Here is a 72,089-nt window from a genome sequence, read left to right as displayed (position 1 = left end):
ATATCCTGAGTGAATACTTGAGAGAGTTTCTTGCTAGTTCTGTGATCCTCGAATATTATTCGAGAAGTTCCTGTTGTATCCTGGGGGACTTGCGCAATACACCGCGGATAAGTCCTTAAGGACAGTGAATCTACACGCCTCAGGAAATTGCGGTTCAAGTTTTTGTCAGCACAATTTACTACACTACATCCACTATTATTTTTCTCTACTGTAATGTGTGCTTGCACTCGTTAGTTCTTGTGTCATAATCAGTGGCATAGGAAGTCTTGCAGAGTTTATCTCCCTTTTCCCAGCCTTTGGTGCACTATTTTGTTCCATAGTATTTTCCAGGTAGTTCATAATTTTTTTCCGCATTCTTCTTTATTCTTGATGCATTTTTTACACACTCTTATTGAATCTTTATGCATTTTTTACACACTCCTATTGAATCTTGATGCATATCGGTCCTGAAATACCACTTGTGCATAATCTTGCCCAATATTTATTTAATCCATAATTAAACACCATAATCTTGCCCAATATTATTTGTACATAATTACTATGATATTAAGCACTGATAAACTGATTTTATTAGGTATGGTCAAGAATACAGACAGGATAGTGAAACTTTGTTTACAGAAAACTACTTATATATAGATATGTGTGTAAATATATATACTTAGATAGAGAGCATATTTACAGGATAAGTTAGTTATATCTGTTTAACTAAATTATTTCTCTAACCACATAGGAAAAAAATTATAGTAACTGCCTCAAACAGTTACATTAAACCAGAACAAATATCTCATAACATAATATAGGAAAAATACTATAGTAACTTACCCCTACTTATGATGTTGGCGTCAAAAGTTGCATCCATAAAGTTATCTTCCCTTCCTTTTACTTAAGTATTTTTAATTCATTTTTTTTAATCTCTTATTGATTAGCTCCTTCATCTTCTACCTAGATTAATTATATTATTTTTGTATGTAAGGACTTTATAGGGAAACTAAAATGAAGTTGGTGCAGGGTGTGCAAACGATGGGTGGTGGGAAGGTTTGGGAAGCAGTGATTGGATATTCAGGGAAGCTTTAGGTTCTATTATGTTGGCATTATTTATTTTCTTCGCAATTATTTTTCTGGCTAAACATTTTTGGAGTGGAAGTTCTTGAAAACATTTTTCTACTTTGATATTGGGAATATATTACTGAAACTTGAAAATTTTATCGAGTTCATTAATTTCATACTTATATCAAGTTTACTTCCAAAATAATTTAGAAGTCTTTTTTCTTATATATTGTTAGACCATGAAGATTAAAGTATGAATTATTTTATTCTATTATTACCTTTTATAAATAATATTTTATTTATGCAAGTAAGAATACTTATGTTTATTTTAAGTTTTATTATATTCTATTTTATATATTATAATTAAATGAGCTTGACTTTTATATCAAAGATAAATGTTACCCGACCAATTTGTTGCAATGCAGATGAGTTGGGTGATAATTTCTGGCACTGGTGCATTGACCATTGTCCATAATATCCCGTGTCTCAAGGGCATTACAAGTGCTTAGCGAACTCAATAGGTACCGTTCGCAGTGTTTCAGCAAATGTGACATTACAAGGGCATTGGTACTTTTGGAGGTTGTATTTCTGGTAACCATTTGCTTTCAGGACACAAAAGATCATTGCAGGCAAGTGTCATTTCTTTCCTTATTTGAGAATATGGTTAAGTCATGTGTTATAACTGATAATCATCTTAGTTATGGTTGAACTGTGATAATGTACTTTGAAAATTGATTGATGTTATATTGTATTGTACTTATAAAAGTTAAAATTCTGGTTTTATCCTTTCAAGCACTGAAAGCCATTGAAAAGCTGTAGAAAAATGTGGATAATCTTATAGTTATTCCAAATTACCGCTTCCTTGACATGGCTAATGAGTAGACACCTCTTTAAGACGCTTTCCGTCTGGCAGATGATGTTCTGAGGCAAGGAGTGCAGGGAATATCAGACATCATAACAATAAGTTAATTAACAATTTTAGCAGACTTTTTATCTAGAAGCATTAGTTCTTCATTTTAGGATGGTAGATTGAGAAGAGTAAGAGAGAACATTACAGGCTTGAATCATTTTTCATATCCTTTCTCCCAACTCATTGGAGTGTTTGTCCCACTGTCATAATTGAACAATTATATATTGCAAAGTACATTTTGATGTTGGTTTATAAGGATGATATTCCTACTGTCTTTTTACAAATACCTAGGCTTGTAAATGTGGATTTTACTGATGTAAAAGCTGTGATGAAAGACTTTGGAACAACAATGCTTGGTGTGGTTGTTTCCTCCACTAAAGACTGATGGCATTCTCCTCCTTGAATTCACAAGCCAGAGAGCTCTAGACTTTGGAAAATCAACCAACAACAAAGGAGTCATGCTTGATTGGGTGAGTTTGTTTCCCTTTATTCATTAGAACTCTTTCCTTTACTAAGCTAGAGTGATGACTATGCAGATATTACCTTGTGGAGAGAGCTAAGGATGTTAATATTGTTGGGATTTTAGTTGGAACTCTTGGGGTTGGTATGTTGTCTTGTCAATTTTTTATTTATTTTTTGTGTCCATGATAATTGCTAAAGTAGCATGTGCATGTACAGAATTATATTGTCACATTCCTTGTGAAGCATTACAATATTGCAAACATCCAAAAACCAAAACATTTTATTTGAATATTATTGTCTAGTAAGAAAGGATATCAAGAGTGAGTCCTTAATGTTACTAACCTTGAATGCCATAAGAAGAACTATGTGAGACATCATTTGATTATTGTCTATGATTACATAATGCATATGTAAATGGTTCACAGTCTTGGTCATATGGTTTAGGTATCTATAAGAAATGTGGAAACTATCTCGTGTGAGAGTAAATATATTATATGCTTGTTGTTTTTAATAGAAGTGTGATTTAATTTAACATATTGCTTACTGATGCAGCTGGTTATCTTCACATAATCAATCAAATGAAGGAGTTCATAACTGGAGCAGGCAAGAAGGCCTATACTTTGGTCATGGGAAAGTCAAACCCAACTAAACTAGCATATATTTGAGTCTGTCTTTTTGTAAAAACTTTCTAACATTAATATATTAACAATTAGAAAATTATTTTCTCACTGATATATATACTATGATATTTTCTCACTGATATAGATATTTTATTATATTTTTCTCATATAAATAAAGTTACTTTACTTAGGAGTGGAACATATATTGATCACTTTGTCTTAATTAAGCTTAATTAAGCTAATGCATATCATTAATATATTAACAATTAACTATTATTTTAATTATTATTTTATATTGTAGGTATCTAAATAAAGAAGTATACCAAATGATGAAGTGTACCAAATGATGAAGGCAGCGAAGACAATGAAGAACAACAAAATTGATGATGATAATTTAGAAAATGTTTATTGTAATTTTTAAGATTGAACATGTTATTTTTTAAGTTGAACAATTAATTATATTTTTAACATTTACTGTTTATTTTATATAATAATATTTAATTTTGGTTTCAAGTTTTAGTTTATTATTAAAACATTTTTTATGATCATTAAATTCATTTGAATAATAAAAAAAATTAAATTATTTACATTACCGACAATTCTAGAAACCCAACTACGAAAATTCAGTAATTACCGGGAGTTTTAAAAAACCATCACAAGTATCAATGGTTTTGTTGAATCTCAACAATTACCGGCGGTTTTCATAAAAATTCCCGCAAATAGGGACGGTTTTCACAAAAACTCCCACTAGTAACGGCGGTTACACACAAAACCGTCGAAAAATATTTGTGACGGTGCTTTTTCCAATGATTTTCCAAACCGCGAGAAATGTATTTACTAAAGGTTAAAATTGCCAAAAATGTCATAAAAAACCATGGTAAAATTTTAGATTTTTGTAGTAAATAATTTATCTAGTATAATAAAATATGTTAACAAACAAAACCATTTTAATTTCGCATCCTTCAAGCTCTTACATACTTACATATTAATTTTATTAAATATATTTATTTTATTTTTAATTGATATGAAATATCTAATACATTTCTTCCGAGACATATATATATATATATATATATATATATATATATATATATATCAAAAGTGAAATTATATGTGATTTAATAATAAATTATACAATAAATTTAATAAACAATAAATTTCATTAAGATATATTTTGGATGACTTTCATGTTATATTAAAAAGTAAAGTTTAAAACTAATTTAACTTTGTTGAAATTAGTTTATAAAATAAGATTTTATTATATATTAAAAAAAATTATCTTAAATTGATGTGAGATTTTAATAAAAGAAAAAATTAAATATAAAAATTGTAACATCCCGATTATATAATAACAATTATTACATAATAAAGACGTCATCATTTAAAATATAGAGAACAGTCAGAATACGACGTGTAATTTAAGTACAAATTACAGTCATCCAAAATAAAAGAAAACGGAAATTCAAACTTAAAAGTTCATATATTAGAACACTACACGTGTTCAGATATGAAACTTCCTAGGCACACTACTCCGCAGCCACATTATTCCCAAGCTCTTGCTCCAGAGGACTCTCCTCGGCATTCTCCTCGACCATATCTGCTCCCATCCAAGTGGATGATCATTGCCGAATAACATAATCCGAATAGGCATACAACACAAACAATGCAAGGGTGAGCTAGATATAAAAAGCATGTTATCTCCTAGTACAGTTAATTCACGTCATCATACATAGATTTAAATATAGAAATACTTAGGCATACTTATTAAACCACAATCTACATACTCACACAACTCATCCGGATTTTGTATAATTGTCGAACTATTGGTCGTCTCTACACTTGCTAGCTCTGCTGGTCTTTCTCCAACGCTAGCAATATAAATCCCCCAAGCTGCCTATGTCTAAATTCAAAGACTATAGACGAGGATCTCCCTCTACTCTCACCACTGACATTATTCTTCTCTACTTGAGTGTGAATAATGCTTTGAGTGTAGGGATAGACATACCATTTCGAAGCCCCTACAATTATACAGACACAACCACAATATTTCACATAACTACTTCCATCCATCTCTCCCTGAGATTTCCGAATCATACTCACATTCATCATTTTCATCATATAATCACGGTAATTTATCATAATTCATACATGCTCACATTTTCAAATAAATCACATCGTATCATACTTTCAACATTTTACATATTTAATTCAATCCAAAACAATAGCAATTTAACCCTTTGCACACTCTTGGACGAACACTATTCACCACCAAATTGGACGAACGCTATTAAGGATCTGGACGAACATTATTTAAAAAAAAACGGACGAACGCTCAAGTTTAGGACGAACGTCCACTTTTCACAGTTTGGACGAACATTCATTTTCCGGACGGACGAACGCTTGCCGAACACTCCACTGGACGAACGCTCTCTGGTGTTGAAGGACGAACGCTCTCTGGAGTTGAAAGACGAACGCTCTCTGGAGTTTGAAGGACGAACGCTCTCACGCACCAAAAACGAACGTATAGAAATTCTAATTAACACAGGAGCGAATGCTCGAACGCAAGAGCGAACACTCGTCAGGCTTGAAGAAAACGAGTGCTCAACTTAGCTGAGCCGTGAGGACGAACGTCTATTTTCTCATTCGCGAACGCTCGCTCAGTAACATGAACGAACGTTCAATTCGTCCAAAAAGGACGAACGTTCAACTTTGTTTGGACGAACGCATAACCAAAATACGTGAACGAACGCTCATCGGCTAAGGGAAAAACGAGCGTTCAAAATGACAGGGACGAACGTTCTATTTCCGGACGAACGTTCATCAGATTTAAACAACCGTACTTGGAAGTGCGGTGCTCTAATCTAAACAGTAAACGTGCACTTTGAAGTGCGGCGGGTTCTTTTCGCATTCCAGAAACGCTTAAACTCAGATTTTTCATGCTTAAACAAATTCTAAATTTACTTTTAAGATAGTAAATTTTCATAATCAAAACGAAATAACTAGCTCCCCTTACCTCTTGTAGACTTCCTTTTGTAAAACTTTGAATCCAACACTTGCAGAACTAAGCTTCTTTCCTCTCCAGCAACTTCAAACTTCACGTTCTTCACCAAAATACAGCAGCAAACCTTCCCAGAGCAGAACCCCTTACCCCGTTTTATTCTCCTACGCGTTTGAATGGTGCCAAAAATCTTGGCTGCTTCCATCCCCAAAAATCCGGACGCTGCTCCGAGAAAATTTTGGACGCTGCTCCCCACTTCCAAATACCAACAAATTAATCCCCTGAAACCTGGATGCTACTTTTCCTAAATTCTCAATGCAACCAAAAACACTACAGCAGCTTGTCCTCCACTTTTATTAAAATAATAATAAAATAATAAAAAGTAAAGGACACGGTCCTTACATTCTCCCCAACACAAAAAAATTTTCGTCCTCGAAAATTGTGTTTATAGAAATAAGTGGGGGTATGCTTCTCTCATCTCATTCTCTAACTCCCAGGTGAAGTCACCTATTCTACCATCCCAGATGACTTTGACAAGAGTGACAGTTCTCCCTCTAAGTTGTTTGTTCTGACTTTCTTCAATCCTCACAGGTTGCACTTCCATCGATAAATCCTCTCTGACTTACACATTTTCATCTTCAAGCACATGAGAAGAATCTGACACATATTTTCTCAGCTGGGATACATGGAATACCGGATGTAAGTTCGCTAATTGGGGTGGCATGGCTATCTCATAAGCTACCGGCCCTATACGTCGCAGGATCTGATAAGGGCCAAGATACTTAGGAGACAACTTCCTAGCCCGAATTGTTCTTCCTACACCAGTAGTCGGAGTCACTCGGAGAAACACATGGTCTCCAGCTACAAACTCTAACGGCTTGCGCCTCTGATCAGCATAGGACTTCTGTCTACTTTGAGATGCTCGCATCTTTGCCTGTATAAGCTTCACTTTTTCTGTAGTCTGTTGAACTATCTCTAGTCCCGTTAACACATACTCTCCTTCCTGAAACCAACACAAAGGCGTTCTACAGCGTCTTCCATACAAGGCTTCAAACGGAGCCATACCGATACTGGCATGATAACTGTTATTATAAGTGAACTCAACCAGAGGTAATATCTCGTCCCATACTCCTAAATGGTCCAAAATACAAGTCCTTAATAAATCTTCAAGAGATTGGATCGTCCGCTCGGACTGGCCATCTGTTTGAGGATGATAAGCCGAGCTCATCTGTAGCTTGCTTCCCATTTCACTCTGAAGAGTCTGCCAAAACCTGGATGTGAATCTCGGGTCCCTATCTGATACAATACTTGAAGGTACCCCATGCAACCTCACTATTTCCTTAACATATAGTTGTGCCAACTTTGTCATGGACATTCTCAAATCAATTGCCAAGAAGTGAGCACTCTTGGTTAATCGGTCTACTATTACCCAAATTGCGTCATGCTTTCGAAAAGTGCGTGGCAAATGGGTAACGAAGTCCATAGCAATGCTATCCCATTTCCACTCTGGAATCTCCAACGGTTGCAACAAACCTCCAGGTCTTTGATGTTCCACTTTTGCCTTTTGACAAGTCAAGCAAGAAGCCACAAACTGTGCCACATCCCTCTTCATACCCGACCACCAGAAAGATTTCTTTAGATCTTGGTACATCTTCGTCATGCCTGGATGCATGCTAAAACGGCTTTTGTGACCTTCTTCCATGATTAACTTCTTTAATCCAGAGTTGCTAGGGATACAGACCCTGCCTTTGAATCTCAAAATACCGTCGGCCCCCAAGATAAAATCTTTACCTTGCTCGGTTCCAATCAAAGTAGCTGACGTCTGGAGTTCAATATCTCTTGACTGCTCTTCTTTAACATGCTTCAACAAGTCATTAGATATCACCAAAGTACCGCACCTGATGCTGTTAGCTTCAAATTCTACTTGCAACCTCAAATCTCTGAAGCTTGTTACTAGCTCTAATTCTCTAATCATCAATGAGGACATATGTACTGCCTTCCTGCTCAATGCATCTGCCACAACATTGGCTTTTCCAGGATGGTATAAAAGATCAAAGTCATAATCCTTAAGGAACTCTATCCATCTCCTTTGCCTCATGTTAAGCTCCTTCTGATCAAAGAGATATCTCAGGCTTTTATGATCACTGAACACTTGAAATTGTGCACCATACAGGTAGTGTCTCCAAATCTTCAAAGCAAAAACTACAGCTGCCAACTCCAAGTCATGAGTGGGGTAATTCTTCTCATGAACCTTGAGTTGTCTTGATGCATACGCCACTACCTTCTTCTCCTGCATCAGTACACACCCTAATCCCTGATGCGAGGCATCACAGAACACCTCAAAAAGTTTACCTGCGTCAGGGATGACCAAGACGGGTGCACTAGTCAACCTTTTCTTTAGCTCTTGAAAACTAGTTTCACAACGATCTGTCCAAACAAAAAGTTGATTCTTTCTAGTCAGTTGCGTCAATGGTGCCACAATTCTGGAAAAGTCCTCAATAAAACGGCGGTAATATCCCGCTAAACCCACGAAGCTCCTGACCTCAGTAACAGTCTTAGGTCTTTCCCACTGAAGTACTGCTTGCACCTTAGCGGGATCAACAGAAATTCCTCCAGCTGAGATTACGTGGCCAAGAAAAAGAACTTCTTCCATCCAAAATTCACACTTAGACAATTTGGCATACAATCGTCTTTCTCTCAGCACTTCAAGTACTGTCCGAAGGTGATCTGCATGTTCTTCTCGAGTCTTAGAATAGACAAGTATATCATCTATAAAGACCACCACAAATTTGTCCAAGAAAGGTCTGAAAATTCGATTCATATAGTCCATAAAAATGGCTGGAGCATTAGTCACACCAAAAGGCATAACCACATACTCATAGTGGCCATATCTGGACCTGAACGCTGTCTTCTGCACATCATCCGCTTTCACTAAGATCTGATGATAACCCGACCTCAGATCAATCTTAGAGAATACTGTAGCTCCATGTAGTTGATCCATCAAATCATCTATTCTCGGCAACGGATACTTGTTCTTGATCGTCAACTTATTCAGTTGCCGATAATCAACGCACAGCCTTGAACCACCATCTTTCTTCTTTACTAGCAACACTGGTGCTCCCCAAGGCGAAACACTAGGTCGGATCAATTGTTTCTCCAATAGGTCTTCAATCTGCTTCTTTAACTCTACCAATTCTGCTGGAGCCATCCTATACGGAGCTATAGAAACTGGTCCTGCTCCTGAGACCAAATCAATAGAGAACTCCACCTCACGTGGAGGAGGTAAACCAGGAACTTCTTCAGGAAAAACATCCAAGAAGTCGTTTACAACTGCTAGGTTTACACTCTGACTCTCCTGTGCCGCATGATGTGAAACTTGCGTCGCTTCTATATGTGATAACACCAAAAAGCAACTAGCACCTTCCAGAAGGTCTTGTCTCAAGACGCCGATCGACAAAGGCACAAATTTGTCTTTATCAGGAAACATCAATTTCTTACTACCGCAGTCAATGAGGATGCGATTGGTAGATAACCAATCCATTCCCAAAATTACTTCTAATCCTTGCAAAGGTAAACAGATGAGGTTCACCTTGAACTGATGTCCTTCTACAACAATTGGACAACGGACACACACAGAAGATGTTCTGACTAACCCTGATGCTGGTGTAGACACCACTAGGTCAAAGTCTAGTTCTTCTACAGGCATACCCAATTTCTCAACACATGCCTCCGATATGAAGGAGTGTGTTGCCCCCGAATCAAAAAGTACAACACAAGTCACCCCAAACAATAAACAATTGCTGATGATAAGATTACCTGAGCTGACTGCTTCCGATCCTGTCATAGCATATACTCTGCCCACCGCTTGGGGTCTGTCACCTCCTCTGGGTGGAGGCAAACCAATCCTCTGTGCCTGAGACCTCGATCCTACTACAGAAGTACACTCCTTAGAGAAGTGCCCCTCTTTTCCGCACTTAAAGCATTTCCTTGCACCACTTTCCATAGGACAACTGCTACGGTAATGAGGTCCTCCACAGGTATAACATCTAACGGGGCCGGATGGTCTGGCTGATCCTGACTGCACTGATGGCTGATAAGATGAACCCCTAGACCCAGAAGAAAAAGATGGTCTAGCATAAGGGGTCTTCCTAGTGATAAATCCACCACGAGATCCAGATGGTCCCCCAGTCCTCACAGGCTGACTCTGTTGTCCCTCAGATTCTTTCTTTGTCTTCTCTAGATCACGGGACATCTCCACTAAAGTAGGGAACTCTCTGATACGTAATCCTTTTAAAAGCAGCTTGAGATAATTCCTCAAACCATTCTCAAACTTTCTGCATTGCCATTCTTCATCTACTGCCATAGTGTTGAAACGAAGTAAATGTTTGAAACGATCTGCATACTCTGACACTGACTTGTTGCCCTGTACCAGTTCCAGAAATTCTACTTCCTTTGCAAATCTCACACTGTCAGGGAAGTACTCAGCATAGAATTTGACTCTAAACAACTCCCAAGTAATAGGAGTCCCACTCCTCTCAAGGATCATCTTCATGCTGCTCCACCAATGGCCAGCTTCTCCGGTCAGCAGATATTGAGTATAAGCCAATTTCCTCTCATCAGGACATCCTTTAGCTTCAAATATCCTCTCCATATCCCTGAACCAATGGTCAGCTTCATCCGGACTGCATTTTCCCGTGAATCTTGCAGGGTGATGCTGAAGAAAGTTCTCCAAACTCCACTCTTGGACTGGAATAGTGAAGGGAGGAACACCTGGAGTGGTCCTGCCATTAGTCAACACTTCCACAAACTGTCTTTGAGTATTCTCAGATGATACTCTAGCATTCTCAGCCGATACTCTGGCAGCTTCCAAATTTTGTAACGCAATGGTATTCTGCTGAACCAAAGTAGCGTTCTGCCGTTGCAATGCTTGAAGCACCGCATTCAACATCTGATTAGAGTTAGACGGATCAACATCTGAGGAAGGAGGAGATCTAGATGCCATCTTCTGTTCATACAGAGAGAAAACTATTAGTCCCACTCAATGAAACTAATATGACGTTTCGCCAAATGTCCAGAATTCACAATTACAAACAGGACACATCTATAACCTACAGGTTTCTAAGGAAGAACTGCTCTGATACCATTAATGAAACATCCCGATTATATAATAACAATTATTACATAATAAAGACGTCATCATTTAAAATATAGAGAACAGTCAGAATACGACGTGTAATTTAAGTACAAATTACAGTCATCCAAAATAAAAGAAAACGGAAATTCAAACTTAAAAGTTCATATATTAGAACACTACACGTGTTCAGATATGAAACTTCCTAGGCACACTACTCCGCAGCCACATTATTCCCAAGCTCTTGCTCCAGAGGACTCTCCTCGGCATTCTCCTCGACCATATCTGCTCCCATCCAAGTGGATGATCATTGCCGAATAACATAATCCGAATAGGCATACAACACAAACAATGCAAGGGTGAGCTAGATATAAAAAGCATGTTATCTCCTAGTACAGTTAATTCACGTCATCATACATATATTTAAATATAGAAATACTTAGGCATACTTATTAAACCACAATCTACATACTCACACAACTCATCCGGATTTTGTATAATTGTCGAACTATTGGTCGTCTCTACACTTGCTAGCTCTGCTGGTCTTTCTCCAACGCTAGCAATATAAATCCCCCAAGCTGCCTATGTCTAAATTCAAAGACTATAGACGAGGATCTCCCTCTACTCTCACCACTGACATTATTCTTCTCTACTTGAGTGTGAATAATGCTTTGAGTGTAGGGATAGACATACCATTTCGAAGCCCCTACAATTATACAGACACAACCACAATATTTCACATAACTACTTCCATCCATCTCTCCCTGAGATTTCCGAATCATACTCACATTCATCATTTTCATCATATAATCACGGTAATTTATCATAATTCATACATGCTCACATTTTCAAATAAATCACATCGTATCATACTTTCAACATTTTACATATTTAATTCAATCCAAAACAATAGCAATTTAACCCTTTGCACACTCTTGGACGAACACTATTCACCACCAAATTGGACGAACGCTATTAAGGATCTGGACGAACATTATTTAAAAAAAAACGGACGAACGCTCAAGTTTAGGACGAACGTCCACTTTTCACAGTTTGGACGAACATTCATTTTCCGGACGGACGAACGCTTGCCGAACACTCCACTGGACGAACGCTCTCTGGTGTTGAAGGACGAACGCTCTCTGGAGTTGAAAGACGAACGCTCTCTGGAGTTTGAAGGACGAACGCTCTCACGCACCAAAAACGAACGTATAGAAATTCTAATTAACACAGGAGCGAATGCTCGAACGCAAGAGCGAACACTCGTCAGGCTTGAAGAAAACGAGTGCTCAACTTAGCTGAGCCGTGAGGACGAACGTCTATTTTCTCATTCGCGAACGCTCGCTCAGTAACATGAACGAACGTTCAATTCGTCCAAAAAGGACGAACGTTCAACTTTGTTTGGACGAACGCATAACCAAAATACGTGAACGAACGCTCATCGGCTAAGGGAAAAACGAGCGTTCAAAATGACAGGGACGAACGTTCTATTTCCGGACGAACGTTCATCAGATTTAAACAACCGTACTTGGAAGTGCGGTGCTCTAATCTAAACAGTAAACGTGCACTTTGAAGTGCGGCGGGTTCTTTTCGCATTCCAGAAACGCTTAAACTCAGATTTTTCATGCTTAAACAAATTCTAAATTTACTTTTAAGATAGTAAATTTTCATAATCAAAACGAAATAACTAGCTCCCCTTACCTCTTGTAGACTTCCTTTTGTAAAACTTTGAATCCAACACTTGCAGAACTAAGCTTCTTTCCTCTCCAGCAACTTCAAACTTCACGTTCTTCACCAAAATACAGCAGCAAACCTTCCCAGAGCAGAACCCCTTACCCCGTTTTATTCTCCTACGCGTTTGAATGGTGCCAAAAATCTTGGCTGCTTCCATCCCCAAAAATCCGGACGCTGCTCCGAGAAAATTTTGGACGCTGCTCCCCACTTCCAAATACCAACAAATTAATCCCCTGAAACCTGGATGCTACTTTTCCTAAATTCTCAATGCAACCAAAAACACTACAGCAGCTTGTCCTCCACTTTTATTAAAATAATAATAAAATAATAAAAAGTAAAGGACACGGTCCTTACATTCTCCCCAACACAAAAAAATTTTCGTCCTCGAAAATTGTGTTTATAGAAATAAGTGGGGGTATGCTTCTCTCATCTCATTCTCTAACTCCCAGGTGAAGTCACCTATTCTACCATCCCAGATGACTTTGACAAGAGTGACAGTTCTCCCTCTAAGTTGTTTGTTCTGACTTTCTTCAATCCTCACAGGTTGCACTTCCATCGATAAATCCTCTCTGACTTACACATTTTCATCTTCAAGCACATGAGAAGAATCTGACACATATTTTCTCAGCTGGGATACATGGAATACCGGATGTAAGTTCGCTAATTGGGGTGGCATGGCTATCTCATAAGCTACCGGCCCTATACGTCGCAGGATCTGATAAGGGCCAAGATACTTAGGAGACAACTTCCTAGCCCGAATTGTTCTTCCTACACCAGTAGTCGGAGTCACTCGGAGAAACACATGGTCTCCAGCTACAAACTCTAACGGCTTGCGCCTCTGATCAGCATAGGACTTCTGTCTACTTTGAGATGCTCGCATCTTTGCCTGTATAAGCTTCACTTTTTCTGTAGTCTGTTGAACTATCTCTAGTCCCGTTAACACATACTCTCCTTCCTGAAACCAACACAAAGGCGTTCTACAGCGTCTTCCATACAAGGCTTCAAACGGAGCCATACCGATACTGGCATGATAACTGTTATTATAAGTGAACTCAACCAGAGGTAATATCTCGTCCCATACTCCTAAATGGTCCAAAATACAAGTCCTTAATAAATCTTCAAGAGATTGGATCGTCCGCTCGGACTGGCCATCTGTTTGAGGATGATAAGCCGAGCTCATCTGTAGCTTGCTTCCCATTTCACTCTGAAGAGTCTGCCAAAACCTGGATGTGAATCTCGGGTCCCTATCTGATACAATACTTGAAGGTACCCCATGCAACCTCACTATTTCCTTAACATATAGTTGTGCCAACTTTGTCATGGACATTCTCAAATCAATTGCCAAGAAGTGAGCACTCTTGGTTAATCGGTCTACTATTACCCAAATTGCGTCATGCTTTCGAAAAGTGCGTGGCAAATGGGTAACGAAGTCCATAGCAATGCTATCCCATTTCCACTCTGGAATCTCCAACGGTTGCAACAAACCTCCAGGTCTTTGATGTTCCACTTTTGCCTTTTGACAAGTCAAGCAAGAAGCCACAAACTGTGCCACATCCCTCTTCATACCCGACCACCAGAAAGATTTCTTTAGATCTTGGTACATCTTCGTCATGCCTGGATGCATGCTAAAACGGCTTTTGTGACCTTCTTCCATGATTAACTTCTTTAATCCAGAGTTGCTAGGGATACAGACCCTGCCTTTGAATCTCAAAATACCGTCGGCCCCCAAGATAAAATCTTTACCTTGCTCGGTTCCAATCAAAGTAGCTGACGTCTGGAGTTCAATATCTCTTGACTGCTCTTCTTTAACATGCTTCAACAAGTCATTAGATATCACCAAAGTACCGCACCTGATGCTGTTAGCTTCAAATTCTACTTGCAACCTCAAATCTCTGAAGCTTGTTACTAGCTCTAATTCTCTAATCATCAATGAGGACATATGTACTGCCTTCCTGCTCAATGCATCTGCCACAACATTGGCTTTTCCAGGATGGTATAAAAGATCAAAGTCATAATCCTTAAGGAACTCTATCCATCTCCTTTGCCTCATGTTAAGCTCCTTCTGATCAAAGAGATATCTCAGGCTTTTATGATCACTGAACACTTGAAATTGTGCACCATACAGGTAGTGTCTCCAAATCTTCAAAGCAAAAACTACAGCTGCCAACTCCAAGTCATGAGTGGGGTAATTCTTCTCATGAACCTTGAGTTGTCTTGATGCATACGCCACTACCTTCTTCTCCTGCATCAGTACACACCCTAATCCCTGATGCGAGGCATCACAGAACACCTCAAAAAGTTTACCTGCGTCAGGGATGACCAAGACGGGTGCACTAGTCAACCTTTTCTTTAGCTCTTGAAAACTAGTTTCACAACGATCTGTCCAAACAAAAAGTTGATTCTTTCTAGTCAGTTGCGTCAATGGTGCCACAATTCTGGAAAAGTCCTCAATAAAACGGCGGTAATATCCCGCTAAACCCACGAAGCTCCTGACCTCAGTAACAGTCTTAGGTCTTTCCCACTGAAGTACTGCTTGCACCTTAGCGGGATCAACAGAAATTCCTCCAGCTGAGATTACGTGGCCAAGAAAAAGAACTTCTTCCATCCAAAATTCACACTTAGACAATTTGGCATACAATCGTCTTTCTCTCAGCACTTCAAGTACTGTCCGAAGGTGATCTGCATGTTCTTCTCGAGTCTTAGAATAGACAAGTATATCATCTATAAAGACCACCACAAATTTGTCCAAGAAAGGTCTGAAAATTCGATTCATATAGTCCATAAAAATGGCTGGAGCATTAGTCACACCAAAAGGCATAACCACATACTCATAGTGGCCATATCTGGACCTGAACGCTGTCTTCTGCACATCATCCGCTTTCACTAAGATCTGATGATAACCCGACCTCAGATCAATCTTAGAGAATACTGTAGCTCCATGTAGTTGATCCATCAAATCATCTATTCTCGGCAACGGATACTTGTTCTTGATCGTCAACTTATTCAGTTGCCGATAATCAACGCACAGCCTTGAACCACCATCTTTCTTCTTTACTAGCAACACTGGTGCTCCCCAAGGCGAAACACTAGGTCGGATCAATTGTTTCTCCAATAGGTCTTCAATCTGCTTCTTTAACTCTACCAATTCTGCTGGAGCCATCCTATACGGAGCTATAGAAACTGGTCCTGCTCCTGAGACCAAATCAATAGAGAACTCCACCTCACGTGGAGGAGGTAAACCAGGAACTTCTTCAGGAAAAACATCCAAGAAGTCGTTTACAACTGCTAGGTTTACACTCTGACTCTCCTGTGCCGCATGATGTGAAACTTGCGTCGCTTCTATATGTGATAACACCAAAAAGCAACTAGCACCTTCCAGAAGGTCTTGTCTCAAGACGCTGATCGACAAAGGCACAAATTTGTCTTTATCAGGAAACATCAATTTCTTACTACCGCAGTCAATGAGGATGCGATTGGTAGATAACCAATCCATTCCCAAAATTACTTCTAATCCTTGCAAAGGTAAACAGATGAGGTTCACCTTGAACTGATGTCCTTCTACAACAATTGGACAACGGACACACACAGAAGATGTTCTGACTAACCCTGATGCTGGTGTAGACACCACTAGGTCAAAGTCTAGTTCTTCTACAGGCATACCCAATTTCTCAACACATGCCTCCGATATGAAGGAGTGTGTTGCCCCCGAATCAAAAAGTACAACACAAGTCACCCCAAACAATAAACAATTGCTGATGATAAGATTACCTGAGCTGACTGCTTCCGATCCTGTCATAGCATATACTCTGCCCACCGCTTGGGGTCTGTCACCTCCTCTGGGTGGAGGCAAACCAATCCTCTGTGCCTGAGACCTCGATCCTACTACAGAAGTACACTCCTTAGAGAAGTGCCCCTCTTTTCCGCACTTAAAGCATTTCCTTGCACCACTTTCCATAGGACAACTGCTACGGTAATGAGGTCCTCCACAGGTATAACATCTAACGGGGCCGGATGGTCTGGCTGATCCTGACTGCACTGATGGCTGATAAGATGAACCCCTAGACCCAGAAGAAAAAGATGGTCTAGCATAAGGGGTCTTCCTAGTGATAAATCCACCACGAGATCCAGATGGTCCCCCAGTCCTCACAGGCTGACTCTGTTGTCCCTCAGATTCTTTCTTTGTCTTCTCTAGATCACGGGACATCTCCACTAAAGTAGGGAACTCTCTGATACGTAATCCTTTTAAAAGCAGCTTGAGATAATTCCTCAAACCATTCTCAAACTTTCTGCATTGCCATTCTTCATCTACTGCCATAGTGTTGAAACGAAGTAAATGTTTGAAACGATCTGCATACTCTGACACTGACTTGTTGCCCTGTACCAGTTCCAGAAATTCTACTTCCTTTGCAAATCTCACACTGTCAGGGAAGTACTCAGCATAGAATTTGACTCTAAACAACTCCCAAGTAATAGGAGTCCCACTCCTCTCAAGGATCATCTTCATGCTGCTCCACCAATGGCCAGCTTCTCCGGTCAGCAGATATTGAGTATAAGCCAATTTCCTCTCATCAGGACATCCTTTAGCTTCAAATATCCTCTCCATATCCCTGAACCAATGGTCAGCTTCATCCGGACTGCATTTTCCCGTGAATCTTGCAGGGTGATGCTGAAGAAAGTTCTCCAAACTCCACTCTTGGACTGGAATAGTGAAGGGAGGAACACCTGGAGTGGTCCTGCCATTAGTCAACACTTCCACAAACTGTCTTTGAGTATTCTCAGATGATACTCTAGCATTCTCAGCCGATACTCTGGCAGCTTCCAAATTTTGTAACGCAATGGTATTCTGCTGAACCAAAGTAGCGTTCTGCCGTTGCAATGCTTGAAGCACCGCATTCAACATCTGATTAGAGTTAGACGGATCAACATCTGAGGAAGGAGGAGATCTAGATGCCATCTTCTGTTCATACAGAGAGAAAACTATTAGTCCCACTCAATGAAACTAATATGACGTTTCGCCAAATGTCCAGAATTCACAATTACAAACAGGACACATCTATAACCTACAGGTTTCTAAGGAAGAACTGCTCTGATACCATTAATGAAACATCCCGATTATATAATAACAATTATTACATAATAAAGACGTCATCATTTAAAATATAGAGAACAGTCAGAATACGACGTGTAATTTAAGTACAAATTACAGTCATCCAAAATAAAAGAAAACGGAAATTCAAACTTAAAAGTTCATATATTAGAACACTACACGTGTTCAGATATGAAACTTCCTAGGCACACTACTCCGCAGCCACATTATTCCCAAGCTCTTGCTCCAGAGGACTCTCCTCGGCATTCTCCTCGACCATATCTGCTCCCATCCAAGTGGATGATCATTGCCGAATAACATAATCCGAATAGGCATACAACACAAACAATGCAAGGGTGAGCTAGATATAAAAAGCATGTTATCTCCTAGTACAGTTAATTCACGTCATCATACATATATTTAAATATAGAAATACTTAGGCATACTTATTAAACCACAATCTACATACTCACACAACTCATCCGGATTTTGTATAATTGTCGAACTATTGGTCGTCTCTACACTTGCTAGCTCTGCTGGTCTTTCTCCAACGCTAGCAATATAAATCCCCCAAGCTGCCTATGTCTAAATTCAAAGACTATAGACGAGGATCTCCCTCTACTCTCACCACTGACATTATTCTTCTCTACTTGAGTGTGAATAATGCTTTGAGTGTAGGGATAGACATACCATTTCGAAGCCCCTACAATTATACAGACACAACCACAATATTTCACATAACTACTTCCATCCATCTCTCCCTGAGATTTCCGAATCATACTCACATTCATCATTTTCATCATATAATCACGGTAATTTATCATAATTCATACATGCTCACATTTTCAAATAAATCACATCGTATCATACTTTCAACATTTTACATATTTAATTCAATCCAAAACAATAGCAATTTAACCCTTTGCACACTCTTGGACGAACACTATTCACCACCAAATTGGACGAACGCTATTAAGGATCTGGACGAACATTATTTAAAAAAAAACGGACGAACGCTCAAGTTTAGGACGAACGTCCACTTTTCACAGTTTGGACGAACATTCATTTTCCGGACGGACGAACGCTTGCCGAACACTCCACTGGACGAACGCTCTCTGGTGTTGAAGGACGAACGCTCTCTGGAGTTGAAAGACGAACGCTCTCTGGAGTTTGAAGGACGAACGCTCTCACGCACCAAAAACGAACGTATAGAAATTCTAATTAACACAGGAGCGAATGCTCGAACGCAAGAGCGAACACTCGTCAGGCTTGAAGAAAACGAGTGCTCAACTTAGCTGAGCCGTGAGGACGAACGTCTATTTTCTCATTCGCGAACGCTCGCTCAGTAACATGAACGAACGTTCAATTCGTCCAAAAAGGACGAACGTTCAACTTTGTTTGGACGAACGCATAACCAAAATACGTGAACGAACGCTCATCGGCTAAGGGAAAAACGAGCGTTCAAAATGACAGGGACGAACGTTCTATTTCCGGACGAACGTTCATCAGATTTAAACAACCGTACTTGGAAGTGCGGTGCTCTAATCTAAACAGTAAACGTGCACTTTGAAGTGCGGCGGGTTCTTTTCGCATTCCAGAAACGCTTAAACTCAGATTTTTCATGCTTAAACAAATTCTAAATTTACTTTTAAGATAGTAAATTTTCATAATCAAAACGAAATAACTAGCTCCCCTTACCTCTTGTAGACTTCCTTTTGTAAAACTTTGAATCCAACACTTGCAGAACTAAGCTTCTTTCCTCTCCAGCAACTTCAAACTTCACGTTCTTCACCAAAATACAGCAGCAAACCTTCCCAGAGCAGAACCCCTTACCCCGTTTTATTCTCCTACGCGTTTGAATGGTGCCAAAAATCTTGGCTGCTTCCATCCCCAAAAATCCGGACGCTGCTCCGAGAAAATTTTGGACGCTGCTCCCCACTTCCAAATACCAACAAATTAATCCCCTGAAACCTGGATGCTACTTTTCCTAAATTCTCAATGCAACCAAAAACACTACAGCAGCTTGTCCTCCACTTTTATTAAAATAATAATAAAATAATAAAAAGTAAAGGACACGGTCCTTACAAAAATAGCATTGAAAATTTATGAATAGACTAAATACATTTTGTTATTTATTTCATTATAAATTCTATCTCTTACCGGTACAGAGATGATCATACGTTGAAAAATATATGAAACCATGTATATATGTGTTAATATTAAAATGACAAAGTGATTGTTCAAACATTAATAAAACGGTGATTCTGTAATATGTTGGGATATATAATAAATAGCATCACTTGGATGTAGGGATAACAATCAAATAAACGATAATTGAACATTGGAACGGATATAATTGTGTAGATTATAATATCTAGTATTAAAAAAAATAAAGAAAAAAAATGTGTGCATGATATTATTATACGAAGGGTTAAATATGTTTTAGGTCCCTTTAACTTTCAGCGAAAATTGAAATTAATCCCTCTTCAAAACTTTGGATTAATTTAGTCCTCAAATTTTATAAATGTGTGAATTTAGTCCTTTTAACCAAATTTTGTTAAAAACTTTGGACTAATTTAGTCCTCAAACTTTATAAATGTGTGAATTTAGTCCTTTTAACCAAATTTTGTTAACTTTATTTGATGTTTCAAACGCATTTGTTAATGAACATTGAAGCAAAAATGTGTCAAACGGTGTAAACAACTCAATGCAAAAGTTTGGAGACTAAATTAGGCCAAAGTTTTGAAGAGACTAATTTCAATTTTTGCTGAAATTAAGGGACCAAAAACATATTTAACCCTTATATAAAATAGTACATGAACTATCCGAATATAAAAAATTCTATATGCATATATTTTTTTAGTTAAATGTTAATATCAGTAAGACATACCAAATATAAAACTTTGAAAAGACATAAAAATGTAATAAATTATATTTCTTCACTTAAGCTTAATTCAATCTCACAAAATCATTTTATAAAGTGAATTCCACTTATATATTATAATTTAGTCTTATTCTAATCAATATGAGATTTTCAATATAATATTATTGTATTATTTTGTATAAAAGTCATTCAACTATTAATTTAATATATATTTTAGTAAGAGAATATGACATGTATGTGTTGTTCACATCATATTATACTTTTAAAATAATATCATCCTAATATTTGTACGGTCTACTTTTATGTTCGATTTGACATTAAAAAATATGATAAAAATATCTTAATATTTTTAATATTTTATTATATATAATTTAAAATTGTCTTGTATGTAATAATAAATGGGTATTTTATAATTGTATATGTTTGTTGACTAATATAACCCTATTAAATGGATCGTTTTAGTGTATGCTAATATAAAAAATATTCACGTTCAACTTTGACTCAACTAATTAGAAATTGTTAATTATTCAGTTAATTAAAATTTAATTCTCCTAAAAAAAGTTGCCAGTTCTTCCAAAAAAAACGAAAGTAAAACTCTATTCCTAAGATATTATGTTGAATACTTAAATTTTCTCTCTCTACCTGTATTTGATTCATTTATCATTGATCAATTTGCAAACTTGTGTAAGAAATTTCCAACCTACCTCAATAGTTTAAAATTTACTTTCTCATCATTTCACATTTGACATTTGTTCATCCGAATATGTTCAACAATCAATGTATGAACACCGACAAACTTAGTCCAAAAGTTTATCACATAGTAATAAGCTTGGAAAGGCAAAATAGAAATGTTTTCATCGTGCGACATGCGCGTATGACTTTTGAATGGAATACTTTTTTGCCTTGTTTCAACGTTTAGCCTCGTTTTGCATTTTATTAGATCGGTTTCATATTGATTCTCACTATTTTAATAGTTAAAATCTTATATTTAAAATAAACAAAAAAACTTATATATCCATTTGGTGTTGGTCTAAGCAAAGTACAATAACGTGGAAAATGAAATATGAATTATTCAAGTTTCTGTTTGAGTTGGTTTGCCAATTTGACTTGATAGCCAAGTCATAAAATTTAATTAATTTATTAGAATGACTTGTATAACACTTTGTCAAAATCAGAAGGGACTAATTAATTGATTAATTAATTAATATATGACTTATATCACACTTTTGTTATAATTAGAAGTGACAACCGACGTTGGTTGAACAGGTTTGAATTACGATTTTAAGACTCACCAAAAACATGTTCACATTTAACAACTAATAATACTTTAAATAAAATTATCATTAATAAAAAATATTCATGTATAAAAAGTAAACGAAGTACCCAAATTTCTTTTTCAAAAACGTGATTGTGATATTTATGCAACTAAGGTTATTACCTAATACGTCTTCTTTTTTCAATTTTTCCGGTTATTTGGTTATGGGAATTCAAAACTTCTATATTGTCGTGTTTTTAATTTTCATAATTTTTCAAAATCAGAACCCAGAAAATAACCTAAGTGCCTCCTTTAACCTAGAAATAAAAATACATAAATGTTAACAACTATATTTCTGACACGCTTTTAAACATACGGTAGAACAATTATTCTAAAATCTATTGAAAACTCACAATTTCATCGTCGATCTTTAATATTATTTGTATTGTCCTTCACTCCCATACATCAATAAGTGAAAACTATATCTACAAAATAAAAAGGTAAGCTAATATAATTATAATAATCATTATCATAATTCAAACTATAATTCATACAAACATATCTTACACAACCAATCATAATACATGTTATCCCACTCAACAATTCAAAACATCATCACAACACAACCCTCACATCTCAATAATCATGCATAACCTTCACAACTCAATCAATAGTCAATAACAAAAATCAAATATTTATCATATATCATAGGCCCCACAACATCAATCATCACAATACAGCCCTCACGACATAAACATAACACAAACATTTGATTATAATGTTGAAAGATCAGTGTAATGAGTGACTTAGAGACCTTGTGTCTATCATCTTTATCTCTTGCCTCTCAAGAGTTATAGCTATAGATTTACATCAGTTAACACCTAATGAATGCGACACATCAATGTAGGGCAACTCACTCCTTCTATAGAGCATGGCAAGGTAAGCTTAAATATACCTCCTTCAACTCTAACAACTAAATATCTTACTCTACATGAGTAAGAATCTAGCATAGTCAAGATAATATTTATATAAAATCTCTCTCAATACACCACTTATCATCACCTTATATCAAAGTAGCACTCTTTCCCTAGGAGTTACTATACATTTATATTTACTTTCTATCAAAACTTGATCACGCTCAACTTTCTATCAAAACTTTGAAACTCATTTCTCTAACCATAAACATCTAATTGAAATTAATAACAGTTAAAGTAAATATATATGTTTTAACAACTATATATCAAACTTTTAGCTTGATTTAATGATTGATAAAGTAGCAATTGAAGTTTTATAGAGATAACTCGAAAATAAAAAAAGGTGGTATTCCACTTTCTTAAAACTACGAAACTAATTTATCTAAATACAGACCTCAAGTTAACAATCTCAACGATCAGAGTGAAGAAATATGTGTTAAGAACTATATATCAAAATTTTAATTTGTTCTAACAATTAACAAAGTGAAAATCAAGGTTTAACTAAAGCAATTAAACATAACAACTCAACAAAACAATCCAATAACCCTGCACCAACTTAAGATAACAATTCAATAACAAAGAATGAACTCAATAAAACAATTCAAAAATTATGCCATCAAAGTTTCATTTATAAGCTAAAAAGCTAGACAATTATTGTTATTAGACTAGCTTCCCTTATTATTATTATTAACATATCAAACCTAAAAGTTTACTAATAGATAATTCATGGTTCAACTTAAAACTAAATATGTAATTATTATAATTCAAATAACTTTCCTTACCAATACCATTAACACATCAAACTCAAAAGTTTATAAATAGATAATTCATACATCAACATAAAACAAAACATGTAATTATTTATAATTATAATAACTTCTCTTGTTACTACCATTAACACATCAAACTCAAAAGTTTATTAATAGATAATTCATGAACCAACTTATAACAAAACATATAATTATTATAATTTGAATAACTTCTCTTATCTCAACACAACACAGTTTGTCCAAATCTAAATTTTAACGTTCAATAATTCAGTTACTTCTAACTAGAAATTCTTTTTGAACAATAAATTTGTGTATAAAAAAGAGAAGTATGTTGTCATTGCAACAAAAATAAAAATTTACATATGTTATAAAAGTAAAAGACATAAATTTTTACATCTCTCATAATTACGTCTAAGACATAAAACATCTAAAATAACATAGTAAAAAAAGTTTTTCCTATATATTAGTGAATGTAGAAAAAAATGAGTGATCACGTGTTACAACTTTACAAATTGAATGGTGATGAAAGTTTATATATATATATATATATATATATATATATATATATATATATATATATATATATATATATATATATATATATAAATGGCTAAGGTTTGGGGATTACATATATTGTATGTATATAGTTTTTTTTATGAAAAGTATTAGATACCTTTTCTTATAAAAGTTATTTGAAATTATTGTAAAAGTAATAAAAATATCCTTACTTATCTAGGTTTAACTAATTTTATTTTAACTAAAACTTCTAGAAATATTGTATAAATTTTGTTTTTTATAATTTGATGAGATTATTTATACTATTATATATAAAAAAATGTTTTTTTATAGCTAATTATATAATTTTATCCTTTACTTAATTAAAATCAATTTATTATTTTATAAAATATACAATAGTGAAATATCTCTCCATCCAAAAGTAATGTATGTTTATTTTCTTAACGTAAAATTAATAGTATAAATTTATTAAAAAGTTATTTATTTTTACAGTTTTACAAATTATAATATTTTAATAGTATTAAGATGTTAAGTTGTTGATTGAAAATGGTGAAGATTTTCAGTCAATTCAAATAAAACAATCATATTAATTTAATGTTTCCTTGTTACTTAAAAGGGTGTGTTTGATTTAAAATAAAATGTTTGAAGTTACACATCGACTAAAGATAATATAAATTTAAAATATATAAATGGATGCAAACCTCACCTTATAAGCCGATTTTGTAAGATTAAATTAGATTTAAAGTTCACTTCTTAACATGGTATCATAAAAACTAGATTAGAATATATTGTAGCGATATTTGTTGTTTGTTTGACATATTGTTTAACTCGTTATTGATCCGTTATCGGACCACTCATTATGTCTAGTCTCACGCTTATAAGTAGGTTTAAAGTCCACTTTGTATCACGATGATTTTGACACTTCAACCTAAGTGAGGGTGAAAGTTGAAAGGAATGGTGGAAGGGGATTAGTTGTCTAACCGATTCCAACATTCATATTCATATATTATATATAAGTGTTTCGGGTATAGGGTTGAAGTCCCTTACTCAAAGCACTTCAGGTTGTCTTGAAGACCGGCGTTTGCTGCTCAGTATTCCAGGTTGTCTTCCGTCCTTCAAGTTATGTTGCCAATTCTCCCTTCTCCTTGTCCAAGCCGGGTGGGTGGGTACATGTCAAAGACACTTTGACACTCAAGTTAGTAATGTAACCGAGCGGTTGGCACAACAAGTAATGCATATATTGTGTATCATGATTATAAAGTCATACTTGAGACCTTTATTTATATTAATTGTGATGGGCATTTACCTCTCGTTGGCCTAATGACGGTCCAATCACACCTTAATTTGCATTAGGGTTTTAATGAGTTATTATCGTTTATAATGTAACCATGTGGTCGGCCTGGATGGTCGGACAGCCTGGATGGTCGGCCTGGTGGTTGATCGTCCTGGATGGTCGGTCGGTTTGATGGTCGGCCTGGTCTGGTGGTGTCGGGAGACCGTACGGTACACAGGGTGTTGGGAGACCGTACGGTACACAAGCCCCCCAAGCCCAAGCATGATGTTAATCTGCGAAGGGGTTCTGTACATGGCCTTCTTGGAAAGGACGGGTTCTCTGGTTGGCTTTCGTCTCTATGCACTCTTTGTTTGTTTGATTAAGATGAGTGGTTGAAAGACAAAATCGGGTCGTGCCCTTGTCAACCGAGTTGAATAGGCTACCGATCTTGTTAAAGTGACATGACGTGGAGATCGACAGTCATTAAATTTCGATGGGGTTGGTCGGGGTTGCTTCCATGCAGATCAACGGTCGTCGACCTTCGGTGAGGCCGACCGAGATTCCTTTGGGGTATGGTCGAAAGGTTGAACACTTGTAGTACCTGTGAAGATCCACAGTCGCCGACCTTCGGTGAGGCCGACCAAGATTTCTTTGGTGAAGATCCACGGTCACCAACCTTCGGTGAGGTCGGCCAGGATCTGTTTGTGGTATAGTCGAACGATTGTCGATGAACATGAGGCCACGGAAGGCCGAGTTGAGTTAGACGGTTGAGGCTCAACACTTGAGGCCAAATGGTTGGAAGAATACCTGTGAGGACATGTTTAAGAAAGTACCTGAGAGGTCAAGGTATGACCGGGCGGATGAGTCCACGAGAGGTTGAGAAGTTGAGGCCAATATAAGGCCGAACGGTTGAGGCCACGGAAGGCCAAGAAGTTGAGGCCAATGTAAGGCCGAACGGTTGAGGCCATGACAGGCCGAGAAGTTGAGGCCAATGTAAGGCCGAACGGTTGAGGTCACGGGAGGCCGAGAAGTTGAGGCTAATGTAAGGCTGGATGGTTAAATGCTTGAAGCTAAATTTGGCTAAGTACTTGTGAGGGCATGGGAGACCAAGTAGTTGAGGTCATGGACGACCGAGCAATTGAGGCCAGATGACCGAATGCTTGAATGATGATGCCAAATTTGGCTAAATACTTGTGAGGCCATGGACGACCGAGCAATTGAGGTCGGACGACCAAATGCTTGAATGATGATGCCAAATTTGGCTAAGTACCTGTGAGGCCATGGACGGACGGGTAGGCCACAAAAGGCCGGATAGTGGAGGACGAACGTCCGAATAGTTGAACGTTTGGTTCCAAATTTGGCGAAGCATTTGTGAGGCCATGGAAGGTCGAATGGTTGAAGACGGACGACCGAATAGTTAAATGTTTGATGCCAAATTTGGCTAAGTATTTGTGAGACCATGGAATGCCGGATAGTTGAGGACGAACGTCTGAATAGTTGAACATTTGTTGACAAATTTGGCTAAGTATGTGAGGCCATGGAAGGCCGGATAGGCCATGGAAGGCTAGATGGTTGAAGACGGACGGCTGAATAGTTTTGGTGAAGATCCACGGTTGCCGACCTTCGGTGAGGTCGGCCGGGATACCTTTGGTGAAGATCCACGGTCACTAACCTTCAGTGTTGTTCGTATCGGACGATAGTGGTTCCTCTTGGAACTCGTTGTTCACCATTTGATCAAGTTGACAGTGATTCCTTTTAGAACACTCTGTTCATCAACTTGGGTTTTGTTCGTACTGGACGACAGTGGTTCTTCTCAGAACTCCCCGTTCACCGCCCGACCAAGTTGACAATGATTCCTTTGGGAACGCCTCGTTCATCAACTTGGGTTTTGTTCGTACCAGACGGTAGTGGTTCCTCTCAGAACTTGTCGTTCACCGCCTGACCAAGTTGACAGTGATTCCTTTCGGAACGCTCCGTTCATCAACTTGGGTTTTGTTCGTACCGGACGGTAGTGGTTCCTCTCGGAACTCGTCGTTCACCGTCCGACCAAGTCGACAGTGATTCCTTTCGGAACGCTCCGTTCATCAACTTGGGTTTATGCTGACGAGTCTATTTGTTCATTTGGTTTCGTTTTTCTTCGTTTGCAATTTCGCTGAGGTCGAATGACCGAGCAAGTGAGGCCAAAAGGCCGAGCCCAATGGCTGAATACCTATGAGGCCAAGTTTGAGAAAGTGCCTGAGAGGTCAAGGTATGACCAGACGACTGAGACCATGGGAGGCCGGGAAGTTGAGGTCAAGGTATAACCGAACGACTAAGGCCATGGAGGCCGGGAAGTTGAGGCTAGGGTATGGCCAAACGATTGAAACCATGGGAGGCCGGGATGTTAAGGCCAAGGTTTGGTCGGACGACTGAGGCCATTAGAGGTCGGACGATTGATTCTCAACACTTGGGGCCAAAGAATGGCCTAACTTTAATGGTGGAGGTTGGATGACTGAGGCCAGATGGCCGAGACCGGACGCTTGAGGTCGGATGGTTGGGGATGGGTGACGGAGCAATTGATATCCTTTAAAGCATCACTCATTGGTTCCTTATAGCTATAATGGGGGATACTCGCTCGGCCCCACAGTGGGCAATGTTTCCGGTATAGGGCTGAAGTTCCTTACTCAAAGAACTCCAGGTTGTCTTGAAGACCGGACGTTCGTTGCTCAACATTCCAGGTTGTCTTGAAGACTGGACGTTCGCTGCTCAACACTCCAGGTTGTCTTCCGTCCTTCATGTTACTTGCCCGTTCTCCCTTCTCCGTGTCCAAGTCGGGTGGGTGGGTACCTGTCAAAGGCACTCCAACGCTCAAGTTAGTAATGTAACCGAGCGGTTGACACAACAACTAATGCATATATTGTGCATTGTGATCGTAAAGTCATACCTGAAACCTTTATTTATACTAGATGATCGGTCAACCTGGATGATCAACCTAATGGTTGATCATCCTGAATGTTCGGTCGACCTATATGATCGGACAACCTAATGGTCAACCTGGATGGCTAACCTAGTGGTTGATCATCCTGGATGACCGATCGACCTAATGATCGGCCTGGTCTAATGGTACCGGGAGACCGTACAATACAGAGAGTGTTGGGAACCGTATGGTACAATAAGGTTGAGAATAATGGTAAAAATCGATTACATATCTAATTCACTTTGGAAACCGTACGGTACAATAAAATTAAGAATAGTGATAAGAATCGATTACCTACCTGATTTCAATATTCATATGTTAATATTAATATAAGACTTAAATATTAATTTGATTTCCATTTTGATGAATTATTTCACCTCATCTCCTAAAGTGGTAAAGAAGGGTTTTTTTGGGTCTTATTTTATTTATGATAAATGTAGTTTTAATTTTTTTAATCAAATTTTAACTTTTGTTAATTTTGCTCAATTTAATATTTTTTAAATATTGTTTAAATAGTAAATAACATAAACCGATGTGATTTCTTTATATCATTTCTCTCGACTTGTTACTATACATGCATATATTATAAGAGAACCAAAAGTACCTTGATGAAACTAAAATTCAAGTATTGATCAGCATTACTCTGATTAGGTACAGCCGGAAAAAAAACATTGTATTTGGGCAGTTTTGAGTATCTGCTTCAACTTTTCCAAAAAGGAGAAGTGTGGAAGAACTTTATTCACATCGAACTTTGCATGTGTAAAATGGCTTTGACAACCTCACCCCACAAATGGATATACTTATTATTTGCGGCAGTTTGTTGCCCAAAGCATTAGCACAACAAACCCATTTCCATTCCCACCTATGCTTAGGACTCCAATTATTACGTACTAAAGTGCTTCCATGACCCTTTGTATCAATATAAGTCCCAAGTCAAATGCTACATATTCAAAATTTAAAAAGGGCAAAAAATAAAAAATAATCAAAAGTTAAATACTATGTGTCACTCAACAAAGATGGTCATTCTTTTCCACACACATGCTTTGGAATTTATTCCCTTTCAAAAGTTACGACTAGACAACGGTAAAGCTAAAACATTAAAATTTCCACAGAAAACTATAATAATGGGTTTTGGAAAAGAAAACAATTGACTGGACAAACTTCTCCCGATGCATGTTTTAGTTTCATTCAATTCAATTCAACAGTCCGTTTAGAACAAGTTGATAGGTTATATTCAACTATAATTAGTCCTAATCAAAGACTTTTTCTGTTCCTGTTCCACCAGAAGTGTATCTCTTCAGAAAACTATAACTATGTATTTAGTTTAACGTTGTTTTCATTTAATTTTTTAATTTTAACATATTTTTATTTTTTAAAATTTGTTTTTAAATGACTAGTTGTTATGATTTGCTCTCTTTTCTACTCATTTGATACTATGCTTTATCTAACTGGATATTTTATGTTTTATTTTCTTGTGTAAGACAATGATTGTTATTAGTGAATTTTGTGTGGACGGACTCCAGTTTTGTATCCGCAGCTCTCTGCAACCCAAAATCGGGTTTTTAAATACCAACAACACTCCATTGGAAATAATAGTATAATTTTCGTGATACTGCCAAAATGAAGAATTTTCTGCCCTTTTAGCTCACAATTTCAATATTTTTTAGAAAATTATATAACAATTTTTTAAGTGAGAATTAATCTAGAATACATAAGAATGGCAAGTAACAACATAAATAGTTCAAAAAATAAATTGCCAAATTTGAATTTCATAATTTTACATTTGGAAAGTATAAGTCCTGGTTTATGTGTATTAAAGACATGATTTTAGAGTAAATAAAGGATGAAAATTTTGTAAATAATTTTAAAATATATATTTTTACTTTAATTAAATTTTATCTCCTTGCATAATGTTTTTCGAAATTGTAGAATTATACACCAAATTGCACTCAAGCATAAAAGTTTTGGAAATTGTAGAATTATACACCAAGTTGCACTAAAGCATAGAAGTGATGCTTGAGCGTGAAAAAGTTAGTGTTGATTTTTTTTTTCTTTGGGATTGATTGTTCAATTAATAAAAGAAAAAAATCTTAAGAAGAAAGAGACATAAATTATTTCTCCATTGAAGTTATTATCATTCAATCAATGTTAGTTCACTTAAGACGGAAGAGGTGTCAAGTTATGGTTTCATAACTTGAATGACAAGTTTTTCTTGTTTAGTAAAGACAAGTCCCTCAAGTGACATACCATTGATGATTATTATATGATATAACTAGTGTAGAAAATGTATACCATGATGTTGAATAACAACATTTCTTGGGCAATATAGTAAAATCAAAATGCGATGACATACTTGTAAATGACGTAAAATTTTTTACGATGGATCAATCCTCGTTAAATGCACCCAAAGGGTATATGACGATGATTTTTCTCTTACTCATCATCGAAAATGTTCAAAAAAATGATGATTTTTTTATTAACCATCATTATATAACTAAGACATCAAAATGATGATAGTTAAACTATCATTGAAAGGCTTACGAGGAATAAAAAAGTTTCACATTTTCACCCCCACGCCACAAAAAGTTCTTCTTCTCCCATTGTATCTGTCGAAGCACAGAAAACCACCACCATTTGTCATTATTTAAGGTTGTTTTTGGAGCATTTGGCTGTTGTTGAACTTCACATTGACGTTTGTCACTCATTTTGTTATCGCTCCTCGTCGCAACAACTAAACATAGTTGCCCCTCTTTGCCCCACCAAGTCATTGTCGACCTCTTCGAACCTCTAAGGTGTCATCGTCCTCTTTCTCTTCACCACTATCACTAAATGCTCTTCAACCCCGCCTTTAGCATTTAAAGGTATTTCGTTGTTTTTCTGCCATCTTTCTTTAATCTTTTGGACTAGAACATGTTTTCTTGCCTTGTGGTGGGTTTGGGATCGTGTGTTGCGAGTGTTGATGGGTCTCCTCTTGTGTTCTTTACCAATACGTAATATTTTCTTAGTTGGTCTTTTGTGAGTCTTCTCCATTCTAGGTTAGAGATTAAATTTTTCTATATTTTATAAATTTAAATTTTTTAATATGTATATTTAAATGTGTTGGTGTTGAATTGTGTTTGATAAAATATGTGAAACTATTTTTGTATATATTTAAATTGTATTTTATTTTGTTGATGTATATTATGTTCGGAGAAACTTTGTTGGTACTGCTTGTGATATATATTATTCAAACGTGTTGATATTGAGTATGGGGATGTCTGACCTCGACAAATATTATTTACTATTTTTTATTTGTTACATTATTTCATTGAGCATTTCCTGGCATGGACAAAAAACTAATTTCAATCACGTATCTATTGAACATAGATATGGATTTAAGTTGAATTAATTTACCATGTATAAGTGATGATTATGAGAGAGAGATTGAAGATTTTATATGGTTTACTCAACATAATGTTGGTAGTGTAGAAAATAAAGTAAGGATAAGGTGCCCTTAAGTGAATTGTTTGAATCGGAGAAGATTGAATATTGACGAAATTAGAGAACATCTTTTGTGCGATGGATTTTTGAAGAATTGGAATGTGCCATGGTGAGTTGTTAGACATGCCTAGTGTGTCTGAAACACATGAATTTAATGATTAAACAATGGACGAATGATTATAGGATATGATTCGTGATTTTGGAGTACAATCCTTTGTTGAAGTGATGTGTGAGAATATGTCTACCAATGTAAAGACCTCGTTATATCCTAACTCAACTAACTCCACACAACTATTAGTAGTGTTAAGGTTGATAAATTTGAAGAGATTGAAGGGGTGGAGTGATAAAAACTTCACAAAATTGCTTTAGTTGTTGAAGGAAATGTTTCCTGAAAGTAATACACTACCTAATCGAATGTATGAGGCAAAGAAGATACTTTGTCCGATGAGTATGAATATCAAAATATTTATGCGTGTCTTAATGATTATATTTTATATAGAAAGTAGTTTGCAGACTTAAGAAGTTGTTCGAAGTGTAATTTGTCATGTTAAAAAGTAAAGGAGAATATTAACGAGATTGCAAAGCACAACCCTCCTTTGAAGGAAATTTGGTATCTACCAATAATTCTAAGGTTTAAACTTATGTTTGCAAACCAACTGACCCTAAAAATCTTAGATAACATGTTAATGAGAGAAAATGTGATGGACTACTTCGTCTTCCGATAAATTTTGTGTAATGGAAAAACATCGATAACAAAATTCCCACATTGGAAAATGAATAAAGGAATTTGAGGATTACATTGACTATAAATGAATGTATCCTTATAAAAATTTAAGTACCAATCATAATTCATGACTTGTTTTTTTAGTGATTTATAAATTGCCTCCAAGTTTATGTATATGATGTTTTCAATGATGATTTCTAGTCCACGACAACTAGGGAATGACATAGATGTTTATCTTAGTTCATCGATTAATGACTTGAAGTTGTTATGGACTGACGATGTTGAGGTCTATGATGGTTTTGCCAGTGAATCTTTCCAGATGCATGCAAAGTTATTTTGTATTATCAACGACTTTCCTGTATATGGAAACTTGTCAGGTTATGGTGTGAAATGCCACAGAGCATGTATGGTTTGTGAGGAAAACACATCATATAAGCAATTAAAACATGGGAGGAAAACAAACTATCTTCGGTATCATAGATTTCTAAATCAATTCTACCCTTACCGTGAATTGAAAAAGGCTTTTAATGGACACCAAGAGCATGGCAAAGCTCCAATTCCATGAACTACTGTCCAAATTTATGAGAAGGTGAAAGATCTCCATGTTGATTTTCGAAAAAAAAAGAAAGACAATTGTGACTAAGATATGGAAGAAGAGGTCAATAGTTTTATCTTCCATATTGGTGCAAGTTAGATGTGCGACATTGTATAGATGTTAAACATGTTGAAGAGAATGTGCGTGATAGCTTAATTGAAACACTTCTAAATATAAAAGGGAAGATGAAGGATGACGTCAATGCTCATTTGAATATGACTGAAATGAATATACAAGTGGAGTTAGCATGGAAAGAAGTTGATAAGCAAACTTATATGATCACAACACTTTGTTCAAAAAGGAGAGAACTATTTTTTGTTTGTCTTAAAAGAGTTAAGGTACCACAATGATACTCTTTAAATGTAAAGAGTCTTGTATCTATGCAAGATCTAAAACTAATTGACTTAAAGAGTCATAACTATCACGTTCTAGTATTTATATCTCAATTTTATTGAATCCAAAATGAAAATTAAATTTAGTGTGCATGTTTTGTACCGAAGTACACTGAATTGACTCATCTTAACCTTCTACTTAAACTGACTTGATTTAATCTTTAACATGAGTTGACTTGACTCGACTTTCAATCTAAAATGAATATATATTTAAGAGTTAATTACAGTTTTATAATGAAATCAAATCCAATGATGATTTTAACCCACTTTAAAAGTAAATTCAAATTAATGTGTGATCATAAGTTGAATTAATATCTTTAATAAAAAAGATTGAAAAAAAAAGCTATTTTATTAATTTTTTTAAAGACACACATTTTATTTATCATTGTTTACTAATGTTAAACATATATTTTAGATCACAATTTATTCAATGTCAAATTTTTAAATACAAAATAAGAACACAAAAAAAGATAAAAAAATGTAAGAACATACTATAACTAAGAAAACACATTAACTAACTAAGAAAACACGTAACACGTTAAGAAACAAATTGTGACACGAGAAAAAAAAACCTCAAACATAATTTTTTATATATTAATAACTAGTTGGCAAATATGCATTAAAAATATTATTGATATGGTTTCGTCATATATCTGAATAAAATATATTTAACTAATATATCAAGACATCGATTATCCATTAAAAGTATTATTGATACCGTTCCGTCATAAATATGAATAAAATGTATTTAACTAATATATCAAGCATCGATTAATAAGAAAGTCAGATATGATAACCAATAACTTGTTCATATGTTAAGTGCCCACGTGTGTGGCAACTTGATCAACGTTTGAATTGGTTGGAGTCCATTGACCTTGGGGTCCACCAAGATTTCACCTACTATAGTAGTACCAAAAGACTATTAGTCTTTGGTGGTTTGTTTAGTTATTTATTCATTTAGACAAAAGAAACAAAACCATATCATTGAGAAATTATTTATTTTTTTATAGTAAGAATGTTTATATTTTTTAATATAAAATTAAACATCTCTTTCAATAGGTTCAAGTCAAGTATTCTAACTGCTTTTATACTAGGAACCATTTAAGATAATTAATTTCTAATGCCCTGATTTAAATTTTAAATTAAAATTGTCAAAGTTAAAAAGTAACTAATTAGTGGTCAATATCAAAATTTATCATTTTGGATATTTTCATTAGTAGTTATTTAAAAATTCTACAGAAATTAAATTTTATAAATAATTATAAACGAGAATATCATGGAGTTGCAATTGTCTGTTATACCACGGTATCACATGTTTCCTGTGACTGAATTATACTTTAATTGGTTTGGAATATTACAAGTGACAAATATTTAAAGAGATTATATATTTAAAACTCAAATTTAAAATTATTAATTGAATCAGAATAAAAAATTATGCAAATTGACGGTTGATGTAAAATAAATCTCTTGAACCTAAAATCATTTATTACTTGGCCTTTGATTTCATAAGCTTTTTTATAATAACATTAATAACAATGTTGAATAGAAAAGTGTATGATTAACATTAATGTAATTTTTATAATAGTAATTTATTTTGTAATTAACATGAATATTTATTAATTTTTCTTATGCGTAACTTTTGTTAAAGAGATTGATTAATCTATTTTGATTACAACTCTCATTCCAAACACGAATTTTTTTCATTTGAAGAAAATTGAGTGAACTTATCAATAATGGAATTAATTAATAATTTAGTATGTATACTTATTAATGAAAATATAAAATAGATAATAAAAATGAAGAAGGTGAATGAAAGTGATGATTGTGGTTGAATAGCAATAAACCAAGAATAATGAATACTGAATGAGAAAATATTTGATTGAGGAGGGAAAAGCTATAGGTAGAATAGAGGGCTAGAGGGGAATAGCATAATAGCTTTGACGCGTAAGAAGTTGTGGATGTTGGTGAGCCAACCCTTTTGCTAGCTGGCTGTCGGGGAGAGGTCCCCAGATCCCTCTCGCACTGCACGTGACTTACCCCCTCCCTCCCCCTTCCCTTCTCCTCTCTCTCTTTCCTGTCTCACTCTCTCCTTGGCAGCTCTGAAACAAAAAGCAAATCATCGCTTTCTTCTTCCATCAATCCAAAACTCAAATCTCTTTGTCTCTCATTTCTTGGTCTCTCTCACTTTCTTCTCTATCTCTCTCTGCTTTGGTTTGTATGCGTTAAGACGATTCCGCGCTATTAACGGCTGAATCAGATTCAAATGCTATTGGATGCCAATCCAGATTCAGACTGAATGCTTGGATCTGCTGCCGGTGAATTCACCTTTCCTTTTATGTCACTCATAATTTTCTTCCTTCTTTTATTCGCGTTCTTGCAACCGAATTCAATCCGTTTGTGTTTGATTCATGTTTCCGATGGCCTTGCATTCTCACTTTAGGCATTAGGCATTGTTCTGGCTCTGGCATTGGTGGTTTCGTATGGATTTGTTTAAGGCGTTTACTTATTTCATTTTTTTGATTTACTGTGAATGGAGTTGAGTCTGTGCATGATGTAAGTAGGTTCTCTGTGTGATCTAATGTGCGTTGGTATTGCGAAACTATTTGTTTTTGAAAATTTGAATTGGAATCGATGATTTGGCTGAACTATTTTGCACTGTTAGGGTTGAAATTTGAATTGAACTGTGCACGCATTCCTTTAGCAAGGTTACAGTGTTTTTTGCGTGCAGACTATTAGTGCTGTTGTGGTTTTTCTTGGGGATTTATGAGAGTAATACTCTATATTAGGCAGTTTCTGGATGTCTTTTTGTTTTCTGCCTTTGCGGCATACTGTATTGTTATTGACTTATTGTTATTTTTTTTTCTCTGTACTACTTGTCAAAATATGGAAATACATAAATAAACTAATACAGGAAAATGATTTAAAACAATACAAAATATTCCTGACCTCTCCCTTTGTTTGTTTAAAACAAATGTAGAAAACATAGAAATGGACAAGAATAAATGGAAAAGTGAAAACAAAGTTTATTACGGAAGGAGAATAGACTTGTCATCGAGTTGAGATGATCATTTTAGCTGGAAACTAATAGTACGTTTGAAATAAAAAATCTTGAAAGAAGCAAGAATCGGAGAGATTCTTTAGTATTCAAATTATAGGGTAATTAGAAATACTTTTGCGACTTTATTTGGTTTTGTGCTAGGAGTTTTCCTTTGGATGTGCAATGAATATTTACGGTAACCGATTGTGAAATGTCTTATGTATATGTCCTGATCTTTATCGACGAAGTGAAAGATTCTTTCTTGCTTCAGTGGGGCTGATCTTGATGATTAACCTTTATCATTTCGTATAAAGACCAATTTTATTATGAGCTATTGAACAACAACACAACATCAAAAAGCTTCACCACGCTAGCTGAGGATATTATGAATTAGTAAACAGTAAGAATATTTAAAACTAGTTGATATTACAATTTCAGTGTTGATGCAATAGCATTTGGAGTTACATTTGTAAGTAATGAATATATGGAAGTGGGCATTTCTGTCGTCAGCACATTATACAGTTGTGAATGGATGGTATTTGTCTTTCACAAGAATGGTTTGGTTATATGAATATTCTGCAGTAGCGCAGTATACTTTGTCTACATATCCAATATTTAAGATTTAAGATATGTTTGCACTTAAATCTAGATATTTGATATTTCTCACGTGTTTTTGTCATTATCTGCTTCAATAATTTAGGGAAATGTGTAGTGTTAAATACTTTGTATTAATTTTTTAATAACGGTAAAGTGCTGAATCGGAAATGGTCAGGAGATCTTAGTATGTCAACTTCTAGTCATGCATGATGCATTTTTTGTTTCCTTTGGAGAGTCGATATAGGTTACATTATTACAGGTCCAATATATGATGTTTATGGGTCTCACATGACTGATGATTTGTTGGAATAGTTGTAACTTGCACAAATAGGCTTACTCTTGTATTTTGAATTATTTGGACTTTAGATAATTATTACTTCCTGGTGTCCTAAGCTCACCAGAGATAATATCAGTTCTGAAAGTTTAACTTCTACGGTTCATTTGGGAATCATGTAATTACTGTCACGGGACTTATGAGTGGTGCAGTTTGGTCAATGCTAACAATTTTTCTATTTTTTTTTTGCAAAGATTTGTTTTTTGGCTCATGGTTGTAATGCTTCAGTTTCATGTGTAATGATTTTGAAAATTCGTTCCTTTCTATTATCAGATATTTATTATTTTAATATGCCATATCCTTGTTATTTGGTTCCTGCAGGTTACATGATCTCCCGAGTGAAGCAGTTGGGTCACTGAAATATTTATATCAATGATTTTGTATAATCAGAACTACCTTTAGCCTATCTCTCTTATGGGTTAATGATTGTGGCGAAATGGTTTTTCATTCCAAATATATAAGAACATGGAGGAGACACGAGAAGATGCAGGGCCGACAGAGCAAGGGCCATCTAATGTGTCGTGGTGGCCTTCAGATTTTGTTGAAAATTTTGGATCTGTTTCTTTGGATTCTCATGATGAGTCACTAAGTAATAAAGAATCTCCTGGACATGTTGTCAAAGATGTTTTGTCTTCTCAGAAAGCATCACAAACTCTCTGGCGCACTGGGATGCTTTCAGAACCCATACCAAATGGTTTTTACTCTGTTGTTCCGGTGAGGATTGATTTCTGTTACCTTCTTAGGGCGGCAGATGTCTGTTTAGAGTTGCGTTTTTTTTTGTTGCATACTGATAGGTTTCTGAACTAGAAAACCTAATCAATGAACACCCTCACACACTCTCACACCAGTATAAGGGAAAGAATATGAGAAAACTTGTATTATTCACAGAAAAGAATAGTCTGTACAGTCAAGATACAAGGGCATAATCCCCTTCACAGGTCTAAGGCCTGTCAACAATCAAAGTTCCAAAAGCTCCCCTCCCAACTAAACCAACAAACTATTTATACAACCTCTTTTCCCACTCCCTCTAACTGTTAGAAACAGTTAGGTTATTACAACTAATTATTCTTCTTTCTTTTGTATACTCTCCATTGCCTATCACATACTCCAAAAGCTGCATCCCAATTTTGATTTATTCCCTAAAGGGGGTAACCGTATTAGGAGTTCTACATTGAGTAGAATAAACTACTTGATGTGGTATTTAAGCATTGAGACTCTCCCATCTAACGGACTAGTATTTTGGGTGAGACTCTTCTCGTATTAAGTCTAACAATTGCCTGCACTCTTCTTTCTAGTTTCTAATCTCTTAAAATTTCTGGTCAAGGATCTCTCTTGAAAGCTTAACCTATTAGATAGAGTGCAGGTTTGAATATTGATTTTATATACCAATTTTTTTAATCCAAAATTGAATGAAGGTTTGTGTGTTGAGAGAGAGAGAGGGTTGTGCAGAACTGTTAATTTATTTTTCGTACAAGTGCTCAGGCTATATAGATTGTAGGAATAGCATTAACAATCTGCTGCTGCTACTTATTAAGGATTGTGTGTTGCATTATACAGATGTAGGTGGTGCTTGACACAATCTGCATATTATTGTTTAACTGAACATTTACATGTGGTGCTTTCAGAGAACCAACGGTGTCTCTTTAGCTTGTGTAAACTGCAAAATTGTTTTTTTATACTATCATTAATGATGAGCGGAAATATTTCGGAGCACCATATATTTAGTTTTGCATGGAAAGGGGAATTCAGTACAATCTGGAATTTGACATTGGTGACAATAAATATACGTTATTTTATTTGCAAGTGTTATTCTTTAAGTCTTTAGAACGTGGACCCAAGTACATGAAATTTCTTGTAGGGAGCTGATCCTGCTTAGCTGTACCAGATAATTTTTACTTAGTGATAGAGCTTTTACGTGTTTCAATAACCTCTTCTCATTATGGATCATGACATTGTTCTTTGAGTTTGTTGATGGTACCCTGGTTCTTGGTGTGTGGTGTGTGACTAAAATGGTTTTTGTCACTATTTTTTATAACATGCAGGAAACAAGACTAAAGGAACTTTTTGATAATATTCCTTCCTTGGACGAGCTTAATGCTTTGAGTGGAGAGGGTTTTAAGACTGATGTCATTCTCGTGGATTCAGAGAAAGATAAAAAGTTATCCATGTTGAAGCAATTGATTGTGGCATTAGTTAAAGGATTAAACTCAAATCCGGCTGCCATAATTAAGAAGATAGCTGGATTGGTATGTATTTGGTCACATCTTATCGTGTCACCCTTTTATTGTGCATAATAATATCCTAGCATATTATTGTTGCTTTAATGTCATTATTGTAACTTGGAATTGATTTTTTTCCTTCTATATAAATGTGCTTTACAATTTTGATTCATATTGTTTCAACTAATGCATATGATTATATTCCCAAACAATTTAGAAAATAGAAATTTCCAACATTGAATGGTTTTAACTTTTCAAGAAACATATTTATTTTAAACTCAATTTGGCTGGGCTGTGTTAATTTTTTTCCGGATATTAGTCATGACCGTTACAACTTTGTTTGGTAGAAATAATTTCACTACAATTGTTATTTACAAGGCTATTGATGGGTATTACAGGGATTAGATCGATTATGTAAGGGAGCATTTTTTTCTTACTGTTATTTAATTTATTTTTCTAAGCACAGTTAAAAATTTTGTATGCTTATTTTGACCTCTATTTCTAAACAGGTTTCTGATTTTTATAAGCGTCCCAATGTTGAAAGTCCAGCAAAAGCTGTGCTAGATGAAACCTCTCACATGTTAGAGAATCGAGGAGTCCAGATGCTGGGGCAAATAAAGCATGGTTCTTGCCGTCCTCGAGCTATCTTATTTAAAGTATTAGCTGATACTGTTGGTCTTGAAAGTAGGCTTGTGCTGGTAAGTTCTGTTGGTGGGCTCAATGGCTGTTATGTACACTGTCTGCACTTGATTGCCAGTTTACTTATGTCAAAGATACACACAAATTTACAATGCATTTAGCGGAAAAATTAACAATGCAAACTCAATGTTGTATATTAGTTTTGCCACCATGTTCTTTCCTAGTGGGATAAGGGTTTGGTTTGCTTTTGTTTTCATTTTGTTCTTTATTATATCCTATTTTATAAAGATATATCTTGTACTACCATTTTCTTTATCAGGGCTTGCCAAATGATGGAGTTACTGAATGTCAAGACTCGTACAAGCATATGTCTCTGATAGTTGTATTAAATTCTGTGGAAATGCTGGTTGATCTTATGCGTTTTCCAGGCCAATTGTTACCACGATCAACCAAGGCAGTTTTTATGACTCACATTTCTGGTGCAGGAGAGAGTGATTCAGCAGAAAATGATTCTTGTGATTCACCATTAGAACCGAACAGCCCTTTATTTGGGGTTTCAGAGAGGTTAGATCCTAACAAGCTTAAGAACTGTTATTATAGCTTGGGCTTGATTGCACTTTTGTCCCTTTAAATATGATTATGTTCCCCCTAATTTTAGTTACAACAATATTACGCTGTAGTTATATATTGCTGCAATATTGTTGCAACACTTTTTCCCTTATGTAGTATTATTATTGCATGTCATCTCCAAGTCAGCAAATTCTATAACTAAAAAGAATATTGTCTTACTTGATTTAGGGATGAGTAAAATCAATGAGTGTATGAAAAGATGAGAAGACTAAAGAACAAGGAATCTACAGCCTATGACACTTGATCCCTAAATTAGGTACACCAAAAAAACAGCTTTATAAAAGCTGTAGAACAAAATAATGATTTACGATTTTAACACTTCCTCTCACGTTGGAACATATAAATTGTACTTACTAAGCTTGGAACATATAAATTGAATTCTAGACTTGGTTAGAATGTTTGCAAGCTGATAACTATAGCTAAGAAATGTAGTAGCAACAATATAGATTTCTTTAGTGAAGAAATCAATCTCATGCGAAACTCAGCCCTCACACACACACAGAAACTGGAAAACGACTGTATATTATTCTGGTAATCAAGAATACACTGTATACGTCCAAAACTATCAAGGGAACACTTTCCCTTCACAGGATACAAGGTCCTGTCTGCACAAAAAGAATTAACAAAAGCTAACCCCGTTACAAGGCCCCTTTGCCTTCTTATAAAGGCAACCCAACCAACTAACCAATTGCTAACAGCACATACATCCCCTAACTGCCTAACCCCCTAATTAATTTCTTTTCCTCCTCTCATATACTTTTAAAACCCTATCAACAATCGATGTCTCTGTGTTTGATTTTCCACTAGAGGTAACTTGATTTCTTGGAAGAGCAAGAAATAAAGTATTTTGGCAAGATTTTTTGATTTAAGATAGTAAAGACTTTTTGATTCATGTCTTTTTCCAATCAGACAACTTGTACCTTCTTGTATGACAACGGAATTAGAATCAAAGGATAAAATAATTTAAACAGCAAGTCAATTGACTTAGAGAGTTTAAGCTATAAGGACAACGAGGAATGTACAAGACAAAATTATTAATCATAGGAGATAAAGTAAGTTGAACAATTCCTTGATATGAAGCATTGAATCCATTGGCTACAATAACAAGGCAAGGAGTTTTCAAAGCAGAGATAAATTTGAATGAGGAGCTGTTATGTATCCTCATATTGAAACACAAGAAACAAGGAAAAAAAGTAATGTTTTCTATACTCAGTAATTCTGAGTTCATACAAATGAGAATAAAGAACCAAAATCAGAGAGAATGTATGTCCCTCTGCCCTCCAAAAGTTCCCAGGTTCCTCCTTCTTTCCCCCTCCCCCTCACACTTTATTCTCCTCTAACCCATTCCCTCTCTCCTCTAACGAAAGATACTCAAATGATTTCACACCTGCCGCACCTGCCATTATGTTATTAAAAGATCAAGGACGTGTGCTTGTGGGCCCCCAAGAGATGGGTTTCCACTTCTTCCTCTCATAAACTTGGTGATTGTTCACACTCTTCCCTTGCACTCCTTCTCCTTCATTCATATTAGGAACTATTATTAGAAATGTGATAAGAGGCACTTAAATCAAGTATCTAAGGACCTTGTCCTGCCATACATTGAGAAATACATGTAAAGATTGAACTTTATTTTTGAAATTTGAAGATTTAAGACTAAAATATTCTTGGTACTCTTCATTAGAAAATTTGGTTTCTTCTTTTCAGATTTAAACACATGGACTGTGTTTTGTTGAAAATTGTGCAAGAAATAACAACTTTCTTGGGCATTATTAGATATTGTTAGTCACAATATCTTATATTTACCATATTTATGTGTATTTCCATATTTCCTTGTATTATTCTTCATTATAAATATATTACCCTATGTGTATTTTACACAAAGGGAGATTAACCTATACCTTGTTTTCACTATATTCAACAGGCATATGTGCATTGAGTATGTCCACTCTGGCTACCACATGATTCTTGGTTGCTATGACCTCCTCTTGCACAAGGTGCTACCTTTGTTGAAGTTTCAATAACTTTAGTTGAATTTTCATCTTTAACCAAATTAGGTAGTTGAAGAAGTCTCGTGACTAAGTTGTCCATTGAAGGGGTCTTATGAACAACCAGAAGTTGATCCCTTGCATGATCAAAATCTGAATTTGGACTTCTCAAAATCAAGGCTATATATAGCTTATCAAGTTTTTTGTTGATATCCTCCAAAGAGTTAGTTACAAGGAATCTCTTTAGTTCTTCTACTTCTACCAAAACATTTGTTGTATGTGAGATCATATCATGGTTGGTCTGTTTGAGGGAGACTACTTTGAGTTGCTTCAAAGAGTCATTAGCAAAAATGTCTTGGGCCTTCTTCCAAAAAAACATGTCTTGAATGTCTTGTTCAACTAATTATCATACAACAACACATGGTTGGAAGTCAAGCTTTTTCTACTTTTTCAACGGGAATAGCACAACCTCCCTTCTCTGAATGGTTATGGTATCCTTGACCAAGGAACCACAACTCCACTAAAACAGACTGTGCAAGTATTTGTTCCAATTGAGTTTTCCAGTTGCAATGGTGGAAGTACCAAAGAAAGGAAGGATGACACTTGTTTCAGGCATAGAGACCCGTTGGTATAGGGAGGATCGTGAAGAAGATTAAAAGACTGTTACTTATAAGTGTGATCCACACTTCAAGTTGGTTGAAACCGAGAACCAAGGGCAGAGTCATTCCCAAAAGAAGTGGACGAGTTTAATGGAGTTGGTTTGGCAAGATTCTAATAGGCGACAGAGTAGTGTGTGCACACAATAGGTTGTTTACTTATGAGAGCGAGTGGTTGTGGTTCAGGCCACACAACTTCTTAAGTTGAGTTGCCTTCATTGAGGCGTACCAGACACTAAGATTGCTGGTGGACAGCAGTCAAATAGGCAACTAAGAGGACAGAGCAAGATTTTATTGCTCTGATACCAACCTGAATTTAGGCATGAGTAAAATCAGTGAATGTTTCTCTTAACTGATTTTTTTTGTTATATATGTGAAAAGATGAGAAGAGTACAAAACAAGGAATAGCTAGAGCCTACCAATCTTAATCCCTAGACAATTTACACCCAAAAAGCAGCTTTATAAAATCTGTACATCAAAATAATAATTAACCATTTTAAATGTCTTTAAGTTTTTTGGAAAAGGGAGAACTATCAACCTAGGATGACATGTTGCAATTCAAAATTTTGGGGACCAAATAGGATGTCATTTTGCAATTCAAAATATAAGGGACCAAATAGGATGACATGTTGCAATTATGAATTGTCACACCCGTCAACTTTTATTTTTTCCTTTTGATTATGCATTTGCCAAAATTGTAAAGTATCTTGCCTTGAACAATTGGTCAAATACAACTTACAACTTCTCAATATTGGGTCAATAATAAATGAATTGTGACGTTATAGGCACAAAACCTTTGGAGCTTCATCTATATAGTTTATATATTTTCTTCCAGTTACAAGGAGTTGCCAATTGATTGGTTTTTGTTTGTCCCCTCTTTCAGTGTTGAGAAGGAGGAAAGCCTCCAGTTCCATAGAAAATTTGAACCATCTTCAAATGCATTGGGCCTTTCCTTGAGAAATGTGATGTTAAGATCAAATACCAGTTTGAGGTAACACGTTCCATTCCTTTTCAACTGTTTTTCATGGTGGCGTTTTTTTCATTTAGGATGCAGATGGTCCACTTTTTCCTTGCTCTGGATTTTGTTATATTTTAGTTTTTTGGTGTATACCTAGGGAATTTATTTTACTAGAACCTGTAATAATGCACACTACTATGTACCAACTGTTTCTTGTTTGAACTGTCTTGTCAATTATCTCAGCTTGTCTCATAGTGAACCCAACATTGGCACTACATTAGGTCGGCGTAGTCGGAGAAAGATCATTGCTGAACAGAGGACAGCTAGTTCAAGGTTATTCATTATTCGTTTTTGTTTTGAAGTGATGTGGGTATACATAAGTTTGGTTTAGGTTCAAAACATTAGGTTCAAAACACAGATCTATATTATTAATGATATTTGTTTTACTTTGTTGATCATGGTGCTTCAAAACTTTTCTCTCTTGATTAAGTCGATAAAGCTGTTAACTTTTCTTTAATGGCATTACAAGTGTTTTTTTTTTTGCTCTGGTTACTCCCTCTTATCTTGGTCTGTCAGTATGAGAAGGTTTAGAGTTTTGATGGCTAGAGCATGGAGTGTGATACTACAACGTATAGCTGTTGATATTGTTCTCAAGATAAGAAGGGAATGCCGTACTTATCCTGAACCCTATCCGATAGGATAGACTGGCCGCTCTTTCCAAATATGGAATATCATGTATATTCTCACAAAAGTAATGGTCGTGGTCTTTGTGAAATTCATCATTGCTCTATCATAGTTTTCATCTTTACCTTTATTTTGGAATTGACACTGGTTGCATTTTTACACTACACAATGGTTCTTCAAAGCAGTATAGATAAATTTACCTGACATTTAATTACCGATTACCCAGGGCACCCTTTGGCTGGTTTCAGACTGTAAAACTCTGTATTATGGTGGATAGGAAGAAGATTAAGAAAAGAATCATATAAGGAGAAATTGGTGATGATAAATTGCACATGGTTATCTGTGATGAAACATTTTATTGTAATCAGTATTGGCAGTTTAGAGGTTGGGGCTTACTACTCTTTTAGAAATTTCATGGCTTCTGAAGGTTGATGTGGTCACTAGAGTCTTCATCAAGTATTTTTGACTTACAAAAACTATGCATTTATGACTAAGGCATTGATGGTTAAATGGTTTAGATGTGGCACAGGTTGATGTCTTCTATTATATGCATACAGTAGCACTGCATGATGATGATTGGAGCAAACACACTCGTCAAAATTGCAGTGATGACACTGAATGAAATTTCACTTTGCTGGTTCTTTTGTGGTGCGAAGTGTTTAAAAATAATGCAATGAAGACCTAAGTTCTGTGAAAAGTGGAAACCAATTTTATTTTCAAATTTAAATCAATCATAGGAGAACATCTTAATTATGTCATGGAGTATTGGATTTGCTTTTCTTGCATATCATTTTTCTTTTTGTCTTTTATATTCGGATGCCCTTGTAATATGCCGACTCCTTTTGGTCTTGTACAACACGTCGGAATGAGACTTGTAGGGTTATTGTACTATCATTCAATATTCAAATATTTGAACTTTGTACCATCATTTTGATTTATTGATGCCTAATTTTTCTAAAATTCAGCTTCTATAATCCACGTAATCTGTCATTTGTGTTAGTATATTATTAAGTTGTTCTTTCTGGTGTTTGTGCACAGGCTTCTTTATTTCTCTGTACTTATTTTTTGTTTCTTGCATTCTTTCTATTGATGCATCCACATTGAAATTCTTGTGAATTTATTAGTAACTTATTTAAGGTCCAATACACCCTTACCTGGTTATTTTAGGGGAGATTTTTCATCGAATTTTTTTATTAGGACTTGTGACATGCCAAGTTTGCCTTTCATTTTGCATTAGTGGCATTTTTTAATGTTATTATTATGTATTCAGTGGAAAGGGTGTCTAGACAACATTCAAATTCTTTATGCTAATTTTATTGACGTATTCTCAGTCTTTGGGTTTGAAATATTTCTGGTTTTGCAGTCCAGAACATCCCTCATTTCGAGCACGTGGGCGGTCCATGCTTAGCGGTGATAGGACAGCATTTAGAGATTTTACTGATGATCAGGCTACATCAAGGTTCTCATCTTTTTTATCCTTACATAACTTCTTTTGCACTGTTAAGTTTATTACCCCTCTTGTTTTTGTAAGTATACTGCATCATTAGTTGTTACTAACTTTATTTATTTATTTGTTTAGGGTTTTCCTTACATCAGTATGGTAGTTATTTGCCTTTTTACTAGATTCCACACAGAATTGTTATGTTATGCAAAACTTTCAATGGGCATGCGTTTTAATCTTTAATATCTTAACATTCTGTCTGTCATTTAACTTTGAAATGTTGCCAAAACCTAAATAAGAAAAAAATTTAATCACCTTAATTACCATCAGTCTAGATGCAGGATTTGACTAGGGACTGTAGAAATTATTTGCCCTTCTGCTCAATAATTTGTTGTGGTCTGTTGCTTTTGAAGTACTGTTTTCTTACGATACCCATCATGAAAATATATCTTTCCTCTACTTTTAGGTTTGTTGAATTGAGAGGGATTAAGTAAAATGAGATTGTGTGGGCCAGCATTTACTTTTCTAATCGCTTGCAATAGTTATGTATGGAATAATGCAGAAATTTGATTATTTGTCCATGTTATTGTTAATCTCATGATTTCTTCTTATAGATATGGTTTATAAGAGAAGTTTGTCCATTTCTCAGATCTAGCTATAGGTCAGATGGTGCATCCTCCTCGTCAGAAGCCCGTAGGATAAGAAGAAGAAGCGTCAGCATTACACCTGAGATTGGAGATGATATCGTAAGGTTGATTGTTGTTCTAAGATGCTTCTGGGTTTATACTTGCTTCATTGTGAAGTGTGTTTTCCTTGGCATTTTATTTAATCTGTTTGAAATGTTTGACTGAAAAGCTGAAATTCCATTTTGTAGTATTTTTTTCTTTATGATTCATTCCTGTTAGACATATGCATACCCGCATCTATTCTTGGATTTGTTAAAGATGATAGCTTCCCTGGATCATTCTGTTCATGGAACACATTTGTTTTTGGTAGGTGTCTAGTTGATACACTTTTTTTATCTTAAATTTTTTGTCAAAGGTTTTCCTTTCATGTTACCTTCTGCATTTGTTTTGGTGTAGAGAGTTTGATTTTTGTTTTTCTCTTTAGTTATTTGGCTTTTCTGTTGTGCTAACGGACCATTAGTTGAAAGTAGAAAATGGTGTTACCATGACAACCAAACTGATCAAGTAAAGGTCCTTTTTATTTTATTTAAAATCTCCTGAAGGATTACAGATGCCCAGTGCACAGCTGGTAATTTGTATTTATTGAGGTTCATAAAACTAGGTCCAGTTGGGGCAAACATAATATACTTTGGCTTTTGAAGCTGGAAGTGATTTATTTGTGGATCAAATATAACATCTTTTGCTATTGGATGTTGTTCTCTTGATTTGTGACTTTGTTAGGTCATTTTTCTGTACTTGATATTACTCAATTCCAGGTAAATGAAGTGTGTGATTTATCTTGAAAATGATTTAGCTAGATGAGAGAAAAGATCTTTATTGAATTGAATAATCTGAGACAGTACGTTAGGATATACATAGAGAACTTTATCCCTAAAGTAATGATTGCAAAAGATCTCTATATTTGTGATGGTTGCAGTATCTTCTTGTAATTTGACAAAATATTTTCTCCTAACTCAACACTCCCTGTCAAGTTGGTCATTGAATATCTATCATTACCAGCTTCCTAGTGAAATTATGAAATCGTTGTGGGAAAACTTTTTGTAAAAAGGATTTGTTAGCTGATGCCTATATGGGACATAAGAAGTAGTGAGAAGGCCACTAACTAGTTTTTCTTTAATGAAGTGTTGATCTATCTCTACATGTTTGGTCCTACCATGCTAAACCTGATTGTGAGCAATGCTAATAGCTAATTTATCATCACAACATAGAGAGTAGGCACTTAAAATTTCACTTTAAGATCATTCAAAATAATTCTCAACCATAACAATTCACACAATGTGCCATAGTTCGAAATTTAGCTTCTACTCTAGACCTTGCAACAACATTTTTATTTTTCCTTCTCCAAATAATAAAATTTTCACTTAAGAACATGCAGTATCTTGAGGTGAACCTTCCATATGTAACAGACCCTACATAATTTGCATCAATATACACTTCCATATTTAATTTTTAATTTTTTGAACAATAATCCCCTTCCATATTTAATTTTTCATGTTTTGAACAATAATCCCCTTCCTAGTGTGTTGTCTTTGAATATTGAAGGACTTTCTGAATAGCTTGAAAATGTCGTTATCTTGGATGATGCATGAACTGACCGACTATATTCACAACACAAGCTGTCAAGTGTAGTGTGGGTTAAGTAAATGAGCTTCCCCAAAAGTCTCTGATATTGGCCCTTTTTCATTGTGGAACTACCTCCATCACTCTCAATTATGTGGTTCTGTTTTATAGGAACTCCAATGGTCTTGTAATTAATATTAACTTATTTCTTTGAGATCATCAAGAACATACTTTCTTTGGGACATAAAGTCCCTTTCTTTGTAAGCAACTTTTGTCCAATGAAGTACTTTAAGTTTCTTAGATCCTTCATCTTGATCTGAGCAACAAGCTTTTTTTTCATGATTTGTTTCTCATGTTAATCATCACCTACAAACATCATATCATCCACGTAGACCAAGAGTAGAATAAGTTTCCGTTCTAAGGAATGCTTGATGAACAAGTGATAATGTTGTCCACTTCAATAGGGTATAACCTTGACTCTATTGATACCCATGGATATCATAAGCTAAGCGAGTTTACCAAACCAAACAAATGGTGATGATGATATGAGTCCATACAAGGTTTTTCTCAACTTGCACACACTATTCCTTCTTTCCTAAAGTCTTGAGGAATCTTCTTGTAGACTTCTTTCTTCAGATGTTCATGCAAAAAAGCATTTTTGACATCAAATTGTTCCAACTCCCTACCAAAATAAGCTACCAATGAGAGAATGATTTTGACTGTATTCATCTTTTTCATAGGAGTGATTGTTTCCTTATAATCGACACTGTAGATCTAAGTAAAGCCTTTAGTTACTAACCTCCTTTGTACTGATCCAATGTGCCATCATATCCTTATTCTATGGGTCTTTACTAATATACTCATGATAGGTTCTTGGGTCAAGAAAGACCAAGAACTATCCAGATTCAATAGTAAAACACACTTTCTCTCTCTTCTCTTATAGAATCTTAGTGTCCTATCAACTCATCTCTTCACTCATGGCTTGAACCCAATTGTTATCCTTCAATGTCTCTTGAATTGATGTAGGGATTCTAATTGCATCAATTGTAGAGAGGAAACTGTGATTTTGTCTTGCATAAAAAGGTGTGTTTTGTGGACACAAAATAAGAAATAGGATTGGTACTAGACTTTGCTCCTTTTCTCAAAGCATTATTAGGAAGGTCAACAATGTTAGGTTCACAACATTTAAGGTATTTGCTAAAGGTTCTCGTGTGTCAGAAAAATAAACACTTACCCCTTGTTCAGACAATTGGAACTTGTTTGTGGATCAATTTGGGTTGCTTCTATCTTCTTTGATATTGTATATGGAAGGATCCATTTAAGCGTTAATTTTGGGAGTTGATCTTGATTCAGGAACGAAGTTACCTTTGTTAGGAGTAGCTTTAGAAGCATCCATGAGAGATGTGCTAAGAGTATTGCGAGTAGTATTAAGATGAGATTGTTCTTGTATCTAAAGGACAAAGGATGACTCAAGAGACTAAAAAACTCAGCTTCTATAGAGTCCTCACCCTGGGACACATGTAATAGTAATTGAAAAATGACATTCATTGAGGTAAAAGAACTTTTTACTTAGATGGTTATTATGATGTCTCTTTTTATCATAGGCATAATCAATGAACATACTTTTAACAACTCTAGGACCTAACTTCCAATGAAGTTGACTGTGAACATGGACAAACATGACACATCCAAAAACCTGACTTTGAAGGCTAGAGGGTAATTGCTTGATAAGATAAAACAACTATTAGAAAGTGGGTTTAAGCCTAACTCAAACCTAGAAAACCGGCTTGTAAGGTAAGGTTTGCACCTCACTTATATATTATAAATTGGCCTTATCTTTAGTCGATGTGGGACTTCCAATACACCACCCCCCTTCACGCCGAGGTATAGACATCCCGTGCGTGATAGTAGAAATTGGGTGGTCCGATAACGGTTCGACAACGGGTGGAATAAAAATGCCCAAGAAGCAAGAAATATCGTTAGGATAGGCTCTAACCATGGTTCTGATACCATATTAGAAAGTAGGTTTTAAGCCTAACTCAATCCTACAAAACCGGCTTGTAAGATGAGGTTTGCACCTCACTTATATATTATAAATTGGCCTTATCTCTAGTCGATGTGGGACTTCCAACAACAACAATGATGACAACTTCATAAGGTTCAACTTATGTTTTAGCGTGAATTAGAACTTGTTTTGGACATTGATTTAGTTTCTATAACAAACAACAATGAATAAAGAAACTCAAGGAAGCTTACCACTAAATGCAAATTTAGTCCAAGAGGATTGTTTAAGTGTGAACGTTTGCTTTCAAGAGATAAGCAAAGATTGTATCAACAACATAAAATATTATTGAAGACAAATAGTTGGCAAAAATGAATAGAGATATAAACTATACAACTACACAAAAGTAAACAAGATACAAAAAGAAAAGAATGGAAAGACTTATTGGAATGGAATAAGAGTTGTGCTAGAAGGTGGGGGAAACTTGATCTTCTTGATAAGCTCCATGAAGTTTTGTCACTTGACTCATAAGAGTTCAAGGTAAGACTCCAAGTTCTCACAAGAGTTTTCTCTCAAATCTCAATTCTCATAAATTCCAAAGTAAAGGTTCAATTAGAAGTGATGGCTATTTATAGCCAAACCAACCCATAATGCCTACTTAAATACAATGTTTAATGAATGAAATGCAAATGTGGCTTCTAAAGCACACGTCGTGGTTGAAAGTGTCAAATACAAGTAGAATTCAGAATTCAATTTTCAAATTTCAAAAAATAAAATCAAAGAATATCTTTAATTGGCTAGATTTAGAGGGTGTGGGAACCATGCCTTGGTCATTATTTTCATGCCTCTTGTGCACTTGCTTCTCGTGCTTTTTGTTGATTCCTTGGTTGGCTGAAGTTCACTCTTGAGTATGGCATTTAGGCTTGTATTCTTTTTTGTTTTGCTCACTTTTCCCTTGAGTGTTGGAAAGCTATTTGGGCTTGAAAAGACCCATCTAAACCTAATTACTACTTACACTTCAAAAGAAATAAAACCCTATGAATTATTACTTCAAGAAATACAAAATAAGGAAGAAAGAGAAATATTTTGTTGAGTAAGAACCATTTGTCTTGGCATGCTTCTTGTAAATCTTCTACGTATGATGTGTTATTCATTTTCTTCTGATGTGTTATTCATTTTCTTGTATCATTCATGCACTGATCACGACTTCGATGCAATAAGATTTAGGAACAAACATTTGAAAGAGAAGAGTTTGTTTTTTCTTTCAGCAATGTCTTTTTGTTGTGTATTCACACATATAATGAATGTAGACATGTCATGAATTACAAATTTCCTCTCATTATCATAGTGCAAACATTTATTTGACTTTCATATGGAAGAACTTGACAAAAAAAGTAAAAACTTCAAAATTTTCTTTGATGTGGAAAATCCATGTGACATGGGTACAATCATAAATAGAAGTGACAAACCATTCAGTATGAGATATACTAGAATTTTATGCATGCTCCCAAGCAATGAACCAAATAAAAAAATGAATACTTTTTATTTTACTTGGTTGATACTTGTCTTGATGGTGCTTTGCAAATTGACACACTTAACACTTGAATGGCGTGACAAACCTTTTAGAAAATAAATATTGAAACATAGACTTCAAGACATAAAGGCAGATGTCCTAGACGATGATGGGGAAACCAAATTTGAGAGAACTCATAAGTAGTGTAAGAATTGAGTCAGGTGGTTGTTGTTTGTCTTCTGATAATATCTTTTGTTCTTAAGTTTTCAATGCAATACAACCCTTCTTGTTTCAAAATAGTTTCAATCATCCTCCTTGTGACAAGAAGTAGACAATGAGAGAGAAAGGTTACAACAAAATAGTTTAGGTTGAGTAAGTTTTTTTTTTTTTTTCTTTTTTTTTCTTTAACTAAAATAAGGTTATTAGGAAGTTTCAAAACATAAAGGACATCTCTATGGTTGACGGATGGCTAAAGAGAAAATTGCCATGTTTAGTTTTAGTTACATAGTTCCCATTGACTAGAGTAATGTGGTTACTAGAAATATATGATGTTAAAAGAGGTGAATGAGGAGTCACATGGTTTATTTTACCAGAGTCTAGTACCTAAGAGTCCTCACATGGTTTTATAAACATTAAAAGAGGATTGGAGTTCTTACTGCTCCTGGTTAGAGAGCAAGTACTAAGAAGTGACTTACTAATAAACTCCATGAGAGTTTAGTCATTCAACTTTAATACTTAGAGCAAACATTCCTTTTTCAATCAAAGAGGATAAAGGAGTCTTGCCAAAAATTTTAGAAAAATAAATTACTTCAGAAGCTTTCCTTGAGGATTGACCTTTTAGCTCTGCTAGGCGAATGAAAGCCTCCCTCTTTTTGTGTAACTTGAAGGACTTCCCCTTGGTGTGGCTAGATGATGATGTTGAGATTCGTATAGTCTAACTTGTCTAGAACCAGTAGACCATCCCTTTGAAGTATTTTAGTGATAACAAATATTGAATGTGATTTATACATGTTGGAAGTCCCACATAAGTGGGTGCAAACCTCATCTTACAAGCTGATTTTGTAAGATTGAGTTAGGCTTAAAATCCATTTCTTAACAAGGTATTAGAATTAGGTTAAAGCCTATCCTAGCGAAGTTTGTTGTTTCTTGAGTCTATTGCTCCACCTATTATTGGACCATCATTAATTTCTAGTCTCATGCTTGGGATGTATATGTCTCGACGTGAATGAGGTGTGTTGGAAGTCCCATATCAACTATAGATAAGGTCAATTTATAGTTTATATAGTGGGTATCTTTCAAGCCGGTTTTGTAAAGTTGAGTTAGACTTAAAGTATATTTCTAAACGCATGTTTTATTCTATGAACTTTCTAATGTGTGTTCTGTGCAAATTGTAGCTCTCTAGATTGGCTAGTATTCATCCATAGTTGTTAGATGTCTCATCGATATTTGTCTAAAGCTATAATTACCTATATGTAATCAATTGCATAATTAATAAGTTTACATGTTCAAAATTAGCTTTAATTGATTAAGTGCACAAAGCACAACCTACATGGAAACATGTTTTACAATATTCTCATATTACCTTTGAAAGGAAACTGAAGCAGTGTGCATCCAATAAATTGATTTTATCTTATTACGTTTTTATTGCTTGTATTTGAATTGTTTCCATGATAAGCCTTGCAAATATTAGAATATGTATTAAATATAGGTAGTTGTTACGAATGTAGGTAGTTAGTAGTTGTATTTGAAGACTGCAATATCCTACCATCCACCATCGGCCATGCTAGCCTACCGGTACCGCCTTTTTGTCACCATAACATCTCCACAAGGCCCTTGGGACCAACTTGTCCCTGTTTCAACTTTTGTTTCTTCATTTTGGCTTTGGTTGAGAGGCTCCTCTCTCTCTCATACTCTTATTGCACCACCATTTGCCATCTCTTATAGTTGGCATTGGTTGTGGAGTGTATGTTGTTGAAATTCTGATTGTTGATGAATTTTTCCTTCAACTTGTCTTTCTTTTCTGAAAGTGGATACAAACGTCCTCAAACGTTCCTTTTGTTAGAGAATTGACCGCACCAAAAATCAATGTTTCTCCTTACATGTTTTCCTAGCAATACAACAAACACCTTCCATTTTAGTAAGGTTGAACCACATTTTTTCTAAAAAAGAATATGAAGAATATTTCAGTTTGAAGTCTGGCAGCCAAGCACAACCTTTCACTAGTTTGTCTAAAGCTTGCATCTCTCAAACCTTAGAAGGTCAAAGTCCATGGATAACTAACTAAGATGGTTCCAATAACATTTATGATAATGCTTCCTTATTTTCTTTCATTTTTTATGTAAAATTCCTCATGCTATTACTTTAGGCAATGGATCCAAATTCACTTTTCAAGAAGTTGGTCAAATCTGTCTTTCTTCGTCTTTGAACCTAAAACATGTTTTTTTTGTCCCTAATTACCCTTTTAATATAATATCCTTAAGTTAATTTACTAAATCTTTAAATTGTTCTATAATCTTTGGTGCAAATTTTTTTATTATACAAGAGTGTAATACAGGTCCTGATTGGTGAAGGACATGAATATAAGGGACTCCAATATCTAAGCACTAGATCGTTAATGTGTTGTTTAGCATCCCCATCTCCCAAGCTTTTGCATGACCTCTTGAGTCATCCACATTTATGAAAATTAAAAGGGATGATTCCTGAACTTAGCAAACTCCAAGTCTTAGAACGTGAGTCATTTCAAACTCCAATTTTGTTTTCTCTATAATTCATTTTGATATTTGAGATCCAAGTTGGGTCTCATCTTTCGTATTTTTTTTCTCACTTCTATCATTGAAAATTATTGTTGTTCAGGTTTACTTAATGAAAGATGGATCCAAACTTTTTGAATACTTTTTTCTCGTTCCTTAATGAAATCAAGAACCAATTTGGTCAAGTGATCAATATCTTAATGAGTGACAATGCAAAATAATATTTTTCTCCTGGTTTTTGAACTGTTTTAAACTCACATGGCATTTTACACTAGTTTATGTGTTTTCATATACCTTAGCAAAATGGTATAGCAAAGACAAAACATATACACTTATTCTGTCAGATATTGAGCCTTGTGCGGGTAGACCTAACAACTGTGGCAGTTTCTTTATGCTGGGAGCTTTTGGCCCTTGCGCTTCCCTTTTCTGGTAGTGCTTGGCAATTAAAAGGAGAACCGGGGCAAAAACAAAGTTGTAAATATAGAGCTTCTAGTGAAGCTAATCGGTGGGGCTTCTACTTTCAAGGCTGGACCAAACACTGCCTTTCTCTGTTGCATATGGTCTTTATGCTGTAGTGTGGTGGATTCAACTTGAATGTAATGCAAAATTTTAGTTGCAGATGCCTAGTTCCTCTTTTATGGAACAGACTTTGTTCTAGTACATTGGAGGTGTGCGGACTCTAACAGGCACAGGGGACGGAGATATCAGAGGTTGAATCTTTGTCATTATATACGAGCAAGCCAGTGCTGATTTAGCAAAGCTTATCAAAAATGGTTTTCTTTAACTAATGCGAAAGGGGTGCTGGATTAGCTTTTTCATTTATTTTTCTTAATTTGTTCTTTCCTTACCCCTCCCCTGTTTTAAGAGGGTTCCTTATCCTCTGAGCTATGTATATCTCTCTGCATTCTTTATAGATGTTGTGTGTAAAATATAAAAGCATTAAATCTGAATTGCTTGATCAATTAATCTTTATTTTAAATATAACTTCAGAGTTGATTAATCTGGTTCCTGCTTTAGGATAAATAACTAAATCAAATAATGCATGATTGTGATATGTACATGTGTTGAGTACAATTAATGATACTTCTTTCCAAATATCCAAACTTCTTAGTTATTTGTTATTTTATATGTTCAATGTTTTGTATGTGTGTTGGTAAGAAAGTAGTTTGAAATACTGTGATAACCCAGGTTCGATTCAATGTAGGGCTGTACGTGCTATGAATGAAACTCTGAAGCAAAATCGTCTCTTGAGAGAACGAGGGGATGATAACTCTACGAACAATAACAGTAGTGATGCAAATCTTCAGAAAAATGTATGTCTGCATTATTTTGGTAACAGTGGAATATGCTATTATTTAAACCTTCTAAACCTATATATCTAGTCAATTGTTTACGTAGTCATGATAATCCCATCATTTTGTTGACTGATTTCCATATATCTTCTGATTTGGTTTCTCAAATCATCTTATGTTATTTAAATTACTTTAGTGTTGTCCTGTCTGGGAAATCTCAGCTTAAGAAATTATCTTCTCTGTTCTAACATTTCTATTTGGTTCTGCCTTGTCTTCTTTGCCAATTCTAATATTTGTGTGTCAATTTTGATTTATTGATTTTGGTTCGTAGCCAAAAATATTGTACTGCAAGGCCATTTGTTAGGCAAGATCATGTGAGGTATCCCAAACTGGTGCATTGTTGCATAAAACAGTTTATGCAGTATGTGTAAGACATGAAAATTTACCAGACATTTATGCTGTAATAAAATCAGTAAGGTCTTGATGATGGATGAAAAGGGGTCAATGATCTTTAGAATGAAGTTTAAGGGTCAAAACCGTGCCTGTATTGGTGGTTTGCACAGTACTTGCCACTGCCAGATAGATTTGGGTCTGAATTCTGAGGGCTTCCATGGACAAATTGAATGTATTTGTGGACCTGGTTATTATTAATATCTACCAAGAAAATTAGGATCCGGTATAAATAAGATAGAAAAGATAAGTGAAACAGTAAGAATTTAGATCCTAGAGTTCGATTACATCACAAGAGCTAGTTATGCTGTCATAATTAGTATTCTTTTTGTGAAAAAAATGTATTTCAAATTTACGAATATTTAAATGGATGTGTAATTTCTTCCGCAAGATTTATGATAGTCCTTTTTCTATAAGAATTGGAACTCTGTATGTACTTCGAAGGGAAGAGATTAAACTCAATACTTCGAAGGGAAGAGATTAAACTCAATACGCCTAAATAACAAAACAAGGTCCATATAGAACACATGACCAGAAATAGAACCACCACCAAAACTGAGCTATGACTGAAAATATAAAGTGAAATAAAAATTTGTGTAGATAATTCATAATGCTGATATAAGGTAGAATATTGAGACAATTTGATATTAAAAATAAGCCCTGCAAGTTTGCACATGGTTTCCAACCTCGCATGTTAAAAAATTATTATTGTATGGAAGTTAGTGTCTCTTGAATTATGTATATATTTTTCTATTCATGGTTTTAGTTTCACCATGTGTTGGTTTGGTCCAAAAAATAATTGGATTTGCTTTTGTTCAAAACGAGAATCTTGTCTTTTTACTCGTTTTTAGGAGAGGGAGAGAGGGGTTTGCTTATTCAGTTAAGTTTAACATATTCTATGCTCTACATGTGATTCTTATTCTGCTGACAGGTGTCAAATTTTCATCTTGATGGTCATGATGCACTATATTCTCGTCAACATGACCAAGGAAACTCACAAAAGGCAATGTCATTACCATCTTCACCTCATGATTATAGAGGTCATTCTTCGGAGGGAATTGGACTGTCGAGACAAGGAGTGAATGATGAAATGGAGTCAACTTGGAATAAAGTACTGGAATCTCAAATGTTCAATAATAAACCTCTTTTACCATACGAAAAATGGAATATTGACTTCTCTGAATTGACTGTTGGAACTCGGGTAGGAATTGGTAAGTGTTACTTCTCATTTAATAACACATGAGTTGTTATCTGCCCTCTAAATGATTTGAAAACATTCATATGGGCATGTTAAAGAGAGTCGTGATTTAATTGCAAGGATGTTTTTTAGTCAATCTGTCCGGCTAAATCACAGACCAACATTTTTTGGGCTGGATTTCTACATTTCTGGGTTGGGTTTTGGTAGATTTAATCAGACCTGTCCATTATGTTTCTGTGTTGGATTTGTGAATGATCTGATCCAAATCTCTGACAGCCAATGGTAAAAAAGTTGGTGCCCAGCCCCTCAAAAAAACGTCAGTACTAAATATTCTTCTCCCACGTAAATCAATGGATGACTTTTTCTTTTCTTCCTATATTAAATTTCAGTTTCATCAATTTCAAAGATTGGGTTTTGTCTTAGAAATAGAATTCTTGGGAATAGGATTCCTGGGAAATTTTAATAAATATTTATGGTTATGATTCAATTTTCCTTGGAATTGTATGTATACAGTCAGTTATCATGGGAAAGATTAGTAACCTTATTGTCATTACCAGAGTTTTATTCCCACTTGTGAAGATGGGAAGTTTTGTTCTCACTTATCCACAAATTAGCATTTTCAAGAATATTTTATACAAAAGAAATATTTTCATTCTATTTATTATGTATGGGAAACTATAATTCCCAAGTCACTTTCTTAGGAATTTCTTAACATTCCTGAAACCAAATGTCACCTTAAAGGTTAAATTGTAAAAGGAAAGAAGTAAAGAAGAAGAAAATGAAGTGCCGTTAGGTTTCAGTGAAAGTAGTAGTGTCATTAATCTAAACATGTTTCTCTCCTTAAGCTGTTTTTCTTTTGGCTTCTGCTATTTCTGGATAATACAACTATGGTGTTTGTTTTCCTTTTGTTTTACATGTTCGGTGTGTTATTTCTTGAGAACTACTAGCAGCACTTGGATTGCATTTCTACTGTTGATTTTCCCCTTGTTTCTTTGTGTCTGGCAAGTTTACAAAAGTAGTGTAACTAGAAGAGTATTGGTTAAGAATGATAGCTTCAGACATTTGATTGTCTTGGGCTACTAAACCTTAGCTTGAAACATTTGATTTGAGGTTTGAGTAGGCACAAGAGGGAAATATCTCAAATTGATTTGCTTTATTAGAAAGGAGTTATTTTGTTTACTTGGAGCAGATTCATGTCATGCAATTGAGTGGAAGTGTGCTATTCAACTTTAAAAATAAAATTTTCTTTTTGACATGTTTATGGTCACTGCTAAATTACTATTTCGAGGGAGTTCTTGACTAAAGAAGTAGTTGCTTGAGCATTGCTGTATTGTTCTTTTTCAGGTTTCTTTGGAGAGGTTTTCCGTGGCATATGGAATGGCACAGATGTTGCAATCAAGGTTTTTCTAGAGCAAGATTTAACTGCTGAAAATATGGAAGATTTTTGCAATGAGATATCTATTCTGAGGTATATTGCCATTCAGAAACTGTTTTTCAGCATTTTTTTCTGTTATATCTATACATTTTCTGACTCTTTTCTCACTGGTGGTGCTTGTTTTCCTCCAGCCGACTCCGACATCCTAATGGTATTTTCCAACATCCTTACTGTGTACTTTTTTCTATAGTTTGACTTTTTGTGTTGTCCTTGAACATTTAGTTGTCTTGATACGGTAATCAATGGAATTAAATCTGAACTGTTATCTTTTATTATTTCAACTGATATTTATAATTATTTTATTAAATATTCTTACTCAAAAAGAATGTCAATAATATTGTACACACTTGGTTATAATAAATCTCATGTAGCTTTTTTCCCTGGAAATCAGCTGTTATTTATTTAGTAATGAAATTATATGCAGTTATATTGTTTCTCGGTGCATGCACAAAGCCTCCACGGTTGTCAATGGTTACAGAATATATGGAATTGGGATCGTTGTATTACTTGATACATTTAAGTGGTCAAAAGAAGAAGCTTAATTGGCGGAGAAGACTAAGGATGTTACGTGACATATGCAAGTAAGTTTATGGTTATTCTGTTCATACTTCAGAATCTTATCCGTTTCATCGGCATTTATGTTATAAACAGGTGTTGCACATTAATTACTACATTGTTGTCTTTCAATAAACCATAAAATTCCCCTGCCAATTTACTTTCACCTTGAGAAATAGTTGTCAAATTTTTGTTAATTGTGGAGCATAATTTTTTTTTTTTTTTTTGTGGTTGTCACTATTTAATTAATAAATTATTACTATGATTATATTTAATTTTATTATTTAATACGTTTAAAAAAACTGTTTTTGCCACCTGTTTGATAATGATTTAAAATATGACCTATGAATACCTTGGTTGAATATTCTGTTCAGTTTTGAGTTTTATGAACATTGGTATAAACGTACCCCATTTCTGGAAAGATTACATCTGGTCTAACAATATTGACGAGAATAACTTGCTTGTGTAGGGGTTTGATGTGCATACATCGAATGAAGGTTGTTCACCGTGATCTGAAAAGCGCAAATTGTCTGGTGAATAAGCATTGGACTGTGAAAATATGTGATTTTGGGCTTTCAAGATTAATGACAGAGTCTCCTATGAGAGATTCTTCCTCGGCTGGAACTCCGGAATGGATGGCTCCTGAGCTCATTCGAAACGAACCATTCACAGAAAAATGTGATATCTTTAGCCTTGGGGTGATAATGTGGGAACTATGCACATTGAGCAGACCATGGGAAGGAATACCACCTGAGAGGGTATAATATTCAACACATTATATGTTCATCTTGCGTGATAGTTTCTATTTTTCTGTCATGTGCTTCCTTAAAGAATTTCCATTTTTCTCTGCTGGACTAGGTGGTCTATTCCGTTGCAAATGAGGCTTCCAGATTGGAAATACCAGAAGGCCCTCTAGGAAGGCTTATTTCAGGTCCCTGCAACTTTCCTTTGTTACGTGTTGATGGAAGAATTCAGAATCGTCTGCTTTAACTAATTTTTACGCGTTTTTTTGTCTGCAGATTGTTGGGCAGAATCCCATGAGCGGCCAAGTTGTGAGGAGATTCTTTCTCGTTTGGTGGACATCGAGTACTCCTTGTGCTGAAGCAATATCTTTTGTACATAGAAAACTTTGGGTAGAGTTTTTACATTGTATTATCGGCTGATGTTGTGGACTATTTGTGAATTTTGTTCGTTTTCGCAGAACGTGCGAAGTATGAATCCATAGTTTATCCCTGTGCTGCAACTGCATCTCGTTCTGGGCCAATGAGAAAGATGAGATCAATCCATCTCTCGTATTTTATTTACAATGAAATTCAAAAAAACAACAGTGTCTGGGGAAGAATAGTTATTCCCGATCCCAATTGGATAATAATCTTGCAGTTTTATGAAGTTTATTTAAATATTTAGATTAAGTTGGTTCCATGTAGAATATCATAATAGAAATAAATTATCATATTTTTAAATTTTAAATTTATATTTAAATACTATTTTTATTCTTTGAGGTAATTATGTAATATTTATATTCTTCTGTTGCTATCATTTTACTCGAATGTATATAAACATAATTGTTTAACAAATATGGTTAAATGTAGATACCTGGTAATATTAGACAAGTATAAAAAACAAGAAAAAATCCTGTAATGACCAAAATTGGGTTGGATAGATATATTAAAAAAGCAACTCGTAATAATTGCTTTAGATTTGAATTAAAAATAAAACCTAATATCCCTTAACTCCCTTGGTTATTGTGCTGAAGCTTCTTGAGAGTATCAATTTAGTCATGGTTTTGTTGCCTAATGCATGACCTCAGTGTCTCCTGTTGCTGGGGCAGTAGATGATTATCTACTCAGTTGTACGTCCCTTATATATATATTAGATGTTTTTGAGAAAAAATCATGAAATGATCAGTCAGTAGTATTCCATTTTTTTTATTCTAATTGCAGTAAAATAGAACTAACTACTGGAAATTACGCATGGAACAGGGATTTCAATACCATACCGAATGAGCAAAAGAAGACAAGCAATGTGTAAATGCTAAACATGCAGGGAAAACTGGAGCTAATGAACTGCATGTACAGTCCAGCGCAATAGAGTGAACTTCTGGTGATTATGGGAGAATGTCTCCTACAATTGTCGGGATTTTCTGGAAGATGCTGAGAACAATACTCCATAGTGAATGATGTTGATGACGACCATGAATGGAAAGTTGCAGAACTGAGATAGAGTCACATTAAATAGAAAGGAATTTGATCTCCTCATACCAAACCAGTTCTAGAGATGTGAAGATCTCCCCAGAGTTCCATCACGAGGTTATGAAGACCAATGAAGGAAGGGCAAACAGTGAGCCTCAGACAAGCCTAGTTCTACCAGCAAGCACCTGGAGAGGACACTCGACTGTTTGTCGGTGTTGCTGTCCGTACATTGATGGTTCCCTTGTTCTAAGGACTACGAAATTTCAATTGCTCCAAAACCAAGACCAATCTACTTTCGATATACATTCAACAAGTTTAGAAAATTAATTTTTAAAATGTAAAAATACTTTAAAATCATTTCCAATATTTATTATTCAATATATATCAAGGATGTGTTTGGATAAATATTTCATTAATATTTTAAAAAAATGAAAATAAAAATGTCTCTTCAAAATAAGTTAATTTGTAGAAATTTTTTCAACTAACCTTTTTAAAAGATCAATTTCAATTCACGCACAAGTCTCAGCCATCCCTTCCATTCCTCAGTGCCAAGCCCACTAATTGATGGAGATGATGGTGTTTCTTGGTGGCTGGAGCACTCAAGGTGGAGAGACCCACCACCCACCAGCTGCACCACTTGCAGACAGGAAGTCGCCCCCCACTTTCAAAAAGAAAGTAGGACGTGCGGTCCTTACATTCTCCCCAGCAACAAAAATTTTCGTCCTCGAAAATTAGGCTTGCGAGAACAAGTCGAGGTAAGTTTCTCTCATCTCATCCTTTAACTCCTAGGTAGAGTTGCCTGTTCTACCATCCTAGATTTCCTTAACTCGTCTGACAATTCTTTCTCAATCCTTACTGGTTATATTTCGACTAACAAATCTTCTCTGACTTGCACGTCCTCAACTTCAAGCTCATGAGAAGGATCAGACACGTAGTTCTCAGTTGAGATACCCAGCTGAAATTACGTGCCCAAGAAAAGGAACTTCTTCCATCTAAAATTTACACTTAGACAGCTTGGCATACAATCTTCTTTCTCTCAGTACTCCAAGCACTGCACTAAGGTGATCTTCATACTCACGTAGAGGAGGTAAACCAGAAACTTCTTCAGGAAAACATCTAAGAAGTCATTCACAACTGCGAAGTTTACACTCCGACTCTCCTGCGCCGCATGATCTGAAACTTGAGTCGCTTCCATATGTGATAACACTAAGAAGCAACTAGCACCTTCCAGGACGTCTTGGCTCAAGACTCCGATCGACAAAGACATACTTTCGTCTTCATCAGGAAACAACAACTCCTTATTACCGCAGTCAATGAGGATGCGAATGGCAGATAGCCAAACCATTCTCAAGATTACTTCTAATCCTTGCAAAGGTAAACGGATGAGGTTTACCTTGAACCGACGTCCCACTACGACAATCGAACAACGGATACACAAAAGACGTCCTAACTAACCCTTATGCTAGGGTAGACACCATCAGGTCAAAGTCTAACCCCTCTACAGGCATACCCAACTTTTCAACACTTGCCTTCCGATATGAAGGAGTATGTTGTCCCCCAAACAAAATACAACACAAGGCACACCAATAAATAAACAACTACAGATGATGAGGTTACCTGAGCTGATTGCCTCTGATCCTACCATGGCGTACACTCTGCCCACCGTCTGAGGTCTGCCACCTCCCCTGGGTAGAGGCAAACCAGTGCTCTATTCCTGAGACCCTGATCCTACTGCATAAGTACATTCTGCAGCAAAGTGCCTCTCTTTCCCGCACTTGAAACACTTCACTGCTCTACTTCCCATGGGGCAGTTGCTTCGGTAATGAGGTCCTCCACAAGTAAAACATCTAACGGTGCCGGATGGGCCGGCTGGTCCTGACTGGACCGATGGTTGATAGGATGAACCCCTAGACCCAGAAGAAAAAGATGGTCTAGCGTAAGGGGTCTTCTTAATGCTAATTCCACCACGAGATCCAGATGATCCCCCGTTCCTAACAGGCTGATTCTGCTGTCCCTCAGATTCCTTTTTCGTCTTCTCCAGATCACGGGACATCTCCACCAAAGTAGGGAACTCTCTGATGTGCAACCCCTTTACAAGCAGCTTGATATCACTCCTCAAGCCATTCTCAAACTTTCTGCATTGCCACTCTTCATCCACTATCATAGTGTTGAAGCGAAGTAAGTGTTTGAAACGATTTGCATACTCTGACACTGATTTGTTGCCTTGTACCAGTTCTAGGAATTCTACTTCCTTTGCAAATCTTACACTGTCTGGGAAGTATTCAGTGTAGAATTTGGTCTTAAACAATTCCCAAGTAATAGGAGTCCCACTCCTTTCGAGGATCATCTTCATGCTGTTCCACCAATGGCCAGCTTCTCCGGTAAGTAGATATTGAGTATAGGCCAATTTCCTCTCATCAGGGCATCCCTTGGCTTTAAATATCCTCTCCATGTCTCCAAACCAATGATCGGCTTCATCAGGGCTGTACTTTCCAGTTGATCTTGCTGGGCGATGTTGGAGAAAGCTCTCCAAGCTCCACTCTTGCACAGGAATAACAACGGAAGAAACACTTGGAGGGGTCCTGGCATTAGTCATCATTTCCATGAACTCCCTTTGAGTGTTCTCAGATGACCCTCTCGCGTTCTCTGCCGATACTCTTGCGGCTTCAAGATTTTGCAATGCAAAGGTGTTCTGTTGAACCAACGCAACATTCTGCTGTTGCAACGCCTGGAGCACCGCATTCAACATCTGATTAGAGTCAGATGGATCGACTCGTGGGGGAGAAGGAGGAGGAGACGTAGGTGCCATCTTCTGTTCACACAGAAATAAAGACCATTAGCCTGACTCAAACTAATACAAGTTCCTACACAAGACTAGAGTACACAATCACAAACGAAGCACACCCACAACCTACAAGTTTCTAAGGAAGGAACTGCTCTGATACCATTAATGTAACGTCCCCAATTATATAACAACTTATATAATATAAGGGCGTCATCATTCCAGTAAAGAGAACGTCGGAGATTGACGTGTAATTAAATGTGAAATTATAGTCATCCAGAAATAAAAGAAACGGGAATTTAAACTTAAACAGTTTAAAGTTTTGAACACTACAAGTGTTCAAATAGGAGAATTTCTAATAGACTAAACTGCAACCTCGGTATCCTCTAGCTCTTGCTCCAAGGGAACCTCCTCTACAACATCTCTTGAAGACTTCCTTGGATCTATCCCCAAAAGATTTGTAGTATCTTGACCTCTTTGCAACTCCCAAAAGCTCTCCACTTCACCTCTCCCAGAATTTGCAGCAAGGCTTTTCACTCCTCCAGATGCAGAACCCAACAGCCCTTCGAATCCATGGGTTCATCCCTTTAAGAGGAAGGAGAACTCTGCACTCCACTCCTGGTGCTAGCTTGGACAAATCTCAGCCATCCCTTCCATTCCTCAATGCCAAGCCCACTAATTGATGGAGATGATGGTGTTTCTTGGTGGCTGGAGCACTCAAGGTGGAGAGACCCACCACCCACCAACTGCACCACTTGCAGACAGGAAGCCGCCCCCCACTTTCAAAAAGAAAGTAGGACGTGCGGTCCTTACATTATTGATTTGGCTACTCATATCACCAAATGCATTTGCTTTTCGGTAGCCAAACTCATAAGAACTCCATGGTTAAGCGTGCTTATCTTGGAGCAATTTGGGGATGGGTGACCTTTTGGGAAGTTTTCCCAGAAAGTGTGCGAGTGAGGACAAAGCACACTGGAAAGCCTCGTGGTGATGTGTGGGGGCAGTCAACATTCCCTGTAAGTTGCCGGGACGTTACAGTTTCCGCCTCCGATCAGCATATGATTTTTGTCGGCTCTGGGACGCCTTCATTCTTTCTTGAATCAACTTAACTTTATCCGTAGTTTGCTGTACAAGTTTTGTCCCAGTCAATACAAACTCACCCTCCTAAAACCAACACAGAGGGGTACGACAACACCTCCCATACAAAGCATCAAATGGCGTCTGTAGTCTGCTTCCCATCTCACTCTGAAGGGTCTGACATTCCTCAACTCATATTATACCATTTCGAAATCTCCCCATAATTCTCATACACATACCATGACATTACAGAATCTCTCCGCGAGACTCATACGATACTCACTTCCTCGACTCTTATTATATCCTTACGAAATCTACCCGTAATACTCATACATGTTCACATGCATAAATTCAAATCCAATAAAATTCAATCATTTCAGAAATCATACAAATTGAATATATTCCAACAAGGTATATTACACAATAATTTAACAATACATAATCTGTTCAATAGGATTTAAGTTAAAAACTTGTCGAGTAGACTTCCAGGAAAGAGAGGTGCGTCACAATGGACAACTTAGGTACCAAGTCTTTCCTTAGCCAAAGTGTTCCTCAACTAGTTTTTAACAAATTTCTTATTTACAGATTTAAAACAACAACATATAATATTAACATCGAAATTCAATATAATTTAATTTTCTAATCTATATATAATATATTGTATTACTCATCTTCCAATCTTCAAAATACAACTACGCATAAAATTTAAGAATATAATTATTCAAGATTTTACTCAATTCAAATAAATTTACTATTTCGTGAAAAACTTTCTCTTCACTCATATCATTAATTAAATATCTGAACCAATCAAACTAATTAACAACATGTTTAGATCATGTGTTAAATGTTTTAGTCCAATCCAACGGTTAATAAGGCAGAACTCATAATTTTTGTATAAATGGTCCAAAGACAGAAATTAAGCAATATTGAGATCCCTGAGAAGATACGAAATTAATATCTCTAAATTTATAACTTTAATTTCAAATCTGAACGGTCAAAGTAATTCACTATGTGTTAGAAACTACATATTAAAATTTCCGGTTGATCTAACGGTTAACTAGATAGATATTGAGGTATTACCGAGATAACTCAGGGACAGAATTTTAAGTGGTTTTCGGTTATACTCAAAATGCGGAACGAATTCCTCTAAGCACAGACATCTAATTACAAATCTGATCGGTCAAGATGACTTAATATGTCTTATGAACTACATACTAAAGTTTGGGCTCAATCTAACGGTAATTAAAATATATCTGAAGTTTTTACCATGATAACTTAAGAACAGAAATATAGTGTTCATCAGATTTTTCAAACCATCAAAATTACTTTCTCAAAACATAGACTTCCAATTACAAATCCGATCGGTCAAAGTGTAGTAATATATCTTAGGGATCATATATCCAATTTTCAGATTGATCTAACGGTCAAATAGGTCAGAATCTATATTTTACCGAGAGGACTCAGTAACCAAATTATAGGGGTAATTAATTTACTCAAACATGCAGGATTTATTTCTCCAAGTAGAGACTTCTAATTGATGATCCGAACTGTAAAAGTGAAGAAATAAGTCTTAGGATTCATATATTAAACTTTTAGCTAGATCCAAAGGTAAAAACAATTAAAAGGAAGGTTTTACCACAATAATTCGAAAATAAGAAAATTATAATCATGAAAACTAAATTTATACAAGTGAATAGATAATTACCATTACCAAAATTTTAACATGTTCATAACTCATATTCATGATCATAACATGTATAAAAATCATATATAAGAAGGATTAGCTCCCCTACCTCTATTCCAGACTTAATCTTCTTCTTAGAAATTTTTCCCCGAAAACTTGCAGAATTTCTCCTTTGCAACTAGAATTTCCTCCAACTCTCTTCTCTCAAAAATTTTTCTAAATTTTTGGTGCAAGTTTCAACCTTCTCCATGCTTGCTATTTTAGGCTAAGATTTGACACTATTTAGGTTTTTTTTTAAATAATATTTTATTTTAAATAGAATTTAAATCCCATTACCTAAAGTTGTTCCCCCTTAACTCCACTTTTGAAAATAGTTTTGTCTTTCTCTCTCTCTCTTTTTTTTAATATTTTATTTTAAATAATATTTAAATTCCATTACCAAAAGTTGTTTCCCTTAACTCCACTTTTAAAAGGTTCTTTGTCATTTTGCAATCATATATTTTATTTATTTATTTATTTTATTTATTATATATATATATATATATATATATATATATATATATATATTTGGACTTTACATTTTTCCCCAACAATAAAAATTTTCCACCTCGAAAATTCAATACATCAAAGAAATAGTTGAGGGTATAATTGTTTCATTCTTTCTTCTAGTTCCCATGTAGAGTCACCTGTTCTCCTATCCCAAACTACCCTGACTAAATTGATAGTTTTTCCTCTAAGTTCCTTTGTTCTAGTGTCTTCTATACAAACAGGTTGTACTTCCACTAAGAGATTCTCTCGAATTTGAATATCTTCTATTTCTAAAATGTGAGAAGGATCAGGCACATACTTTCTTAGTTGGGAAACATGAAAAACTAAATGAAGATTGGCCAACTGAGGGGGTAGCGCAATCTCGTAAGCGACTGGCCCAATTCGTCTCAAAATTTGGTATGGACCAATGAACTTAGGCGAAAGTTTCCTCGAGCGAGGGGCTCTTCCAACACCTGTGGTTGGAGTTACTCACAAGAAAACATGGTCCCCAGCCGCAAACTCTAACAGTCTCCTCCTTTGATCTGCATACGATTTTTGTCTACTCTGAGAGTTATGAAATTCCAAGTGTGAGATTTTGGGGATGTTACATTAATATATATATATATATATATATATATAATAAATAAAATAAATAAATAAAAAAATATATGATTGCAAAATGACAAAGAACCTTTCAGAAGTGGAGTTAAGGGAGAACAACTTTTGGTAATGGGATTTAAATATTATTTAAAATAAAATATTAAAAAAAAAGAGAAAAAGACAAAACTAATTTCAGAAGTGGAGTTAAGAGGGAGCAACTTTAGATAATGGGATTTAAATATTATTTAAAATAAAATATTATTTAAAGAAAAAAAAAACCTAAATAGTGCCAAATCTTAGCCTATAAATAGCATGCATGGGGAAGGCTGAAACTTGCACCAAAAATTTAGAAAAATTTTTGAGAGAAGAGAGTTGGAGGAAATTCTAGTTGCAAAGGGGAAATTCTGGAAGTTTTCGGGGAACAATTTCTAAGCAGGAGATTAAGTCTAGAATAGAGGTAGGGGAGCTAATCCTTCTTATATATGATTTTTATACATGTTATGATCATGAATATGAGTTATGAACATGTTAAAATTTTGGTAATGGTAGTTATCTATTCACTTGTATAAATTTAGTTTTCATGATTATAATTTTCTTATTTTCGAATTACTATGGTAAAACCTTCCTTTTAATTGTTTTTACCTTTGGATCTAGCTAAAAGTTTAATATATGAATCCTAAGACTTATTTTTTCACTTTTACCGTTCGGATCATCAATTAGAAGTCTCTACTTGGAGAAATAAATCCTGCATGTTTGAGTAAATTAATTACCCCTATAATTTGGTTAATGAGTCCTCTCGGTAAAATATAGATTCTGACCTATTTGACCGTTAGATCAACCTGAAAATTGGATATATGATCCCTAAGATATATTACTACACTTTGACCGATCGGATTTGGAATTGGAAGTTTATGTTTTGAGAAAGTAATTTTCAAGGTTTGAAAAATCTAATGAACACTATATTTCTGTTCTTAAGTTATCATGGTAAAAACTTCAGATATATTTTATTTACCGTTAGATTGAGCCCAAACTTTAGTATGTAGTTCACAAGACATATTAAGTTATCTTGACCGTTCAGATTTGTAGTTAGATGTCTATGCTTAGAGGAATTCGTTCTGCATTTTGAGTATAACCGAAAACCACTTAAAATTCTGTCCCTAAGTTACCTCGGTAAAACCTCAATATCTATCTAGTTAACCGTTAGATCAACCGGAAATTTTAATATGTAGTTTCTAACACATAGTGAATTACTTTGACCGTTCAGATTTGAAATTAGAGTTATAAATTTAGAGATATTAATTTCGTATCTTCTCAGGGATCTCAATATTGCTTAATTTCTGTCTTTGGACCATTTATACAAAAATTATGAGTTCTTCCTTATTAACCGTTGGATTGGACTAAAAATTTTACCACATGATCTAAACATGTTGTTAATTAGTTTGATGGGTTCAGATATTTAATTAATGATATGAGTGAAGAGAAAGTTTTTCACGAAATAGTAAATTTATTTGAATTGAGTAAAATCTTGAATAATTATATTCTTAAATTTTATGTGTAGTTGTATTTTGAAGATTGGAAGATGAGTAATACAATATATTATATATAGATTAGAAAATTAAATTATATTGAATTTCGATGTTAATATTATATGCTGTTGTTTTAAATCTGTAAATAAGAAATTTGTTAAAAACTAGTTGAGGAACACTTTGGCTAAGGAAAGACTTGGTACTTAAGTTGTCCATTGTGACGCACCTCTCTTTCCTGGAAGTCTACTCGACAAGTTTTTAACTTATATCCTATTGAGCAGATTATGTACTCTTAAATTATTATGTAATATACCTTGTTGGAATATATTCAATTTGTATGATTTCTGAAATGATTGGATTTTATTGGATTTGAATTTATGCATCTGAACATGTATGAGTATTACGGGGAGATTTCGTAAGGGTATAATATGAGTCGAGGAAGTGAGTATGGTATGAGTCTCGCGGAGAGATTTTGTAATGTCATGGTATGTGTATGAGAATTATGGGGAGATTTCGAAATGGTATAATATGAGTTGAGGAATGTGAGCATGATATGAGTCTTGTGGAAAGATTTTGTAATGACGTGGTATGTGCGTATATGTTGATGTTGAGGGTCATGAAGTTGGAGATTATCCTGATACTCTAATAATCATTCAGTCTCAAGTAGAGAATGATGAATTATGTGGTGAGAGGGGCAGGAGGTCCTGGTCTATGTGTCGGTTTAGGACATAGTGAGGGGACTAACCTTGTGGATGGTATGGAGGGGAGGATGTCCTGGTGTATGTGCCGGTTTTGGACATAGTGAGGGGACTAAGAATGACATCACAAGTGCAAAACCTCCCGTTGTATCGCTCATCAACATATCGTTGGGATAAATGTCTATTGAGTATTGTGGAAGGAGTTACTATTGGGTATTGTAGAAGGAGTGTTTGTCAAGTGTATCAAAGTAATGGATGACTATCTAGGATACGATTGTTTTATGAGGGTATGAGTGTGTCCGACATAATTATTATATGAGGTGTGTTGAGTGCATTAAAGTAAATATGCATGTTTCATAAATGATTTGTTGCATGTTAACTCACCCTACTTGTTTGTGTTTGGGTATGTGCGATGATCATATAATTCGTTATACGAGAGCAGATCAAGGAACGTCGTCTGACTCAGTGCCGAGAAAGGGAGAGACATTCGGGCTAGGAAGCTGTCTCCTAGGTATCTTGGCCCCTATCAGATCCTACGACGTATACGGCCGGTAGCTTATGAGATAGCCATGCC

General features: G+C 35.5%; 1 protein-coding gene across 3 annotated transcripts; it reads left to right on the top strand.

The window, feature by feature from the left end:
* The first annotated feature begins 35,747 nt into the window (after positions 1-35,747).
* On the top strand, positions 35,748-62,944 carry LOC108334083 (serine/threonine-protein kinase EDR1). 3 transcript variants are annotated; one of them, XM_017569713.2, is made up of 18 exons: positions 35,748-36,122; positions 38,097-38,489; positions 39,818-40,021; positions 40,504-40,692; positions 40,953-41,197; positions 44,788-44,895; positions 45,106-45,195; positions 46,910-47,005; positions 47,637-47,738; positions 56,703-56,811; positions 58,172-58,451; positions 59,783-59,906; positions 60,005-60,024; positions 60,298-60,454; positions 60,898-61,186; positions 61,287-61,359; positions 61,448-61,561; positions 62,411-62,944. In XM_017569713.2, exons 2-17 carry the CDS (start codon positions 38,241-38,243, stop codon positions 61,528-61,530), a joined length of 2,418 nt encoding a protein of 805 aa, XP_017425202.1. In that variant the 5' UTR covers positions 35,748-36,122; positions 38,097-38,240; the 3' UTR covers positions 61,531-61,561; positions 62,411-62,944. The 3 variants fall into 3 exon arrangements, with proteins under 3 accessions (XP_017425202.1, XP_017425201.1, XP_052726351.1); XM_017569712.2 differs by lacking the exon at positions 62,411-62,944 and having other exon boundaries at positions 61,448-61,840; XM_052870391.1 differs by lacking the exons at positions 45,106-45,195; positions 62,411-62,944 and having other exon boundaries at positions 61,448-61,840.
* The last annotated feature ends 9,145 nt before the right edge of the window (positions 62,945-72,089 follow it).

The sequence above is a fragment of the Vigna angularis genome, chromosome 11, assembly GCF_016808095.1.
Source record: "Vigna angularis cultivar LongXiaoDou No.4 chromosome 11, ASM1680809v1, whole genome shotgun sequence".
NCBI lineage: Eukaryota > Viridiplantae > Streptophyta > Magnoliopsida > Fabales > Fabaceae > Vigna > Vigna angularis.
This window is presented reverse-complemented; position numbering and strand designations above follow the sequence as displayed.

Bases quoted from the DNA above. Each gene is read 5' to 3' on its own strand.
- LOC108334083 (XM_017569713.2), top strand. From the start codon at position 38,241: ATGGAGGAGACACGAGAAGATGCAGGGCCGACAGAGCAAGGGCCATCT. The intron at 40,022-40,503 runs GTATGTATTTGG...ATTTCTAAACAG, and splicing joins TTAAGAAGATAGCTGGATTG to GTTTCTGATTTTTATAAGCG. The intron at 47,739-56,702 runs GTTGATTGTTGT...GATTCAATGTAG, and splicing joins ATTGGAGATGATATCGTAAG to GGCTGTACGTGCTATGAATG.